This window comes from Solanum dulcamara, chromosome 11 (genome assembly GCF_947179165.1).
Source record: "Solanum dulcamara chromosome 11, daSolDulc1.2, whole genome shotgun sequence".
Taxonomy (NCBI): domain Eukaryota; kingdom Viridiplantae; phylum Streptophyta; class Magnoliopsida; order Solanales; family Solanaceae; genus Solanum; species Solanum dulcamara.
This window is the reverse complement of record NC_077247.1, coordinates 35830771-35902859: the sequence shown is the minus strand read 5'-3', so window position 1 is coordinate 35902859 and position 72089 is coordinate 35830771. Positions and strand designations below refer to the sequence as shown.

Below are 72089 nucleotides of genomic sequence, written 5' to 3'. Positions count from 1 at the left end.
GACCCACTAGGAGGAAATGTTGCTCTTGCCTTCAATTTTGTCAACAAGCAAATTTGGGTAAGCCTTAATCCCTCGGCTAATGAAGCCTCACGAAAATCTTGATCTAATCGACCAGGAGTATTTTGAAAAAAAACAAATTAACGATTGAATCAGTGAGGACTATAAGGATCCACAATAAAGATATTCTTGTCCCTTAAAGTGAGATAGTTCGAGCAAAGACTCATAAAAATAATTAGATTGAAAGTCCTTTTCAGTGTCTCATTGCGATAGTGGTGAGCATTAGGTCTTTTGATCAATGTTTTATCCCAGGCAATGGTTCCCCCTTCATGTATACACTTTCTTGCATCCTTTTTTTCAAAATATTTGGTAGCACCTTCGCTTGAAAAGGAAGCCATAAGAGGATCAACCGGTCCACCTACTAATGGGTAATGAGTTTTGAAGTAATAGGTCGACCAACCATACACATAATGAATTGAAAAACAAGTTTGGACGACATCAAGTCGTGAGCATTTTGAAATTGCATTTAAACCTTTGTAAATGCTGGCTAAGACTGGAACTACAAGGCTAACTATTCATCCACATGCTAAATGACAAGCAATTCTGAAGACGCTCGGACGAATAAAGTCATCCTCCTTCGTAGGAAGCACAAACACACACAACCAGCAAGATAAAAAGGCTGCCAAGTATGTTTCATTTTTCTTGTGACTTAACTTCTAACTTGTGAAATAAAGCTTCTTCAGCAGGAGACCAATTAACAAACTCACCAATTACGCCAGTTGGGTATGTGATGACTTGAGACAGGCAAATTTCTTCTCTTCTTGGCGGGGGTTATCCATATTTTGTATCTTTCTTGCACCAAAGCTCTATCCATCTTTCCACAAAAACATTCGGGTCATGATTATTATCTATTTGGATCTGGTGAAAGGCATCAAATAAATTCTTAAAAGTGTGAGGGAGAAATCTTTTTCCCTTATCAAATGTGCCTAAATGTTCCGCAATATTTGGCATGACTTTTTCGTAAAGACTTTCTGTTATGGGTAGACCACCAATAAATATAGATTGTTCTCCAACTGAGGTAAGCAGTATATTTGTAACAGGACACCAAGCTTCACAGAAGGCTTGCAATATGTTAGCATTACGATCATAAGTAAAAAGTGAACCATACACAGCATCATATATTTTTTGCATTCTTCAAAGTCTGGCGATTCTTACTAAGAATATCTTCAGCCCACTTCCAATAGCTTGGAATATAGTGAAACTCTCCATCAAATATGAAAGTATCATCCCATCGAGCCTCTCCATTTATGATTCATCGACCCAAACATGGTAAAGAAGTTGTAATATTTTTGGTACGATGATTAGGAATACAAAGTACCCACGTCTTAGGAGGACGACTGTTATATTCAAGAGTTCAAACATCTAAACCAGGAAGGTCCCTTAAATATGGCCATGGAGCAGCATGCTGGCCAGCTAATGGTGTACCTACAAGCAATTTGGTCTCCACCTCACTATCCTTATGATCTGATATTACAAGGTATCGCAATTTTGAAGAAGAAGACGTCAAATCTCTAAAGTAAATCATGATTCTATCTACAAAAAAGTATTTTATTAGCACTTAATTAGTAATTCAGTAATCATGGTTATGAATCTCAATAATGAATGATTATATTCTTTGAGCGCAAACTATGCATAATCTAGACAGTGTAAAGTCTTTATCGATTAGGTAAAGTCTTTGTTTTAGACGGTGTAAAGTCTTTAGCTCAAATGATGTGATGCCTTAGGTTTTAAATCATGTAAGGTCTTTGTCGTAGATGGTGTAAAGTCTTTGGCTCGGACGACGTGATACCTTCAACTCAAATCATGTATGGTCTTTGCCTTAGACGATGTAAAGTCTTTGGCTCGGACGACGTGATACCTTCAATTCAAATCATATAAAGTATTTGCCTTAGACAGTATAAAGTTTTTAGCTTGGACTATGTGATGTCTTTGATTCAAACGGTGTAAAGTCTTTGTGAGAAATCATGTAAAGTCTTTGCCTTAGACAGTGTAAAGTCTTTGGCTTGGACTATGCGATGTCTTCAACTCAGACGGTGTAAAGTATTTGCCACAAATCATGTAAAGTGCTTGCCTTAGATGGTGTAAAGTCTTTGGCTTAGACTATGTGATGCTTTTGACTCGGACAGTGTAAAGTCTTTTGGCTGGAACAAATGTGGCATCTTTGGGGCAGGCGGAGTAAAGTCTTCACCAAGGATAATGTAAAATTATTGGCACAAACAATGCAATACCTTTGGCTCTAATAGAATAAAAGCTCACTGTATATGAAGTAATATTTTTACTTGAAACATAAAAAGAAAGAAAAAGAAGTAACGCAATGCAAAAAATAAAAAATTAAACTTAGATGTAAAGACAATAAGTTCTCATGAATTAAAAACTAATTAGTTTAGTTTGACAATTTTCATATAATGTAAAATAAACATGTGTACCAGAAGCATGAAAAGGAAAAGATGATGCCATGCTACAAAGTCAACAAAAGTGGCTACGGTTTACTATTTGAAAATTGTGTTTCATTGTTCCTAACGTTGTCTACAATATCACTGTGTATATATATGTAATATATGACGTGATGGTGCATCTGAAATAAGAAATAAAATGGAGTAAAGAAGGAAAAACGAAAAATTACAGATGCTCACTTCGTGACTGCTACCGTCTCTCCTCTTTCAGCATATTAAATTTTCCAAAACCAATTTTTTTTATGAATGCTTAATACGATAAGCTACAATTTATAGAGTGATAAGAAAAAAAATAGTATCCTAATCCAAAACAAATTCAATATTTGATAAGTCAAATATTTTTGGAATATGAAAGGAATAAAGTGGTTCATATCATTCAATTGCTCGAAAAAAGAAGAAGAAGAAGAAACAATTCAAGCCACTTGTGGGTGGTCTTTGCAAAGTCTCAAGAATAACCAAATATGCAAAGAACAAAGCTAGTGAAAACAATTCTTTCATGTTATCTTATTTTATAATAATAAAAGTGCACAAAAAGACAAAAACACAAAAGGACAAAGGATATAAATGTTATCATAGAACTCTTGCACATGCTTTTAGAATTTTCTGTCATATGCTCTTAGAATTTAAAGAATAGTACATCTAAGTATAATCAAGAGAAAGATGCCATCACCTTAAATTTTCACTTCGTGAAAAACCAAAAGCACTTGCTTTGTGGAAAAAGAGAAAAGAAATTAAACTCTACTAAATTGAAGGTAGGTTTACATCAGATTACTCCTTTTATAGGCATGGAAAATATGTATCCTTATCACATACGAACTCAAAGACTTAATAAGTGAGATATTTTCAATTTTAATTGGACTCAAATTCTTTTTTTAGTCCAATTTACAATTGAATTAATTGCAAGATTCATCCAGGGCTTAAGTTCCCTCAATTTAAGGACCATTGTATAATTATTTATTTTTCGCGCATGACAAATATGTACAAATATTTGAAAAAATAAATAAGTACACCGGACACAAAATTCACTTGCAAATCAATTATAATTATGTGATATCTTCTAAACATTCACGTGGTCCTTCCCGTTGAATTGGCTAGCACGATGTCTCTGAGGGTACTAAGGCGGTTACCAAATTCACCAGCTCTAAAAATTTGTTAGTTTTGTATTGATTTTTCTGTTGGGTATGGTTTCAATTAGCGTTTTAGTTATGTAAAGAACAAAAAAAATTGATTATAAAATAGATTTGATGAAATTGAAAAACAAATGTATTGCTTGGAAATTAGAATTAATAATGATAATATTCTAATTTATTTTGTATTTTATGGGTACTTCAAGCCTAGTCCTGAAGCTATAATTCTTTGCATCTTGACTAGCCTTGAAGTAGGGGGCATTTGTGAGCATTAAATTATATTGAATTTAAATTCGTAAATTAATTTGGACTATATGAAATTCAATAAAATAGTTCAAATGATGTGGCAATCCAAGTCAAATAAATGAGCCACTAAAAGCACACCACATGTCAAAGTTATGTAGAAATTCAAGTCAAATTAAATAAGCCACTAAAATTACACCGCGTGTCAAAGTTATATGACAATTCAAGTCAAATTAAATGAGCCATTAGAATCATGCCATGCAGAAGAATTATGTGGCAATCTAAGTCAAATTAAATAAGCCACTAAAATCATGCCATGTTTCGAAGTTATGTGGTAATCAAAGTCAAATTAAATAAGTCACTAGAATAATGTCATGTGTATATGTGACATATTCTGATAAATCAAATTCAAGCTCTTCACCAAAGAAATCTGATTGGTCAGTTCGCACCATCCAATCAAATCACACTCTCATACCACTCTCTATAACTATAAATAGGGGTCCTCATTATTCTCAGGAGCAGGAGTTTGGAAGAACAAGAAGCAAGAAGAGAGTTCGTGTATCAAAAGTCACATACTATCTACAAAGTTACAAAGTTCAAGTTCAAGTCCAAGATCAAGAACGAAGGCAAATATCAAGGCGTTCAAGATCAAGTTACTTGTTCATATTTATTATTTGTTATAACCATACAAGTGTTCGTGACGAATAATTCAAATCCAAGTTTGAACACAAAGATTCAAGATCAAGCTATTCAAGCCATTGACTTTAAATCAAATTCAAGTTCAACATATTCCATATTATTTGAAGAATCAGAGGATTATCATAAAGATTGTAACACGCACTACATTTTGAAATCAAATATTGCATTTTGTTACTTCGATTTTCCGATTTTGATTATTTATTTTTCTCGGCTAGAAAATTTATTGTTTACAATGATGTATTCTTAAATTGTACTAAAATAAATATGAAACTAATGCAATCAACGACTTATAAAAAATGCAATTTAATGAAGAATGATGATTTAACAAAATTGAACAATATTCAAATATTCAACAGACTGTGACAAAAATATTAATAATTAAAATTAACTAAAATTCAAAATAAATTAATGAAAAAATTCTAATATTTTGAAAAATAAGAATAATTTTGATAAATTATCTAAAATTGAAGAAAATATATTTTAAAATATTTAAAGAACAAACACATAAAAGTATTATTTTTAATAAAGTCAGGCCAAAATTGAGTGTCAACCGGGTGTAAGTTAAAAATATAACTAATATGCGTGTAATATTTTTTGTTGGATTTTATATTTTTAAGAAAACCTTATAAACATCGTATTTATCTTAGAGAATCTCTTATCGCAAAACCACATAATTTTACACTTTTAAATTTTATTTTGTACAAAAATATTTACACTATTAAATTATTTAAAAGATAAATTTATTTGAGTATATAAACTTTATATAGACTGATAATTTTGAAAAGAAGATATGTCGCATGCTCAAATCGTTAACAAAAATAATGTTGGACGCATAAAAAGAATTTAATAATAAATTATTGATTTAAAAAATTAATTAGATTTTTTATATTATTTTATATTTGTCCAATTAATGTAAATTTTATAACTAATAATGTATAATCTCATCCGTTATATCGATTTCATTAATCTCTATAATTCGATCATTCCTCCATCCATTAGGGTTATCACATAATTCTCTACACTTTTTCATCACTGACGATTGTGGCAATTGGACAATAAAGTAAAATTAATTTTTCAACTAATGCTTTCGCTTCTCTGTGTGATAATATATTTTGCAATGTTCTCTATTATACTTCTCTATAAGATTATCATGTTCAAAATTTTTTATATACTTTAAGTTTAAATTAACACGTGGTATCAGAGCCTTTACATGAGTGATGAGTAATTAGAAGAAATTTAAAACCTAGCCGTCACATATCTTCTCTCTCCTTTGAGACAATACCATAAAATAGCCACTAGCCGGAATGGTCGAACCAACCGGGGGATGACCTCCTCCGATAACCCAAAATACAATCAACAAACTAAGCACACAGCCTACAATATTACATACTGAAAATTTTAAGACCAATACCCAAAACCAAACATATGTCAATCTATTCAAGTCCACAAATCTGGATACAGATACTTTCACAATCCCATCAAAGCAAATCTCATACATCAACGGGGAACCATTTATTGCTTGGAAATCCAATGAGATACAACAGATGATAGAAAAGCATAAACTACAATATGCAGTAGTTGGTAAGTTTTCATATGACAACATTGATATAAAAGAACTAAGAAAGGTAATTCCAATGCAGTGTGGAATTAAAGGAGTACCAATCATAGGACAGCTTGATGAAAGACATATTCTGATCCGTCTAAATTTTCTTGAAGACTATGTTAAAATGATGTCTACCCCTGTGTACTACATAAAAGTACATGATAGATATTGCCAAATGAGATCGTTCATATGGAATCCATGGTTCAATCCAAAGGAAGAAACCTCAAGTGCTGTAGCGTGGATAAGCTTTCCTGAACTGCCTCCAAATTTCTTTGTTAAAGAGGTAGTGTTTTCCATAGCAACTGCAGTCGGAAAACCGCTAATGGTAAATCTGGCAACAGCAAATAAGACAAGGCCAAGTTGCGCAAAAATCAAAGTCGAGGTTGATTTATTAGCAACATTACCTAAAATGATAAACATTGTTGAAGAGGATGAATCAGGAATAATAAAATCAAAATGGGTAAGGATAAATTATGATTACTTACCAAAATATTGCAAACACTGCAGACTCCAAGGTCATGAGGAAAAGAAATGTAGAATTCTTAATCCTGAATTGGCAAAACAGTCTAGAGAAGATCTCCGGAAAGAATATACAGAAGGTACTGCCATAGAAACACAAAATAAAGAAGTCAACCAAGGGAGAAGGGGATGGTACAATACTGGTAAGCAAGAATGGATACAAAGGAGGAGCAAATACAAAAAGGATAAATCAGGGATTATAATTGGGGAAGTGAGTCCAGTACAAAAGAACAAGGAGGTAGCAAATACCAATGCATTTGCAGTACTGGAAGAGATCGCAGAAAATGCTGATAATACAAATAAAGAACAAATGGCACAAGAAGAGACTAGAACATGGATTGAGAAGACTTTTTTATACTAATAAAAGTCCAACAAAGGACACAGACAATAACACAAATGTCACAGAACAATCACAAGGAGACAACATCATATCTGGAGAAGAGAACTACAACAGTCACATAAGAACAAGAATGGAGGATAGCTTACCTGAGGAAATACACATACAGTCACCAAACAGGAAATTCCACACAAAATCTGCAACTTCAAAGCTTCAAGAACAGGAGGATAAACAGAAGAATCAGAGCACAAACCAATACAGTGCAAACAGCAGCAAGACAACAGCCACAAGCAGAGGAGAACAAATATTATCTGATGCACAAGATAACATGGTGAAATTTCAGACTCCAGATCTAAATCAAATAGAGCAAGGAAGGGAATATAATAGTCATAACAAAGAATTGACTCCACAAGGAAATCACAGCTGGTGGGAAGTGGAGAGACAGATAGAAGATCAGCAAGAAGGAAATAACAAAGCAACCAGGGAAAATGAGGAAATAAAAAAAAAACAGAACAGGAGAGGGAAAATCAAGAGCTTAATATGGTGAAACATGAACATGGCATATCAACAATATCAAAAATGAATATGGAAATGGGTAGCAGAGACCTATATGAACATACGTTAGAGCATAATTTTGAAGCAGCTATTAGAGCAGGAGATATCTCACCAAAGTATCTTCAAAAAGGAGGAGGAAAAGAAAAAAGAAAGATATCAAGAGAGACAAGTGTCCCACCTGGGGTGGAGTCCATACTAGACGGCAGATTAATAAACTTAATAAACCATGATGAATGCTCTTATATGGAATATTTGGTCAGTCAATACCAAGAAAGCTTTTACAAGGTTGATAAAAATGAATCAAAAACATCATTTTGGATTTATTGGTTTAATGGAACCTTTTCAAGACTCAGACAAGATAGAGGAATATAGAAGAAGGCTAGGTATGGAGCATGTAATGGCTAATATATCAGGTAAGATTTGGGCTTTTGTGGATAATATTTTTGACTATCATGTAATAATGGACCATCAGCAACATTTAACCATCAAATTGAGAATTAGAAGAAGTCAAGAGGAGATGCTACTATCACTAGTGTATGCAAAGTGTACTCAAAATGAAAGACTGGAGCTATGGGACTCAATGGAGGATTTATCTACCTCAGTAAATATTCCATGGATGATTGGGGGTGATTTTAATGCAATAACTTCATAAGATGAGAAATTTGGAGGCCTTCCAGTAACCATCAATGAAATTTTGGATATCAGAGGGTGCATTCAGAGCTGTGGAATAGCAGACTTGGGGTTTAGTGGCAGCAAATTTACTTGGTGGAATGGTCAAAATGGTGAGGATTGCATCTTCAAGAGATTGGAAAGATGCTTGGGTAATCAAATGTTACAAATAAAATATTCTAGTGTTGATATCAAACATCTGATCAGGAGTGGTTCAGATCATGCTCCTATGTTAATCTCTTACATAGGAGACAATAGAAGAATCAAAAAACCTTTTAAGTTTTTGAACTTGTGGGTAAAGCAGGAGGTTTTATGGAAATAATTAGACAAAACTGGTCAGCTGAGTTTATGGCAAACCCTTTCATTCTTTTTCACCATAAATTGAAAAAAGTGAAAGTAGCTTTGGCACAATGGAGTAAAACAACTTTTGGGAACATTTTTCATGAAAGTGAAACTCTTGAAGAGATTATTAAAGTAAAGGAAAATCAATTTCAAAATTGTCCAACATCTACTAACAGACAGGAATTGCATAAAGTCCAGGCTGATTTAAACAAATATCTACACTTAGAGGAAGAATTTTGGAAATAAAAAGCTGGGATGCAGTGGTTCCATAATGGGGATAGAAATACAAAAATTTTCCATGCTCATGTACAGGGAAGAAGGAAAAGAATGCAGATCAGAAGAATTCAAGGAGAAGATAGGAACTGGATAGAAGAAGAAGGGGGAATAATTGCTGAAGCCATCAAATACTACACTGCTCAGTTCATAAAAGAAGAAGATCCTAAGGACTATGAAATTCTAAATCACTTACCCAGAATGATCTTTGAGGAAGACAACGTGATTTTTGAAGCAGAACCAACTGAAGAAGAAGTGAAGGCAGTGGTTTTCCAACTAAATAGTGACAGTGCAGGAGGACCTGATAGTTTTACTGGGGTATTTTATCAAGCCTGCTGGGATATCATTGGACATGATGTTACCAATATGATGAAGGCTTTCTTCTGTGGTGCAGAACTGCCCAAGTTTGTCACCCATACTAATTTGGTCTTAATACCAAAGAAAGATATGGTTAACACCTTCTCTGATATGAGACCAATTAGTTTGAGCAATTTTGTGAACAAAATCTTTTCTAGACTGTTACATGAGAGATTGGTTGCCAAAATATCTAATATTATATCTCTCAATCAAGCTGGTTTTATCAAAAATAGAAGTATTGTGGAGAACATACTATTGACTCAAGAAATTATCTCTGATATAAGGTTAAGAAAAAAATAGGCAAATGTTATTCTAAAGCTGGATATGGAAAAAGCCTATGATAGGGTATCTTGGTTGTTCTTAACTAAGGTAGTGAGACAGATGGGATTTTCAGAGAAGAGTATAGACATGGTCTATAGGATTGGCAATAACTGGTACTCTATTTTGGTTAATGGGCAACAACAAGGATTCTTCCAATCTACCAGAGGAGTAAAGCAAGGGGACCCTCTATTCCCTACTTTATTCATACTAGCAGCAGAGGTCTTAACAAGGAGCTTAAATGCACTTCATCATAATATGCAGTTTAAAGGTTTTGGCATGCCTAAATGGAGTCCAAAAATAAATCACCTTGCATATGTTGATGACATGATCATCTTTACTTCAGCAGATGTGGTTTCTTTGCAAAGAATAATGAGGATTTTGAGAAAATATGAGCAGACTTCTGGCCAAAAGATTAATATGAACAAAAGTGTTGTTTATATGCATAATAAAGTAGCAGGAGACATCAGTATAACAGTGGAGATTGTCACTGGCATGAATAGAAAAGAATTTCCTTTTATGTATTTGGGCTGCCCTATCTATCATTGTAGGAGAAAGAAGTAATTCTTTAATACTTTGACTCTTGAAATCATGAATAGATTATAAGGATGGAAGGGTAAAATGTTATCTTTTGGAGGGAGGGCAATTCTTATTAAACATGTACTTCAAAGCATGCCAATAAACATGTTATCAACTGTTAACCCTCTTATTGGAATCATCAGACAAATTCACAAAATGTTTGCTCAGTTTTTTTGGAGCAACACAATTGGGGGCAGAAGTAGACACTAGGTGTCTTGGAATAAGGTGTGTGTTCCTACTATAGAAGGAGGCCTAGGTGTTAGATCATTACATGATGTGACATTAGCACTTTTTTGTAAGCTCTGGTGGAACTTCAGGACAAAACCTTCCCTGTGGAGAGATTTTATGACCAATAAATATTGTAAGAAAGATCATGCTATAGTGGTGCAATGGAAACAGGAGTCACAGACTTGGAAAAGAATGCTAGAAGCCAAGGACTTAATAGAACACCAAATTTGGTGGCAAGTGAGGAAAGGAGATTCACATTCTGGTTTGACAATTGGACTGGATTGGGAACTTTATACTATGTAAATCCAGGGAATACTTATGATGCAAGAATTCAAAATGTTAAAAAAATGATAGTACAGAGGAGGTGGACTAGAGAAAAACTTATGGAAGTACTTGCTGAAGATATTGTTGATCATATAATAGACAATATAACCACACCCAAGGAAGAAAGAGACTTTGATAGACCATGGTGGATTCTAGACACAAGTGGAGAATTTACAATTAAATCAACTTGGGATTTTATTAGTCTAAGGGGACCAAAACTAGACATTTACAAGTTCATGTGGATAAAGGGCTTGCCTTTTAAAATTTCCTTCTTCATGTGGAGATGCTGGAAATACAAAATTCCTACAGATGATGTTTTAAAGAAGATGAACTTTATTTTAGTGTCTAAGTGTTGGTGTTGTATAAATCCTAGAGAGGAGACTATACACCATATATTTTTAACATCATATACAGCTAAAAGGACTTGGTCCTTTTTCTGCAAGGCTGCAGGAATAAGGATGGAGGGGGTGCAACTACAACAGCTAATTGTGAACTGGTGGATGGCACCACTTACTAATAGATTAAAACAGATTTATGCTGCAGTGCCATCAATTATAATGTGGGAACTTTGGAAGAGAAGAAATGATATCAAGCATGGACATAGAAAAATTAATAGTTCAGTTATTTATCTAGTCTTAATTTCTATCTAAAGACTAGTACAATATAGAAATCCCTCAATTAGAACTATCCCTCCTGGATGGAAAAATCTGGTCCAAATGCTAAAGGGAGGCAAGGCAAGAGTGAAGGTAACAAAAGTTAGATGGAATCTACCTTCATCTGGTTGGTGTGCTTGCAACACAGATGGTGCTTCTAGAGGCAACCCAGGGAGGAGTGCCTATGGTTTTTGTGTGAGAGATGCAGAAGGAAACTTAATATATGCTAAGGGTAAGGAAATTGGTTATGCCACCAGTATAGAAGCAGAAATTGTGGCTCTTTTGGAAGCCTTGAAGTACTGTAAGCAACAGGGATTAAATAACATCATTTTTCAGACAGATTCCCAAACTATTCAAAGAATTTTGAATGGAGAATGGAAACCTCCATGAAATATTGCAGGTTGGGTAGAAGAGGTAGAGGAATACAAGAGGAATTTGGATGTCATTTTCAAACATACCCTAAGGGAAGCAAATAAATTGGCAGATGCTTTAGCAAATTATGCCCTAGATGAGGGTCCCCTACAGTCTTATTTGTTTGAGGAGTTGAATGTGCAGATGCGAAGAATCCTAAATAGTGATAAGAGTCAAATTCCTTATCTAAGAATTAAGAAATGTTGAAGGAGAGAGAGGAAAAAGGAAAAGGGACACTGGAGACCCAGGAAAAGGAGAATGAGTTTGGTTTCTTTACTAATTGTTTGTTCATTTTGCAGGTCTACAAACTACACTTATTTGTATCAAAGGCAAAGAAGGCATATCACAAATTTCACAACATTCAAAAAACACACAAAAAGCAACAAGATCAACAAAGAGGTAGAATACACACCAAAATCAAACTATACCAAATGAGAATCAGAAGAAACCATCAAATCACTTGGTCTCTTCATCATCTTCAACACTAAGGGGAGAAGAGCACAAAGACAGAAAAAGAAAGAAGACGAGGAAAAGGTTCATCTTCAAAATAAAATTCGAGGCAACAAACACACATGCAGAGCAATCAGATGTGAATCAGAAAGAAACCATCAAATCAAATGGTCTCTTCATCATCTTCAACAATAAGAGGAGAAGAGCACAAAGACAGAAAACTAAAGATGATGAGAATGGTCATCTTCTGACTATTCAAGGCAACAAACACACATGCAGAGCAAAGAATCATAAAAAAAAGTTAGATCAGGTGTGAATCAGAAGGAAACCATCATAGCAACATCTTTTGGCCTCTTCATCATTTTCACAAGAACAGCAAAAATGGCAAGGAAGAGAGAAGAAAAAGAAGAACATAGCAATTAGGGCTTCAAATGGGAAAGTGTGTGTAGGTTAATTGCAGTGATTATGTTTTTACCCACAGACTACTATATTTACCTCTTTTACAAATAATTAAAAAAAAAATATTGAAAAAAAAAACACAACTAAAAAAAAAGTATCAGAGCCTTTTTGAATTATTTGTAGAAAAATAATACACATCTACTGTATATAATCCCTTAAAATGCAATGCATAAATATATATATTTTTTAATTTACTGAACACAACAATTTGGCTAATCACGATTTTTTCCTAAAAATAAAAATTTGTGTTGATTTTTTTAGAGTAAGGTTAATGGACTTATTCATAGATATTTGTTTTATTCATTCATCCATATCTTTTTCCATGAAACAAAAGAAGAAGGAAGAAAATTATCTATAAAAAGGGAAGAATGTCGCTAATGTAGTTAGAGGAAAGAGAAAATAGATATAACTGATAGATACAATGCCTATAATTAAGCTTAGAAATATGTTAATTGAAAGATATACTTTTAAATTGAAAAAACAAAAGCTATTAAATAGATATTATAACTGCAAATTGTAATTCTTTTAAATTATAATTGTTATAGTAAATCGATAACACATATTGATCTTTGGGCCAAGTAGAAAAATGTTAAACTTTTATTTTTTTTATGTGTAACCCAATTAATGTAAAGTTCATCACTAATATTTAATGAAGAACAAATTTTATCAGTTTGATTGGTTACTTGATGGATGTATTGAATTAAGTCACAATTTCTATAAATTGATTCTTCCTTCTCCCATTAGGGTTAACACATAATTTTTCACTCTTTTTATAACAAATGATCGTGGCAATATAAAATTAGGAAAATGACATAAAAATTAATTTTCAACTAACATTCCGATCTTCTATGTGTTAATGTCTTTTGCTTCAGGTATATTCTCTATAATGTTTTCTTTATAAGAATATCATGTTAAGAATCGTAGATATATATAAAGTTTAATTTATAGTAACAAAATAAACATTGCATAAGAAGAGATCTAACTAATTTTGTTCAAATTATGATAAGTAAATGCTTATAATCTATTTTACAATTATTGAAAATAGGTTAAAGTTAAAAAGAATTTTACTGTCAGAAAGGCATGATTAATATACATTCCTTTTCAATGATTGTCAAGTTAATTTTTTTTAAAGATAAACAAGTATTTAGAAGTCAAAAATTCTATAGTTAGAAATTATTAACGAATAAAATTCAAATCATTCAATTACTTATCTCCTTTATTTTTCATATTTCACTTAGAATAAATATAATTAATAATTAAGTAGTTATTTTTTCTTTTATTACTCTTTTTTTCTAAATATTGTATTGTTTAATTTAGAATAATTTTTTATCTTGCTAGACTTTCATAAATGAAGAACTTTAAGCAGAATAATCCATCAACACGTCAATTTTTTATTTATAAATACGATGTCATGACAAGTTGATGTCTTGAAAACGATTTTGATCTAAAAAGAGAGTAGATTAGTGTAGGCGGTCGCTCCCTAAGATTGCACAATCACTTTCAAACATGCACTCATGGCTGATAGTTTGAATACTACATAAGTTTATTATCCAGAAAAATAGAAACAGAAGAAGAACTTTGAAGAAGTTTCTGATTCCTGCATTGTCTGCACAAATATGATACTGAATTAGATTTAAAAGAGTAAATAAATTATCACCAATATTGTGTCGTGGTAAGTCATTGCTTTGAAAGCGATTTTAGCTCAATATGGATATAAATTATTGTAGTTGATCGTTCATCAAGAATACACAATCACTTACAAGTACATATATTGGTCGCTGGATGTTTGGAATTTACACAAACTGATTGCCCAGAAAAATAAAAGGAGAAAAAAAACTTTGAATAAAAAGAGAGAAATTTATCTGTTTTGACAAGAGAAATTTCAATGGACATATATGGATAAATGACAAAGTCTGAAGAGTAGAGATATTTTAATTTGGACCTTGATTAATTTTAATTCCAAAAAATAAACTCAATCAATTTGAAAAATTGAACCTGACTAACTTTAATTTTTTAATTCAAAATTATTATAAAACAAAAGAACTTAGGAAATTAAATTAATAAGAAAGGGAGACAGAAATGGAAAGAGAGAATGGAGAGAATTGTTATCTGTATCAATTACATAATACAGATGGCTATTTATAGCCTAAATTATAAAGGAGAAAAGGTATGGACATCCACAGTAATTGGATAGGGAAAGGAAAAGGTGAGTGGATAATCCACACCTTATTCCATTATGTCCACCCCTTAACCATTATTTTACGACACTCCTTCTTAGATGTTCATATAAAAGAAAAATTGTAGTGAAAGAATAAATATATATAGTTATTCTTAATACATATTGATTGTTGCCTCATTAAAAACTTTGCTAGAAATATTCAGTAGGACAAAACCTAATCTAAGGAAAAAAAGAGTGCAACGCTTATTCTACCCCCCCTGATGAAGACTACGGTTCAGATGGTTAAGTTTTTGCATTTCAATCTTGTGTACCATATTTTCAAGAGTTGAGACTGGTAAATATTTGGTGAATAAATCTGATGGATTATCACTTGAACGGATTTGTTGCACATCAATGTCACCATTTTTTTTATAGATTATATATGAAGAATAATTTTGGTGAAATTTATTTTGTTCTATCTACTTTTATGAAATCTCATTTTAATTGAGATATGCACGCAACATTGTCTTCGAACATGACCGTGGGTACTTTGACATCATAGTTTAGGCCGCATCTTTCTTTGATAAATTGTGTCATTGATCTCAACCACACACATTCTCTACTTGCTTCATGAATCGATATTATCTCAGCATGATTTGAAGAAGTAGCAACAATGGACTGCTTTGTAGATCGCCATGATATAGCAGTTCCTTTGTATATGAATAGATAGCCTGTTTGAGATCGAGCTTTATGTGGGTCCGATAAATAACTTGCATCTGCATAACAAACAAGGTCTACGCAACCTTTGTTAGTATTAAACAGACCCATATCAACAGTCTCCTTAAGATATCACAGAATATGTTTGACACATTTCCAATGTCTTCGCATCGGAGAAGAACTATACCTTGCTAGAAAATTAACAAAAAATATTATATCAAGTCTGGTTGCATTAGCAAGATACATAAGTGCATCGATACCACTAAGATATGGTACTTCAGGACCAAGAAGTTCTTCATTTTCTTCTGGAGGTCGGAACGGATCCTTGTTCACTTCAAGTGATCGAACAACCAATGAAGTACTTAAGGGATGTGCTTTATCCATATAAAATTATTTTAAAATTTTCTCAACGTAGGCAGATTGGTGGATAAAAATCCTGTTTGCTAAATGTTCAATTTGCAGACCGAGATAAAGTTTTATTGTTCCAAAATTTTTCATCTCAAATTCTTTCTTTAGATATTCAATTGCCTTTTGACCCTCTTCAGGGGTTCCAATGAAATTTATGTCATCAACATAAACGGTGAGTATAACAAAATCTGATTTCATTTTTTTAATAAAAATATAAGGACAAATGACATCATTTATATAACTTTTATTTATCAAGTACTCACTAAGGCGATTATACCACATATGCCCTGATTATTTTTGACCATGCAATGATATTTGTAATCTGACTGAGAACATCTCCCGAGACTTAGAATTATATTCTTCAGGTAATTTTAATCCTTTTGAGATTTTCATAAAAATTTTATTATCAAGTAAACTATAAAGATAAGCTGTAACCACATCCATTAGATGCATTTCAAGATTTTTCATGTATAGCTAAACCGATGAGATATCGAAATGTAAGTGCATCCATAACAGGTAAATATGTTTCTTCATAGTCGATGCTGGGTCTTTGAGAGAATTCTTGTGCAACAAGGCGTGCCTTGTATCTTACAATTTTATTTCTCTCATTCAATTTTGAACAAAAAATAATTTATAGCCAATTGGTTTTATAGCATCAGGGGTTTGGACTACATGTCAAAAAACCTCATGTTTAGCAAGTGAGTCTAATTCTGATTGAATTACCTCTTGCCATTTTGGCCAATCACATCTTCGTCGACATTCTTCGACAGATTTAGGCTCAAGCTCCTCACTGTCTTGCATAAGATTTATTGCAACATTGTATGTGTAAACATTATCCACAATAATTTTTGATCGATCTAAATTTATTTCACTACCAATAGAATTTATTGAAAGTTCTTTATTCACTTGAGTCTCGAATTCACTGATTTCTTAAGGAACATCAAGATTAATCAGATCTTGAACTTCTTCAGAAAATTCTTTTATAGTATAATCTTTATCATTTCTCGTGCTTCTTTTTCTTGGATTTTTATCCTTTGAACCCAATGGTCTACCACACTTCAGACGTGTTTGAGATTCAGAAGTTACGACACTAGTAGATGGTCCTTTTGGTATGTCAATTCAGATATGCATATTTACTGCAGGAATATGTGACTAAGTTATCCATTTCAAATCAGTAAATGCATCTACCATTTGTTTTGCTATTTTCTGTAAGCGGATGATCTTCTGGAGCTCCTGCTCATATATAGGGGCACGTGGATCAAAATGAGATTGTGATGAAACTTTCCACTCAATTTTCCTTTTGGGGTTTCTTTTTCTCTCCCCCTAATTGTAGGAAATTCATTTCATCAAAAAGACAATCTGCAAAATGAATATTGAAAAAATCTCCAATCAACGGTTCAAGATAGCGAATTATGGAGGGTAAGTCAAACCCAACATATATTTCTAATCTTTGTTGAGGGCCCATCTTAGTGCGTTGTGGTGGTGCTATAGGCATGTAAATCGCACAATTAAAAATTCGTAGATGAGCTATATTTAGCGCATGACCAAATACTAATTATGACAGAGAGTATTTATTATAATTAGTCAGTCTAAAACGAATGAGTTTTGCTGCATGTAAGATAGCATGACCCCAAACAGTAGTGGGCAATTTCATTTTCATAAATAGTGGTCTTGCTATCAATTGTAGTGGGCAAGATATTATAAATGATAGCAAGGTTATACTGGATTAGAGGTTGAGATGTTGGCAACGTAATTATCGGCTAATAAGATTGGGATATACAAGTAGCAAAGGAGAGAAATCTCTCATATGGTAGAATATGAGAAAACTTAATAGTAAGTAAAGGAAGGGATGCAAGTATGACAAAATAGACAGCAAGTGAGTGTTAGTACAATAAGAAATTTATAGCAGAATAAGCCAAGAGAAGGAAAGACTATGATTAGAATTGAATACACGTTGTACAAATTCTACAAGATTGGTTATGCAGCCTATGAATATTGGTATGCTAAGGGTGATATCAAGTGATTACTTGATAAGCAGAATAAGAATTTAGTAACCACAATGCGATTGCAATATTCCGGATACATCAAAGAAAAGTATAAGATGGTTTGAGGAAAAACTATAGAGATATAATTAGTATTGGGGGCAAAAGCCATAGGTGAGTCCTGATATCAACTGAAAGAGGTAAGAGAAAATATAGGGACTGCATAAAGACTAACGTGGCGACATTTAGGTATTTTCTGGGCTGATTTAAGCACCTACACATATTCGTATAAAGATTGCAATAGTATGTGTGGTAAGAGAAGTAAGAGAAAATTAGAGTAAAGGGGCAATAGAAAAGTTTGAGTCAAAAATAGAGAAATGACTCAAGATATTATGCCTAAAATATTGCCAGTTAGGGTAAAGGAAATTATGAAATGACTTAACCGAGACAATCAGAATAGGCGGGTTACTGGTTACTGGATGACGGTAAGGTTATAAGATGAAGGAACCTTAACACTAATTGATAACCAACCCAAAAGATCAAGATCAAGAGGTAAAAACAAATGATAGTTAAAGACCTTCAAGTCAAAGTCAGAAAGTTACACATGATGCCGAGGATTCCAGAATACGGATTGTCATAGTAGGGTAAAGAAAGAATATTGGAGTACCAAAATATTACCCTGGTGAAATTTCGATTTACTAGTAGAACTTGGAGTGCGTTATAATGAACTAAAGCGAGTCGACAAACGGAGGAGGTCTATGCACGGCATAATTAACTAAGAGAACACTTGAGAAAATATTGGGAAGCAATTAATATGATTTTTTTTTTTACAGGCTTACCTAGCACTCCACAGAAGTATGATTCCATATGGGTGATTGTAGATAGGCTGACAAAATCAACCCACTTTCTTTCAGTTAGAACTACATATTCAATAGAGGACTATGCGAGGTTATTTATCAAAGAGATAGTAAGACTTCATGGGATTCCCATATCTATTATCTTAGACAGAGGGGCTTAATTTATAGCTAGCTTCTAGAGATCATTTCAGAAGGGATTGGGAACACAAATAAATCTTAGTACAACATTTCACCCTCAGACTAATGGGCAAGCTGAACGCACTATTCAGACGCTAGAAAATATGTTACGGGCCTGTATTATTGACTTTAGAGGTACTTGGGATGACCATTTGCCACTTATTGAGTTTGCCTATAATAACAGCTACCATTCTAGCATTCAGATGGCACCGTATGAGGCTTTATATGGCAGGAAGTGCAGGTCACCTATTGGTTGGTTTGATGTTGGTAAGGCTAAGTTAATCGGACCTGATATGATTCAACAAGCTGTTGATAAAGTCAAGCTTATTCGGGAAAGGTTATTAGCAGCCCAGAGTTGACAGAAATCATATGCAGATAATCGACGTCGACCCTTAGAGTTTCAGGTTAGTGATTGGGTATTTTTGAAGGTGTCACCCATGAAGGGGGTAATGAGATTCGGTAAGAAAGGAAAGCTTAGCCCGCGCTACATTGGCCCTTATCAGGTTACTCGTAGAATAGGCAAGGTTGCATATGAGTTGGACCTACCATCTGATTTGGAAGCAGTGCACCCTTTTTTTCACGTGTCGATGCTTCGCAAATGCATTGGTGATCCTTCTAAAGTATTCCCCATGGATGATATCCAGGTGATGGAGGAGCTTTCTTACGAGGAAAACCCTATAGCTATACTTGATCGCCAAGTCAGAAGGTTACGTACTAAGGATGTGGCTTCCGTCAAAGTATTATGGCAAAATAACAATAAAGAAGAGATGACCTGGGAAGCCGAGGAAGAGATGAAGGATAAGTATCCTCACTTGTTTTCTACGCCTACAGGTAATCTAAACCTCTCGATTAATTATATTGATTGACATATGAAACTATTTGTTGTTGCAAAAAAAAAAAAAAAGACTATTCCCCCAAATTTCTTATAAGACTTTATGAGGCGGGTTTAACATTCGAGGACGAATGTTCTAAAGGGGGGAAGAATGTTACATTCCGTATTTTTGCATTTTGGATTATTCGTAAGCTAACGATTATAAATTCAAGGGCTTTTAATTTTGAATTTTTAAAAGGACATGATTTGTTGTAGATGCCAAGTTATATGAATAAATTATGTGTAGTAAAATACATCTCAAGAAGGACCCTTAAGCCGAATCAAAATAGAAGCCATCAAATATGTTTTTCTTAAAGTTACGTTTCGGGTAAGCTGACTTCGGGAGGCCATAACCTCTTTATAATTTGAGAATTTGGGAAAACTCTCAACATGAAAGTTGTAGATAATTGAAATATCTTTCCAACCATAGGTCGTGGGACGAAATGTGATATCGGAGTAATAAGATATAGACGTTTTAAATCTGACAGGCCAAACTAAATAGTGAATTCGGCCCAACCCAATTCTAATTCGGGTCAGGCCCAATACCCACAAAATTAAATCTGATTTTTTGTAACTATTCCTTCATACAAAGATCAACATAATTCTGGAAATTTCCAAAGAGAGAGAGAAAGGGAGTTCTTGAGAAAAATCCCAAATCCGACCAAAATTAAGTCCCGAAATCCGAAGCTCATGAAGAGAAAATTGTTGTACGTCGTGTTGGCTTCAATTTGAGCTAGAAATCAACCAATAAGGAGAAGATTTTATGTGGTGCTGCAAATTCAAGGTAATATTAAAGTCTCCTTTTCATTGTTAACAAGTTTAGTTAGAGTTTTAACGGATTAGAACGGAGAAAATAGTGTTATAAACTAGTTTGGTGATTTGTTGAGATTTATGGGTTAAAGGGTTGTTTTAGGTAGATTAAATGGATGAAATTAGGTTAGTGATGATGTATAATAATGGTTGATATTGTTTTGATGTTGTTGATGAGTTGTTGTTCTTGAATTTGGAGGAAAAAGGTGTATGAAGATTTTGAATGTTCAAACCCGTTTTTGGAATTGAGTAGCTGGTAGTAATTCTGGAATATCTCATTGTGTAGACCTTCGATTTTAGATATTAAACATGTTTTGGAAAGCTAATACACGTACCTACAACTCTTATGTTTATGTCTTAGTCTATATCTGCTGTTATTATGTCAAAAACTGAGCATGAATCATAAGACAAATTCTGTCCAGATTCTGGATTGAAAATTCCTTCATGTATAGCTGTTCGTATTTTGATGATATCTCTTTGTAGAAAATGAATTTTGAGTTGATTTCTTTTGCATTGGAAACTTAAGACAGAGATATAAATGTTTTATGAAGGTTATAAAGTCCAGTTTTGCCGTTTTCATTTTCAAAATTTAGATACAACGTGAGGTACTTGACTTTCCGAATTTACTGCTTTGGTAACATGAATAATAAATCTTATTTTGTGTCAATATTTTGGATTGTTGATGTTGGTTGATGATTATATGGCTGGTTTGAAAGTGGGAAAAGTGAGCGGTATAGGGGAGGTGCTGTCCAATTTTTTTTAGAAATAACCTACTAACGATAGACTACGTTTTATTCTTGTCCATAGCTTAATCATAGTGCTTAACGTTTTAATATAGGTTGAGACAATATTGGACAACATATACGTATAAACGCTAAAGGTATGTAAAGTTAACATTTTCTTCTTTTGGCATGATCCATATGAAACGAACGAATGACGTATGCTTAAATTCCAAAGAAACTCGTATTCGTAGATATACTCGGATGGCTACCGTTCTTGATTTTCAAAATTTATATTGTTATGTCTTGACTCATGTGTATGATTCCAGCCATCCTAGTTGGTATAACTCATGTTGTGGTATAATTCATATTTTAGTATAATCCATAATTGGTGTGATTCATAATGACTATTGTCTTGGTTTTCAAATGATGGACTATTTTGCTTATTCTATTAAGTCTCCGATAATGATCAAATTTCGCAAGGTTGCTAATGATACCTTATTCGTGCATATTGTTATGGTATTATTCACCGAGTCCTACGATAGGCCGGGTATGTTATCATGTATGGATTCCACTACATTATTCACCGAGTCCCTTACTAGAGGGCCGGGTACGTGATATGATAATATGATATTATGATGATATGACGATATGATTATGGCACCGAGTCCCATAATGGGCCGGGTACGGTATCAGTGTACACTACTCTATTCACCGAGTCCCTTGCTAGAGGGCCGGGTATGGTATATATATACATATGATGATATATTGATATAATTGTGACACCGAGTCTCATAACGGGCCAGGTACGATATATGATGATGATATGCATGTCTTCATTTTATAAGACATAGGTACAGTGATTTATTGATTATGATACTTGACTCCTGAATCTTTATTTCAGATGTGATCTCCTTTACGGTATTTTATGCTTTATATACTCAGTACATAGTTCGTACTGACCCCCTTTTGTTCGGGGGGCTGCATTTCATGCCTGCAGGTACAAATACTCATTTTGGAGAGCCGCCAACTTAGGATTCTACTCAACGGGTTTGAAGTGCTCCATTGTCTCGGAGCCCAAACTTTGGGTACTAATCCTTATAATGTATATATTTGTGTATTTAGGGGTACGACGGGGCCTTGTCCCGTCATATGCTATTGTTAATTCTCTTAGAGGTCTGTAGACATATGAGTGGGTTGTATATAGATGTTGTCCGGTGTACTAGTATGACTTATGTTTTTGGACGTTTACATTCAGAATGGAAGCCTTGTCGGCTTACATATTATGTTATCTTATTTTTGACAATTAAGACTCCCCAAGAAATAGGTGATTTTAGTATATATATAAGTAACAGTTTGAGACAACGTGCTACCCATATAATCCTTTATCATGCTTAATTGCCGATTGACTATAGATAATATGTGTGTATACGAGGGTCCAATTTGGACACTAGTCACGGGGCTAGGTCGTGACAAAAGTGGTATCAGAGCAGTTCATCCTCGGAGTGTTTACAGACCGTGTCTAGTAGAGTCTTGTTTATCGGTGTGTTGTGCACCACATCTATAAACAGGAGGCTACAGGACATTTAGGACGTTGCCTTTCTTTCATATCTAAGATCGTGCGATAGAGCCCAGCCATAGGACATGAAATTCTTTTTTTTCTATCTTTTGATTTCAGCTGAAGAACGACATCGATAGAAGAAAACGATTGATGATATTGGAAGCTACACAATAAACGGGTAAGTAATGATGCGAAAGAGGTATGGTGGATAAGGTAAGCATATTGAAGTATGATTGAAATGTAAAGTTGAAAATTGAAAGAAAAAGTAGACATGAAAGTGTAACAGGTGCAGTTCGAGTCGGACATAAGAGGTAAGTCCATCATTTTTATACTGTTGTTGATATTGGGTGCCCTGTGTGGCTGCGATATGATATGAATATATATATGTTGAACCTGTGAGGCATTGTTGGTATTTTCTGCGTGCAAATTTTGGGATAGTAAGAAATACAGAGGAAACTCTACCCATTTTTTTTTTTCAGAAAAAAAAAAAAAAGAAGAGAAAGTGGGGCATAAGTTCATAATATATTTTGAAGGTTGATAACCATGAGGTAAATTTATTGTGTTGTAGTAAAGAGTTAAGAAATACCCCAATGTCATCATTAAGGGACACCATTTTTATTTGGGAAATTTTATTTCGGAAAAAAACCTATTTAGAATTGATTTAAACGAACCAAGATAACTTCCAATCGCATGTTTTCCTTAAAAGAAGCTTTTGTTGAAGGAAAAAAAAATACATCTCATAATTAAGTTTTACTTCCATTGAGAAGTACAAGGCACTCAACAATTAGTTTGTGAATTAAATAATTCATTCAAAATTTAAGAATAACCTTGGAGGTAAACCAGGTGCATCAAGCATTAAGAGGTCCGGTGGTGCTCGTTGGATTCTAGCTTCCTTTTGGTGGTGGTTGAAGAATGCCTTATGATAACATTTTATTAGTCCTTAACCAATTAATTGGAGATGGAACTGGTGAATGGAAAACATAAACTTGTGGAATATTCAGGATCATGTATTTCATGTGTTGTTCATGAAATGCTAGGATGATTCGAAAGGGATTTTGATACTAAGGGATAATTTACAAAAAGGTTAAGTACGCTTAGTCCACCGAGTATAATTGACCCTTAGTAAGAATCGTGAATAAGGTTAAAAAGTGTTACACTATGGGATTGAGTAAGAACAGAATATAATGTGAGTATGATGAGAATCGTTATGAAAATAAGTAAAGTCTAGCGGAAAAGTGGCTAATGGATATGATTTTGAGTAAGATTAAAAGTTAGTATTGGGTACACGACAAGGGTGAAAGCGTATAAGGCATAAAGGAGTATTGTGTATATGTGACTTCACCTCGAAAAATAGTGAAATCCTTAGATGATAGGAAATGTAGATTTGCAAAAATAACGGATGTATTGTGAGTTTACTAGAGGAACATGTGATATCTATTGAGATAAAGATAGCGTTATAAGAAAGCTTGGAACACTGATCACTAGAATATAAGTGCTACCGAATAGAGAATTTAAAACGATTATAAACACTAGCTAATTACTGATTAGAATAAATGGAATGTGGCTTTGAATGAATTGCTACATTAATTATATCATTTGAGTACCATTTATCAGACGAGATTTTGTACTATATATCGGAAATTCTCATCACCTTGTGATTGTGTTAAGGTTTCGTACATGGGTAATCTAAGTTATTGATGATATAAAGAAAGACAGAGATAATGTATTGGAAAAGAATCGCATGAATTTGAAAATTTGAAATGGGGACATAGAGTAGAATATAAATAGATAATGCTATGGGTACACCCTAAAGGGGGGAAGTGGATGAGAAAAATATAACTGTAAAATGAAATTAACTGACACTGCAACACGTTAAGGTGAACACCTAAATTTCATATGAGATCCCATGCTGGAACAAGTTAGAAAAATTTGAAAGTCAGCAATAAATGGAAAAATAAAACCAAGATGATATTTGAGACGGTGCTCAGAATTATTGGTAAAGATCTTGGATAGTGTGACATCAAAAGATGGATGCTTATAAAAAGGACGAATACAACATGAGAATAGTAACAAGTAGCTCGAAGATATTATAAATGATAGCAAGGTTATACTGGATTAGAGGTTGAGATGTTGGCAACGTAATTATCGGCTAATAAGATTGGGATATACAAGTAGCAAAGGAGAGAAATCTCTCATATGGTAGAATATGAGAAAACTTAATAGTAAGTAAAGGAAGGGATGCAAGTATGACAAAATAGACAGCAAGTGAGTGTTAGTACAATAAGAAATTTATAGCAGAATAAGCCAAGAGAAGGAAAGACTATGATTAGAATTGAATACACGTTGTACAAATTCTACAAGATTGGTTATGCAGCCTATGAATATTGGTATGCTAAGGGTGATATCAAGTGATTACTTGATAAGCAGAATAAGAATTTAGTAACCACAATGCGATTGCAATATTCCGGATACATCAAAGAAAAGTATAAGATGGTTTGAGGAAAAACTATAGAGATATAATTAGTATTGGGGGCAAAAGCCATAGGTGAGTCCTGATATCAACTGAAAGAGGTAAGAGAAAATATAGGGACTGCATAAAGACTAACGTGGCGACATTTAGGTATTTTCTGGGCTGATTTAAGCACCTACACATATTCGTATAAAGATTGCAATAGTATGTGTGGTAAGAGAAGTAAGAGAAAATTAGAGTAAAGGGGCAATAGAAAAGTTTGAGTCAAAAATAGAGAAATGACTCAAGATATTATGCCTAAAATATTGCCAGTTAGGGTAAAGGAAATTATGAAATGACTTAACCGAGACAATCAGAATAGGCGGGTTACTGGTTACTGGATGACGGTAAGGTTATAAGATGAAGGAACCTTAACACTAATTGATAACCAACCCAAAAGATCAAGATCAAGAGGTAAAAACAAATGATAGTTAAAGACCTTCAAGTCAAAGTCAGAAAGTTACACATGATGCCGAGGATTCCAGAATACGGATTGTCATAGTAGGGTAAAGAAAGAATATTGGAGTACCAAAATATTACCCTGGTGAAATTTCGATTTACTAGTAGAACTTGGAGTGCGTTATAATGAACTAAAGCGAGTCGACAAACGGAGGAGGTCTATGCACGGCATAATTAACTAAGAGAACACTTGAGAAAATATTGGGAAGCAATTAATATGATTTTTTTTTTTACAGGCTTACCTAGCACTCCACAGAAGTATGATTCCATATGGGTGATTGTAGATAGGCTGACAAAATCAACCCACTTTCTTTCAGTTAGAACTACATATTCAATAGAGGACTATGCGAGGTTATTTATCAAAGAGATAGTAAGACTTCATGGGATTCCCATATCTATTATCTTAGACAGAGGGGCTTAATTTATAGCTAGCTTCTAGAGATCATTTCAGAAGGGATTGGGAACACAAATAAATCTTAGTACAACATTTCACCCTCAGACTAATGGGCAAGCTGAACGCACTATTCAGACGCTAGAAAATATGTTACGGGCCTGTATTATTGACTTTAGAGGTACTTGGGATGACCATTTGCCACTTATTGAGTTTGCCTATAATAACAGCTACCATTCTAGCATTCAGATGGCACCGTATGAGGCTTTATATGGCAGGAAGTGCAGGTCACCTATTGGTTGGTTTGATGTTGGTAAGGCTAAGTTAATCGGACCTGATATGATTCAACAAGCTGTTGATAAAGTCAAGCTTATTCGGGAAAGGTTATTAGCAGCCCAGAGTTGACAGAAATCATATGCAGATAATCGACGTCGACCCTTAGAGTTTCAGGTTAGTGATTGGGTATTTTTGAAGGTGTCACCCATGAAGGGGGTAATGAGATTCGGTAAGAAAGGAAAGCTTAGCCCGCGCTACATTGGCCCTTATCAGGTTACTCGTAGAATAGGCAAGGTTGCATATGAGTTGGACCTACCATCTGATTTGGAAGCAGTGCACCCTTTTTTTCACGTGTCGATGCTTCGCAAATGCATTGGTGATCCTTCTAAAGTATTCCCCATGGATGATATCCAGGTGATGGAGGAGCTTTCTTACGAGGAAAACCCTATAGCTATACTTGATCGCCAAGTCAGAAGGTTACGTACTAAGGATGTGGCTTCCGTCAAAGTATTATGGCAAAATAACAATAAAGAAGAGATGACCTGGGAAGCCGAGGAAGAGATGAAGGATAAGTATCCTCACTTGTTTTCTACGCCTACAGGTAATCTAAACCTCTCGATTAATTATATTGATTGACATATGAAACTATTTGTTGTTGCAAAAAAAAAAAAAAAGACTATTCCCCCAAATTTCTTATAAGACTTTATGAGGCGGGTTTAACATTCGAGGACGAATGTTCTAAAGGGGGGAAGAATGTTACATTCCGTATTTTTGCATTTTGGATTATTCGTAAGCTAACGATTATAAATTCAAGGGCTTTTAATTTTGAATTTTTAAAAGGACATGATTTGTTGTAGATGCCAAGTTATATGAATAAATTATGTGTAGTAAAATACATCTCAAGAAGGACCCTTAAGCCGAATCAAAATAGAAGCCATCAAATATGTTTTTCTTAAAGTTACGTTTCGGGTAAGCTGACTTCGGGAGGCCATAACCTCTTTATAATTTGAGAATTTGGGAAAACTCTCAACATGAAAGTTGTAGATAATTGAAATATCTTTCCAACCATAGGTCGTGGGACGAAATGTGATATCGGAGTAATAAGATATAGACGTTTTAAATCTGACAGGCCAAACTAAATAGTGAATTCGGCCCAACCCAATTCTAATTCGGGTCAGGCCCAATACCCACAAAATTAAATCTGATTTTTTGTAACTATTCCTTCATACAAAGATCAACATAATTCTGGAAATTTCCAAAGAGAGAGAGAAAGGGAGTTCTTGAGAAAAATCCCAAATCCGACCAAAATTAAGTCCCGAAATCCGAAGCTCATGAAGAGAAAATTGTTGTACGTCGTGTTGGCTTCAATTTGAGCTAGAAATCAACCAATAAGGAGAAGATTTTATGTGGTGCTGCAAATTCAAGGTAATATTAAAGTCTCCTTTTCATTGTTAACAAGTTTAGTTAGAGTTTTAACGGATTAGAACGGAGAAAATAGTGTTATAAACTAGTTTGGTGATTTGTTGAGATTTATGGGTTAAAGGGTTGTTTTAGGTAGATTAAATGGATGAAATTAGGTTAGTGATGATGTATAATAATGGTTGATATTGTTTTGATGTTGTTGATGAGTTGTTGTTCTTGAATTTGGAGGAAAAAGGTGTATGAAGATTTTGAATGTTCAAACCCGTTTTTGGAATTGAGTAGCTGGTAGTAATTCTGGAATATCTCATTGTGTAGACCTTCGATTTTAGATATTAAACATGTTTTGGAAAGCTAATACACGTACCTACAACTCTTATGTTTATGTCTTAGTCTATATCTGCTGTTATTATGTCAAAAACTGAGCATGAATCATAAGACAAATTCTGTCCAGATTCTGGATTGAAAATTCCTTCATGTATAGCTGTTCGTATTTTGATGATATCTCTTTGTAGAAAATGAATTTTGAGTTGATTTCTTTTGCATTGGAAACTTAAGACAGAGATATAAATGTTTTATGAAGGTTATAAAGTCCAGTTTTGCCGTTTTCATTTTCAAAATTTAGATACAACGTGAGGTACTTGACTTTCCGAATTTACTGCTTTGGTAACATGAATAATAAATCTTATTTTGTGTCAATATTTTGGATTGTTGATGTTGGTTGATGATTATATGGCTGGTTTGAAAGTGGGAAAAGTGAGCGGTATAGGGGAGGTGCTGTCCAATTTTTTTTAGAAATAACCTACTAACGATAGACTACGTTTTATTCTTGTCCATAGCTTAATCATAGTGCTTAACGTTTTAATATAGGTTGAGACAATATTGGACAACATATACGTATAAACGCTAAAGGTATGTAAAGTTAACATTTTCTTCTTTTGGCATGATCCATATGAAACGAACGAATGACGTATGCTTAAATTCCAAAGAAACTCGTATTCGTAGATATACTCGGATGGCTACCGTTCTTGATTTTCAAAATTTATATTGTTATGTCTTGACTCATGTGTATGATTCCAGCCATCCTAGTTGGTATAACTCATGTTGTGGTATAATTCATATTTTAGTATAATCCATAATTGGTGTGATTCATAATGACTATTGTCTTGGTTTTCAAATGATGGACTATTTTGCTTATTCTATTAAGTCTCCGATAATGATCAAATTTCGCAAGGTTGCTAATGATACCTTATTCGTGCATATTGTTATGGTATTATTCACCGAGTCCTACGATAGGCCGGGTATGTTATCATGTATGGATTCCACTACATTATTCACCGAGTCCCTTACTAGAGGGCCGGGTACGTGATATGATAATATGATATTATGATGATATGACGATATGATTATGGCACCGAGTCCCATAATGGGCCGGGTACGGTATCAGTGTACACTACTCTATTCACCGAGTCCCTTGCTAGAGGGCCGGGTATGGTATATATATACATATGATGATATATTGATATAATTGTGACACCGAGTCTCATAACGGGCCAGGTACGATATATGATGATGATATGCATGTCTTCATTTTATAAGACATAGGTACAGTGATTTATTGATTATGATACTTGACTCCTGAATCTTTATTTCAGATGTGATCTCCTTTACGGTATTTTATGCTTTATATACTCAGTACATAGTTCGTACTGACCCCCTTTTGTTCGGGGGGCTGCATTTCATGCCTGCAGGTACAAATACTCATTTTGGAGAGCCGCCAACTTAGGATTCTACTCAACGGGTTTGAAGTGCTCCATTGTCTCGGAGCCCAAACTTTGGGTACTAATCCTTATAATGTATATATTTGTGTATTTAGGGGTACGACGGGGCCTTGTCCCGTCATATGCTATTGTTAATTCTCTTAGAGGTCTGTAGACATATGAGTGGGTTGTATATAGATGTTGTCCGGTGTACTAGTATGACTTATGTTTTTGGACGTTTACATTCAGAATGGAAGCCTTGTCGGCTTACATATTATGTTATCTTATTTTTGACAATTAAGACTCCCCAAGAAATAGGTGATTTTAGTATATATATAAGTAACAGTTTGAGACAACGTGCTACCCATATAATCCTTTATCATGCTTAATTGCCGATTGACTATAGATAATATGTGTGTATACGAGGGTCCAATTTGGACACTAGTCACGGGGCTAGGTCGTGACAGAATGGATAATAAAGGTTTGGATTAGTGTTAAGATTAATAATTTAGGATAAGTCAATCCTGAAAGTGTCGTAACCGTTGGATCCCTGGTGAGGAAAGATACGGAAAGTTCCCTTTTTTGCATTTAACGACAGCCAAAGAAAGAAAGAAGAAAAATAAAAGAATCGTGTATCTGAGTTGGACTTCTCGTTGTTCCACCTCACACACAGGTTCCTCTTTCTTTTGCTTCCTTATTTCTTCTGTATCTGTTTCCCACAAACACACATACACACACACACACAACAACAACAACTGAATTTTCTTCTATTGTTTTCTGAATTGGGTTCTAATTTAAGCTTTTTCAACTTTGGCTTGTATATTGTACAATAAATTTGACAAAACGAGTCACAGGTTCTTTATTAGCAATTCATGGGAGCGGGGAAGTGGGGGTTTAAGGGAACTTATCATAACTTCCCTTTTTTTAAAATTATTTTTACAGTGAACGTTCAATTTGAATAGTGCTTTTAAGGAAGAACACATAATTATTTTAGAGTAAACATTCAATTATCATAACATGTCTTAAATTTCAAGTTACTTATGATGTTTACCAATTGTATATATAAGTTAAACTCCTTTGTTTGTGCTCTTGGTTTTGAAGTATGTTTTATCTGTTTGCAAAAGAAACTCAATTGATGAGAATCAATATTTTCTATGAGTGAAATTATTACTGCTGCAAATTGGGTTTGCCATGGGAGGTATATCCTATCTTGATTAGGGAGTAGTCAAGAAAAGACTAGATTGGAATTAGTTTTTATAGGTAAAGAGTGTCTTTAGTTGGAAATAGCAGTTAAGAAGGATCTTTAAGCATTTAAAATATCATATGATGGATCATGATTAAGTCATGCTTTTCTTCTTACATGATTACTGCTTCCCATGGAGGAGCAATATTGTTTTCCGGGAAAAACGGTACAGTTGAATTTGTAATGAGGTCAAGGACACGCATATTGATTTTAACTCAGTTAAGTTTGGTTATTACAAGTTAAATATGTTTGCTAAGAATTAAATGGAAGTTGTAAGGGAAGTAAATAGAGTCGTATGAAGCAATAGAGCCCCGATGAGATGAGTTTGCACTGGATCCTATCGAGGTTAGGGTGTTCCTGATATTGGATCCAGATACGTTTATGTATAGTAATGCTTGAGAACTTAGACTTGGGAGAATATAGAAGGCTTGGAGCACAAGAAAATCAATGTATTGCTTTTGTATTATTCAGTGGCCAACCCCTTACAATTATGTTAAAACTACTATTTATAGGTAACAAAGGTAATACATCAACTAATAGAAATCTCCACACGATCCCTAAAGTACTATACCCAATGACCGATTCCATGTGGAAATATCGTTAGCTGTGCCAACTAATATCCCTCTGTTGTTGTCAGGATAACGTACAAACATTTCTGGTGTTATCTGTCCTTTTTCCATGTCATCGGGACACGAGTGCTTCTCTATCTATGGGCCACGAGTTCCCTTCATTTTCCCGATGATGATCATTTTGTGTTCTCGGTAACAAGTCGAGGTTTGAGCTTCACCGAACACATCTCTGAACCAACCATTCCATTAAAAAGCCTTCGTGAACATCCTTCTTACATCACATTTGCCATGTGTTCGCCCCTCGTCCTGCCACGCACAAGCTATTCTTTTACCCAACACAAATATGTGTCGTAGTTTAATTATCAGGCATTAGGATCGGTTCAGTGTACCAAACTGGAAAATTTTTGGTGACATATGGAGCCAGGGGCGGATCTACCGATACGGTTATGGGTTCAGCATAACCCGGTAACTTTAGCCCAGACCTTGTGTTTGTGCTAAAAAATATACTTGATATGTATAAATAATCTGCCCATAACTCAATAAGAAAAAAAGGGTGTATTAAAAAGAGAGAATTGAAGAGACTATACAAGATATATTAATCATGAGATCTTCTTCTCATATTCTTATTGTTAAATTGCATTAATAATTTAAAATGCTTATGAGCTGTCTGTAGCTTTCGACAGCGGACTCTATGACAAAGCATTGACGGCTCAAAATTCATGTGTGCACTCTATTCTCCCCCTTTAATGTTGCGGTCTGTGGTTCAAACGCAATATTCACCGTCGTTATCTACTTTTTATTATTATTATCATTATTAAACTTATTTCAACATTGAATCATGTAATTTAGCAGAAAATTGTTTCCATTTTCTTTTATAATACTGAACGTGTGTATGGAAAATGATATTGTGCTGCCATTTTACTTTGTCATGTTCAGTGATGCATGTCTTCTTAAATTAGACTAGAATATATAATGTTCTGTGGATAGGGCACATAAAGTGGGCAATTTTTGGAAAATGCGGGACATCTGTTTTTTGAGTAAGAATTTAAGTATTCTACTATTTTAAGTGGACAATGTGTTGCTAATGCTTTAAAAGGTTAGGTGGGCAAGTAATGTTAAATTCTTCCTGAATTGAAAAATTTGTTGCTATTGCCTTGATGTGAATATCCAATATTTACTTGCAAGAACAAGAAAAATAATTGATGAAGCTTTGGTTGTAAGAAATAAAATACTATGGTTAGAGTGGCTCTTTATGATACAAATAAGTGGGAGAAAGTTCAAAATTCCTATCTGAGATTTGCTTCTGACTGGAGCAGTTAGCAGAAATGTTCTTTCTACTTTTGTTTCTTGATGTAGAGGATAATTGGAAATGCTTCATACATATCAAGGTGTTCCTTTTTTGTGTGTGAGATAAACAAGGAAGACTATTCAATTGACAAAAGAAAGTATTCACATCAAGAAATAAATTTAGAAAAGATGTTTGCCGGTCAATGTTATGTGCAGGATCAACTTTTTGTTTTTGCTGTGGTTAGTAAGTCTGTGTTGCTAGACTACAATTGTCTCCTTGATATATATACACATCTAGTTTTTACATCCAGTTTTTACTTCAGGTACATCTAGCTTTTAATTGAGTACTTGATCTTCTGAAGTAATCAAATAAACGTGTACACTTGACTATTGAATCGACACCTAATGGGGGCCGGGGAAGAGAGCACCCCTGCGAAGCCTTCGAAAGCTACTTCAACTCAGGTCATTGTCCTTTTTTCTTTTTCTTCCATACATCTACACGCAATAAGTGCTTATATAAGTTTTAATGTCACTCTCTTTTAAAAACTCTGTTTTGTGGCTCTCTATTCACAAGTTCTCCATTTGTTTGATTTTCAGGAGACACAAGCTACCCCTTCATATCCTGATTGGTCTTCTATGCAGGTTGATAATGAATTTCATTGTGATTAATCATTGTCAGGTTCTACATAGCAACATTCTTCACAAAAGAAGATGATGAATGTTTTAATTCTTAAGCACCAACTTTTCTGTTTAGGCTTATTATGGTGCTGGAGCTACACCTCCCTTCTTTCCTTCAACTGTTGCTTCTCCCACTCCCCATCCATACATGTGGGGAGGCCAGGTGATTAGTTTTGCATTCACTAATTTACATAGTTTTTTTTTATGGCACATGGAATTTTTTTTACTATATCAGAACATATTTTAATGTACTTACTCTTTATTGCGTGATATTTCAGCATCCGCTTATGCCTCCTTATGGAGCTCCAGTCCCATATCCTGCTTTATATCCTCCTGCTGGAGTTTATGCTCATCCTAATATGTCCATGGTAATTAATCCTTTTGGTACTTGGTTACTATCAATTTGAAAGCTGATGAAAGAGAGTCGCCCACGTATAGCTTTTCTGTAAATAAATTTCCTTAAAAGACTATTTTATTAATTTATCTATGTCCTTTTGGTAGACTCCAAATACACTGCAGACAAATCCAGAATCAGATAGTAAGGCACCGGATGGTAAGGACCAGAGTACAGGCAAAAAATTGAAGAGATGTTCAGGTGGCAAGGCAGGAGAAAGTGGGAAAGCGGCTTCAGGTTCTGGAAATGATGGTGGTGCCACAAGAAGGTATTTTGATATGGATTTGGTGTTAAAATTTGTCTCTATACTCTTATTCTAATCTCACTTTCGATCAATTTTTTTTTTGTATTTGGTCTCTTGTGCGTCTGACTTACTATATTCTCTTGAATAGTGCTGAAAGCGGAAGTGAAGGTTCATCAGACGAAAATGATGAAAATGATAACCATGTATGATTTCTGATCAACTCAAAGAGTGTCATAGCTTACTTAAATATGTTGCTTCCCTATCAATTGCTAGTTAAGACTGACTTTTCTTTTTTTGTTATTTTAGGAATTTTCTGCAGACAAGAATAGAAGCTTTGATCTAATGCTTGCTAATGGTAACTTGTTTCACTTGTCTACTTCTTGATTATGCCTTATTCGTTTTATTTAATTGGTCTGTAATTTTCAATTATTAGGAGCCAATCCTCAGAACAATCCTGCAACAGGGAATCCAGTTGCCATGCCCACAACTAATCTGAATATTGGAATGGATTTGTGGAATGCACCATCTGCCGGTTCCGGAATGATCAAAATGCGATCAAATCAATCTGGTGTCTCGCCAGCTCCTGGGATGGGACGTGAATGGATTCAGGTAGTGTTGTTTTCCGTCATTTAGTCAATTATCTGAAACAAATGAATGCACTGTTGATCATGCTACTTTGTGTGTTCTGGAGATACTGCCAATTTCTTATCAAATTCATTCCTCTAACCGCCTGGGGGTTAAAAATTACAAAATGTACTTACTCTTCTTCGTTCCAGATGGTCATTAGGGATATTTGAAGATTGTGTTCAATAAGACTCAGTGTTTCTGATGTATCTTGACATTCAGAATTCATGTTCACTGAACAAAATATTAAATTGTGAGAAAATGTGAGATGTGTTGATAATAAGGTAACACAAGACAAACCTATTTAACAAAATTGATTGTTCAGGGAACTACGATATTGCAACTGGGATAGAGAAAGATCCAAAACTTGAAAGAGATATGAAGAGGAGCTTAGGTCTGGGTTTTTATACATTTTCTGGTGTTTTGGTTGGTCCTAAAATAATTGATGGCTAGTTAACTGATCAGAAGTGCTTTCAGCAGTTATACTAGCGAAACATATACTAGTATTCTGCCAGAGAACTTTCAATATAACAATCAGTTCATTCTTTAAACCTGAACAAGGCTTGAAATTTGGTCGCGAGAAACTGAATTTGGTTTCAAATTCCTTATATCAACAATTCTTTAGTATGGTTCATATCTTGGAAGCTCTATATCTTTGTGTCTTTACATTATGCTAGATTGAGATTCAAAGCTATTTGATGTATCTAAAGTAAACTTTGTAGGAATCTGAAGGCATTTTTACACATTTCAAAAAGTGATCATTGTTGTTTTTTGTTTCTCAATATGTATACTGTCAATAATGGGATTGTACCCTTGTTATTATCATCACTGTATTTCTTTTTGTTGATAAGTACTTTACAACACTTCTTAATAGGATGAACGTGAACTCAAAAGGCAAAAGAGAAAGCAATCTAATCGAGAATCAGCTAGGAGGTCAAGATTGCGCAAGCAGGTATGACTTACTTTTACAGATACTGTTTCTCTTGCATCTCTGCAATAGTCAGAGTACATTATATCTCTGTATTAGGAACCATAAAGAAGCTCCTTTGGGTCCAACCCTGGGCTTTGCGTCTTAACAAGAAGGCTTTATTTCCTTTGAAAAATAGAACTAATGAAAGTAGAGGCACCAATATCCAATGTTATCACAAGTCAAAAGGGCAATTCTTAAAGAAACTGATGGTCTAACTTATAGAGAAAATAATTGATGGCTGTGCATCTAAGTTAAACCTTAGAAGATCACCCTGTTATACACAATCATAGAGCACTACAACGTGCTCTATAAAATTGTAGCATCATTGTTTTTTAACTTACTGTAACCTTGCGCATGAAGTTCTCTCCAGCTAATGCCAATGTAGCTGGAGAAAGTCGGTGTATACGATATACCATATGTATCCTTCTCTTTCCATGTATGCAATCTCTTCTTTGAAGTCGCGTGATAGAAACTAGGATGAAAACAAGATGATAATGAAAGCTTACTGGTTAAATAAAGTGCAAGGATCTTAAACACTGCATTAACCAATAAAGATGTCTGTATGGAGTGGACAAATCTCCAGATACAAAGATAATGATAATACTTTTTCTCTTACAGAATTCTCCTAATTACACATTTATACTAAACATAAAGATAACTCCTAACAGATAGAGATAGAACCAGTTACTGCTGTAGATAACTGTTGCTGGTAATAACTGCTTCTTATAACTACTATAGATAATTACCACTTATACTTTATTCTATTTAAAACAAAGAAACTAAGATAGATTATCTCCACAGTCTTGTCCAGATTTTTTGCTAGAGTAAGTCCGTAAAGGAGCATTCGTATCATCGCGACTTACAGCTTACCAAAGGAGGAACTGTACAACTTCTGAAAGATGATCCACAATAATGTTACCAATGAAATTACACATATAAAATAATTTTCAACTAATTTGATAATTACATTAAGAGTCCTGGATTGTCTTTATGTAAGGTATGAGGCAACTGCTTTTACTTTGCTTATCGAAGTTGGTTGGATGGTGTTTTAAAAATTTTCTATTGAGATTGAGTTTTATTTTATAATTTTTTTTGGTAAATAAACAGTTTATTAATACCAAAGTGAAATATGTTAGTGTAATATACCACAAATATAATAAATTACAGTTGAAAATAAAATAAACAAAATGAATAAAAATATATTCAGGCTGAGGCGCAGATATCTCGCTCTCTTTAAGGAGATTCAAGCCCACTGCGGCATAATCTACGCCGATCCAGCATACTCTTGACTTGTCCCCTCCAGGATACAACAGCCCTACAACGTCGTACAATTCAAACAATTCTGGATTAGTTGAAGAATTCAAAGCTCCACCACAAGAATACCTTCCTTCAATATATAATTACTCTCTTTTGTATAGTGAATTAGTTGAAGAATTGGAATATTTTACTTTGTCTCAATTGTCTCTTTCACTACACTAAACTCACTACACACTACAATATCTTTCCACACTTCTCATCATTTTGACTTACCTTTACAAAGGAAGAAACACCATTATTTATAGGTGAGTAATTCTTCCTTGTGTTGAATAGAAATAATGTGGATAATAATGTAGGTAAATGAATAGCCAAAAGGTTACATAAGTTACAAGGCATAATGAGGTAGAATAATGGGTGAAATGAAGAGTTGGTGGTTACAAAAGTTACTAATAACTAATGACCACATTTTACCACAATTGATGAGAGTAAAGAGGCACAAATGTAATGCCCCGCCAATGGACATAAAATGATACATAATGTGACATATGATATATTTTTATTAATATTAAAATGTCACACTAACAAAATATTACAAAGCCAAATAGGTGATGACTTCCTATTTTCAGAAAATAAAAACAAGACGGTGTCATGGCTTTATAACTAGCCAAGAGACTGCTTATACATTCTAAAGAAGCTACAGTACTTAGTCAATACACCAAAAAAACAGTAATGTAAACTGTCTTGAGTGCAGCCTCAGGAGGTTGACAAAATCTAGCAGTAATTCCAGCAGTTCTGCATAAACGGGCCTCAAGGCATGGAATTAAGTGTGAGCAAAGGAATGTGCCACCTCTTGAACTTTCTCCCCTGAATATGAATGTGGACTGCAATTTCCCTGCATACCCTGTCTGCTTGGAACATGCCCTTCTGGAAACGAATCCCATTTCTTTCCCTCCAAATGCCGGCAACAAACATAGAAAATACACAGCTAATAATAGACTCTACACCTGCTGCAGGCACGGGTCTCTGCCCGCTTCCTTCTTATAGCAAGCATGACTTTCTTTTTCATTTTTTCGATTCTCTGCTTTCCCGATTTCATGCCTTAAGGATGACTGAAGCTTTCCTCTTTCCTGGTCTCCATTACCCCGAAAATCCTTTTCATCGCTCTCAGTGCATCAAGTCCAATAGTGAAGTTTAACAATCTTAAGCAGCTTTAAGGTAAAGATGACATTCAGGTTCATAAGAAGCTCTTGTCGCCAACTACATCGGAAAATGCAAGAAACTTTGAATTGGATGTAGATAGCCTTTTCCATCTTTTCTGATTTCGTTAAGCATCTCACCCTCACCTTAGGATGAGAGGACTTCTTTGAGCCCTAATCATGTTCCTGCTCTTCTCCCAGACTTTTTACTCGCCCATCTAGAGGCCCATAGCAACTCATCTTGACAGTTGCCACTCCCCATTAGCCCTTTGTATACCCAACCAAGGCAGTAACCTTTGACATAAGTTCTTAGTTATAGAGCATCTTAAGTACATATGATCAAAGGTTTCCATGGGAGATTTGCAGGTAACACAAGTAGGAGGAACCTGGATGCCGATTTTTAGTAGTCTTTCTACTGTTGCTAGTCTCTTCAGGACTGCCAAGTGCCAACTATAGTGTAAACTTGTGTCTTGGATGGATGTTGGGGTGCATTGTAAGACTTTTCCAAGGTGCTTTCTGGTAGAGAGAGAGATCAGAGATAGGCTATGCTTCTCGGACTCTTCAAAACTGTCAACGGGAGCATGTCGGATTTTCCGAAAGTAGTGTATATTTGGAGAATCCAACACGGGTGCAGCATTGAAAGTGAAGAGTCTGCGCAACTTAGGAGATAGGTACATTTTCTTGATAGAGAGCAGACCACCTAAGTAGCAGAACTTGGGAGTCTACATGTAGCAACCGGATCATGTTTTAAGTAGTAAGTGTGCACTTAATCCAGAGACACTCTTTTCTTTTCAGATATAGCCCAGAGTTCCTTTTGTTATTTCTAGTACTCCCTCCAAAAAAAAAAAAAAAAGATGGCGGGTCCGAAAGCGAAATTGAACTCATTTAATTTTCAGTGTGAATCTTAATTTTGATGTTTTAATTATGTAAACTAAAGTTTGTTATTTGGAAACAGTATTCAATTTTGGTTGTTCAAAATATTTAGAGTTTTAACTTATATATACCTACATTGTAGATAACTTTTTACATTGTCGGGTCACTTGAAAGATATCTATAGGTTCATACAAAGTGAGATTTATAATTTTGAAAATTAGGCAGGTTATAATAGGTAAAAGTGACTTGATAGTGTAAAATGTTTTTGCACCATGTGTTAAACTCATTGTACTTATCAAACACACACACACCATGTCTAGGAACGCATTTAGACCTAGGATCAGTATAGTTCTTTCCCCTTCCATATGAAGGAACCTTCTTATCCTCCTCGATATGAAGGCTTTAACTGGAATAGAAGGATGGGTGTTGAGTGGTGAGGGCGAGTGAAGTTTTCTGGTGATGTAAATGAAGAGGAAGTAGGGAATGACAGTGTTTTGGTGAGTGTAGATTTGAGTTTGAATCTGGTATAGGTTTGCGAAGAGAAACAAAAGAAGACACATGAAATTGAGTTTGATATGGGGTAAAAGAAGAAGAGTTGACGTAATGGCAGAAAAAAAGAGTAGTTATCAAAAAGGTCTGGAAGTAAACTCCATATTTTCTGGCAAAACACGCTCTAATTCGGGTGGGAGAAACGCGATCTGGCAAGTTAGCTAGTCGTGTCTGATAGACACATATGACATAGATTTTCGGTGGTCAACTGGTCATTCTCTCAGCTAAGACATCTAAATGAATACATTTTTTACAAATTAAAGGGGTCATTTATGCATGTATATGTGTCTCTTTCTATTGTTTACCAAATTTATCGACCTTGGGAAAAATTAGCATATTTTGTTTCTTTTATGATAATTAAGTTCAAGTACAAGTGTGAGACGAAGTTGGTAACACCAATGAATGATAGTAATATCATATATATATATATATATATATATATATAATATGAGTGTCGCTATGCTTCATCAATTTTGGTAACAGATCTAGAGTTTTTGCTTCATAGCTTAGTGCTCTTGGCCTCAAGTTCCATATAAATCACCCAGCCTAACTAAGTAGGCATTTAGACAATATTTGGTGGTTGAAGTTGAAACAAAAGAGTAATTGAAGTTGAAGTTCAAAAAGAGTATTTAGAAGTTGAGTTTAAGTATTCTTACCCAACCTCCGAATCAAAATAAGAATAAAAATATTGTGTCAAATACCATGAGCACCCTGAATCGTTAATTTTGGTGGGCTTAATTGCAACGAATATGTGATTGGAATTGAAACACTTGGAGTAACTAGTCATCCAGCTAAAAGGAGAAAAACAATTCTCCCAAGTGTGATAGTTGCATACTATTTTCTTCATGCCAATCTCATCCAGATTCAATCATATAGGGATAGAAGGTGTCCTCAAAATAAAGGACTTGTTTTGTTTTTGTGGAATTTATTTTGTAAAGAACAGCTGATCATTTTCCTTGTGGACTGTAGTTTGTCCAACAGATTGTGTACTAAACTGAGAAGCTAGGTTGTTCATAGAATCAATCGAGGGGGAAGACTCGCCTTATCGGTTGGCTAAATTTTAAGCCATTGGAATTCTGTCATCTATCTATTGAATTTCTTCTTAGTGCATACAAGGGCTGTAGTTAAACCTTTCCTGAATTGTGGTATGCAGCATCACTTTCCGGAGGGGAAACGAAACAAATGGTGACCAAGTGTGAGAGAATATCTTTCATGTGTGTTGAACTTAAAACTCATTTTTTTGTCCTCGTTCATGTTAAACCAGCAAATGATAGTTCAATCCTAACAGCAAACAATCTCAGATAAGACTGACTACATGATCATCATTAAGAACCGGATTCTGATTGGCTTTTAACAAATAGACCGGTTACTGAGAAGTGAGAAATCTCACATTTTGTCTGTCTTTGAGTTTATTTCTCCACACACACACTACATTTTCCTCACTTTTTAGAATAGGTAGGAAAATAGAGGCTTTCGTTTTAGTTCTGTTCTTTCTCTCTCATGTGCAGTCGAATACCTGGCCAGGAGAGAGAAAGTGGTATCTAAACTGTAAATCTGATTAAAAATTTCTGGTAAAATAATGTGAGCAGACAAAATTGATAGGTCCATCTCGAGACTACCTGTTACGTGAAGTTTTTTGATATTCGTGTTGCTTTATGCTTATCTTCCGCAGGCTGAGTGTGAAGAGCTACAACTTAAGGTAGAGACATTGAGCAATGAGAATCATGGACTCAAAGAGGAGTTGCGAAAGATCTCTGAGGAATGTGAGAAGCTTAGCTCGGAGAATAATTCGATAAAGGTAAAAACTATGTGAGCATCTTTTCCCTTCTCCCTTCTATATTCTTGTATGCTCATCTCATTTGTCCTCGCTTCTAAGTAAATTCTCAAGTATATGTTGTTTCCCCTTTTTACCCTGGGCTATTAGTTTTTTATATCGTAGCCCTCGTACGGAATTGTTGATTAAGGAAAGGGCAGTCCGGTGCACTAAAGCTCCCTCTATGCGCAGGGTCTGAGGAAGGGCCCGACCACAAGGGTCTATTGTACGCAGCCTTACCTTGCATTTCTGCCGAGGTTGTTTCCAAGGCTTGAACCCGTGACCTCTTGGTCACATGGCAACAACTTTACCAGTTACTCCAAGGCTCCCCTTCACTGAATTGTTGATCAATATTAAAAAAAAAATTGCTATTGTTTCTTTTTCTCTTTATGTTGTCCTTTTAATCCATCTAAGCAATACGAGAAAGATGGAAATACTGATTCTTACTGGGACCTGATTCTGAAACAGGATGAGTTGACGAGGTTGTGTGGGCCAGAGGCTGTGTCCAAGCTAGAGAGTAATGCCAATGCCATGCGTCTTCAGTCCAATGTTGACGAAGCTAAGAGCTAAGGACAAGCCACGACAAGAGTAGCTGATTTTGGTTAAAATGCTCACAAATATCTTACTGCCCGTTAGAAATCTATAGCTTTTACCGTGTGTTAGAAGTAGAAATCTCTGTTTTTCTACTAATTTATGCTCTTTTGAGTGAAATTTGTAACATTAATTCATGGATTTTTAACCCAGGGTTGAATCTGAATGTATGACAACATTGTAAAAGTAACTGAATAACTGGATCATAGACCATTAAGTTTTCAGGTGACTTGGATTGTATTCTTTCTTTGGTTGTTTGTTATGTTCCTGGTATGCATGTCCCAAGTTGTGCAGATTTGCACGTGCTAGTCAGTCTAGCCAGAGGAAATCCCCCCTCCCCCTTGCTTGCCCACCCTAAAGAATATTCAGTAGCAGCATTTGTTTTTAAAAATTGTTAGGAATTTATTTATTTTTCAGCCAAACTTCACCAAAAATTTCTCATATCGAATTTGAAGCGGAATGCTATTATTATTTGGTATTCATATGGCGAAGGACAGTTTTCTTTTTTCTCTCAAATAAAAATCTTATTGGGGCCAAATGTGCGGGCATGCTAAACGTTTGGTGATTTGACCTCCGACTAGGATAAAAGATTGTTAATCTAGCCCTAACTGCTTTGTGCGGATACATTGATGGTGCAAGAATTTTGTAAAATACTCCCTTCGGACCATTTTATTTGTCACACTGTTTATTTACACGTTTCTTGAGAAACTGTGTGTTTCATTATTATATTCTTATTTATTGTCGTTAGTCATTTAAAATGTTACTATCTCTTTAATAAATATTCTCTCGTTAATTAATCTTTCTTCAATAAATAAAAAAGAGAGTTGATTTAAGGAATCACAATACTGAAGTATGCGTATGTGTTCTTCACTTAAGTTTTCTATACTAATTAGTCAATGTTTACATACCCTACGTAAAGATCCCTATTGAAACAATGAATCTGTTATCCCATAGTTTAATGATAATCAGATAATAATTAATACGTAGATCAACAGGTGTGATTGGTCTTAGACAGCCAGCAAGCAAACCGAGTAAACAAAAAAGGGCAGAAGCAGTCCGGCATTCCGCTTTAACGTAATCCGGGGAAGGACCTCATTTTAGACATGCTATTTTACGATTCAAACTGATGACCTATAAAACACACGGACACAACTTTACAATTGCTTCAAGGCCACAAACAAAATCAAATAAATAGTAGTAACAAAATGTGGCAATGGAAAAGAACGTGAGGTGAAGGGGGATGGTTCAACACTAGAATTGCAAAAGAGAATCCCAACTTTATTAAGCCATGTGACTGCTACCAAAACAAGAATATAAACGACAAGAAGACAATTAACATATTAAGTCAAATGAAATTGAGAAATAGTATAAAACCGTTGCATCAGAACCACATTCTCTTCATCCTTCCTATCTCATGTCCTATCACTAGCATTTTCAGCTCCACGTCAAGTAGGTTCACTAAAAGAATAAAGCTATAAAATAAAGCAATTTCTACCAAGAGGTTCTCAATTCCCTGGCATTTTTAGGGTCCCCGTTTAAATCATTGCCACTTTTAATAATCGTCACAGATTTTTTCCCTGCCCCACCCCCTAAATACCCTTTTTTTATCTATAGCCTAAACTTCTCACAAAAAAATAATATAAAAAACTATGTCACTTCAAAGCTAAAGCCAGATTGTTGGCTAAATTTATTGGTATTTAATGATTCAGCACACCAACAGTTACTTTTTAGAGTGTTTTAACCTAGAGCTGGATAGGTGGTATTCACCCTCACCTCTTCCTACCTTGCATTCTTAATGCCATGGAGCACTCTTCTAGCTACCTAATTTAATAATCCATACATTCTAATTTGTCTGTCTAATTTTGATCAACCACGAACTTTAAGAAAGTAAAAAAAAATTTAAATCTTATAATTTTAAGCTAAAAATATATAAAATATACTATCTTTTAATCTTTGTGGCTTCAAACATAATATATAAAAAGTTAGAATTGAAAAATTGTCCACAAAGAAAAGAAAACATATTTTAACCTAGCACAAACTCACTTTTTACACTTAAATTCAATAACTGCTTCCTTTAGAGTAAAGAGTAGAAAAGTTTATACAGAAAGTAGGAGCTGCTTCTATATTACAACAACAACGACGTTTTCTACCTACACTAACGTTTGGTATCATGAACTTCTTCCAAACTCTTTCCCACAAAATTCTCCACTATCGAATGATCCTGCTGCAGCAGCCACATCTAGATTACCGCCCATGGATGTTATTAGAGCGGATAATCCAGGTGTTGGGCCGCCACCAGCTGCCATCCCCAATCCAAGGAGGTCAAGAGTCGGATGTTTGGGACCGAAAACAGAGGGAGTTCCCAGCATTAATTCCTTTAGACCAGAGCCATCGTCACATGGCAATCCAAGCCCAAGGCCTGCAGCCAACGTTGCACCATCAGTGTCAATTTGTCTCCCATTCCATTCGTGTTGCCCACTAGATGATGAAGAAGAAGATAATATCCCAAGACCCCTCAACAATGATGAGTTTGTCGCTGTTGCACCCATCTGAGCAGCTTTCTGCAGTAATGCTGTTGCAGACATGGATGGTTGTGGTGCTGCAGCATACTGCATTCTCTCTTGCCCAGTTGGTCCAAAGACCGATGAACCATGACTCATTGCAAGGCAGAGAGATATTGGTTCCATAGATGATGGTGGTTCTATATCAGGTGGCGGTGCAGGAGCCACGGATTGAAACCAATCAGTAAATTGAGGTGCTTGAGATGGCAAACTTCCTGAAGCTGTTGATGAAGCAAATAAGCTTGCAAAAGTGCTGTTGCTGGCACTTCCATTGCTGCTCGAGTTACTACTGCTGCTACAGATTCCAGTCAAGCTTGTAAAAATGCTGCTGCTGCTGTTGCTTCTGTTACTGCTTGAGCTACTGCTGCTGCTATAGATTCCAGTTGAACTTGCAAAAATGCTGCTGCTGCTGCTACAGATTCCAGTTGAACTTGAAAATATGCTGCTGCTGCGGGTACTTCCATTACTGTTTGAGTTCCTACTATTGCTAAATATTCCAGACAAGCTTGGGAAAACGCTGATGCTGCCAGTACTTCCATTACTGCTCGAGCTCCTAGTGCTGCTACAGATTCTGGTCAAGCTTGGAAAAATACTGCTGCTGCTGGTACTTCCATTACTGCTTGAGCTCAAACTGCTGCTGCAGATTCCAGTCAAGCTTGTAAAACAGTTGCTGTTGGTACATCCGGTGCATGAGCTACTGCTGCAGATTCCAGACAACCTTGATTTTGCTGTTGTTTCTTCTATATCCTGTTTAGTAATAGTTCCATTGGAATTCGTGCGTGGACTCTCTGCCAACTCTGCCAAGTTGTAACAATTATAGTAAGACAGAAAGAAGCAGCTCATATAAAGAAGCAGGGAAAGTTAAGCTTTCGATTTAAACGATAAGTAGAAAAAAAGAGAATCAAGACATGATATCCTTTGTGATAACACACATTAGACTTCTTTAAGCCGTGCTATGTTTCCTTTACTTTACCCAAAGTTTTTTCAGATTGGAAATGTTACTTCACATACTTCTGTTTTTACAATTTGAATTCTGTTCAGATAAAGGATCACTTAGGCGTTTGGACATGAGTAGGTCGAGATATGAAAAAAAGTAGTATTTGAAGTTGAAGAAGAGTATTTGAAAATTGAAGTTAGTGTTTGGACATCAAAACAAGTTGAATTTTAGTGAATGAAAACTTGAAAAAGACTCCTAAAACCTGTTTTTCAAGTTAGAAGTTGAAATGATGGCCCAGATTGATAAACAAACACTTATTTGAAATAGTCTAATGAGGAATACAGATAACAACAAGGATCAATAGATGACAAAAGTTCTCGATAAAATATCACTGACTGACAAAATTAGCAAGACTCCAAAACAAAGAAAGGACAAAGTCTCTTGTCTGTTCTCAACAAGCACACATCAGCCAAACTACAAATCTGTATTTTTGAACTTGTAAAATTGAACTTCAAAATGTACCTGGATTCTGGATAGGAGAATCAGATGACACTACAGCAGTTGATGGAGTAAAAGGAGGTGGTAGAGGCTCTGGGGCAGCTGGTGAAGGAACAGCTGATGGCTCTGAGGCTGGTGGGGGAGTAGGAGGTGTTGGTGGTGTTGATGAAACAACAACTTGAACCTTACAGTCCTCATCAGTAATAGGAGTTGTAACTGCATTCTGTGCTTTCTCACTGTCTTTTGCTAAAACATCACAAAATGCCCTGTGTGTGATAAAGCTATCCCTCCTATATATTATTAACAAAGATATCAGCTTTACAAGAAAGAGAGAGTAGTAACTAAAAGGGCATCAAGAATGGACCTTGAAAACATAGTCCCACAATCACACTTATACTCCTTAGTTCCACAAATCTTCAAATGAGCCTTCAAATCAGATTGAACTGCATATTTTTTCGAGCACTTATCACATTTCCACTTCTTCTCACCGTGTTTCCTGCAGAAATGCTTCTTGATCCCAGTCAAATCGCCCAATGCCCGTGAAGGATCATGGTGAACACACGTAGGTTCCGGGCAAACATACACTCTCTTCCTCACCTCATTACTTGTTCTTTGCCTTAGCTTCCAAGGCAGATTGTGACCCCTTCTATGAAGCTGCAAATTCTGGTCTCTCTGAAACCCTTTGTTGCAAATTTCACACACAAATCGGTTCGTTGCCAATAGAGTTTTTGGTGACAAAGCTACGACTTCCGCATTAGGATCTAATCAAAGGATAATAGAAAAGCCCCAAAAATCAATTTTCTGCTGAAATAGAAATCTGTGTTCTTAAAAAAAGGGGTTCAAATACAGCGAAATAACTAACACCTAACTAGGTTGAAAGCAATCATAGTAGTCGTATTCGTTAGGAATTGCAAATTAAAATTAATTTACCTGGCATTCCAGGGAGATTCCGTTTTTTCTTTGCTGCTTCTTTACAAGGAGCTGCCTGATCACCAGAAGCCGATACACTCGCTTCACCAGAGCCCGCGCAATCATTCATGGGGATAAAATAGAATCCTTCCAGGGTTTATGGAAAAGTAAAAATCTAGAACATTTCTACTTAAGAAACTTCGTGCTCGCTTCTTTCTGCGAATCTACCATTCAATATTGCTTCTTCTTTTGTACCCAACTAATATCTCTGAACACAAGCTCAGACAAGCTAATTAACAAAACCCATATCACAGAATCAGCTCAAAGCTAAGTAGAGCCAAACCCAGATACAAAAATTGGCAATAAATCAATCACCGGCGAGAAAATGAAAAAATAAATGGAACGGGGTTTGCTAAAATGGAAAGACTCTACTCAAATTAGTGAGTTACCGAGTAAGATTCACAAGTGCTAAGGAACCTACAATGCTCAAAGCTTCACTTGTATTACAGCGATTTCAGAAAAACAGGTCGAAACTCCGGATCGGGAAAAGGAGAAAATGGGGGTTTTCGGTGGTCGGCGGCAAAGAAACTAGAGAGAGAAAGAGGGAATTTCAGTCTTGTATGTTACTAGTGTTTTCACTCTTTTCATTTTAAGAAATAATAATATTTTTTTGCAAAGTGTTTTCGTGTCCTATTTCATACCATCATTTTTGGCTATGGACCAAAACTCCATCTTCATTTTATTATGTTATTGATAAAAATTTTAATCAATCAAATATTAAAAATATCTCTTTCTTAATATCTAACACATTCATAGTCTATACTCTACATCACTCATTATAATGCTTTTTAAAAAAATATAAAAATAAAAAATGAGGATAGAAAAAGAAAAATCAATTAACTGAGCTATTAAAGATCTATTATATCACTCGTTACCATGTATTCTTTTCCTTCCATCCTTTTATAGGGGACAAATCATCTTATTAACTTAACTAATAAAGTACTAGATATGATTGATTTTGTAAGGTAAATCAAAATTTAGATATCGCGCTTAAACATAATTTTATTAATAACATTAAATATATATGTATAAGTTTACTTAAATAATGATATTGATTTAATATATATTTAGAAATAATTTTTTTTTAAATGACTCTTTTTTATTTTAAAAGTTAAAAAAATAAATTTCAATAAGTGGTATTTTACGTTAAATGTCATGTATTTATAATTTAATGCAAATATCAAATGTATGTAAGTTTTAAATATTTTATATCATTGTAATAGTAATATTAGTAGTTACTATTGAAGACCATAAGCACTTTTAACCATAGTTAGCTACTTAACCACTTTCAGAAATAGGAGTGGTCAATTTTGCTAAATTAGGAGAAAGTTACTGAGAGTGAAAAATGCAATAAAGGGTTGAGGGTAATTAATAAAAGTGAAAAGTATGTTAACTGGACTTGAGAAAAGTGAAGTTACTTTAAATAGCTATTTAAAGGCTTTGGGGCAGTTGTATAATTACCACGTGTTGAGCATTATTTGTATTTTCTTCTACTTATAAACTTATATTAATGATACTAACGCCATTACATGATTATTAACTAATTATGGTGTAAATAAGAGAGAATTTCAGGATAAACTTATATTATTAATGATTAAATATAATATAAATTTTATTTGAATTTTGGAATAAATTTATATCATCAATTGAATATAGTATAAATTGTTTAGGTTTAATCCTGAGATACTCATTCGATTAGGAATTGTTCATCTTTTAAATGAAATAACGAATCTAAAAATTATAATATCAAAATAATTTAATTATATACCAAACTATCAAAAAAATATAACGAGAAGAGATTAATATTTCGCATAGATAACACCAGTAATTTCTCATATAAGGAAAATTATAATATTATTATAAATATAGTAGATGTCAATTTATTATTTTCAGAATTTTTTTTAAAAAAATATAAACAACTTATAAATAATTTGCAAATAGCTTTGTAATGAATTTTGTGAAAAAAATTATAAATAGCTTACAAGTAGCTTTCTAAAATAGTTTACAAAGCAGTCTACAAATAGCTATTTTGCAAGCATCTTGCAAAGCAACTTTAGTTCTTCTGTTAAATAGGGAGGCAAACTAATTTATTTTGTACATCAATTTAAAGTGAAATAATATATCATTCTCTCTATAAAAAAATAATCTATTTTACTTAGTTTTTAATTTTTTATTTTATAACATATTATCAACATGATATTATATCAATTTCGAGCAATTATTTTAAGTATCGAATGTATGAATTTTTTGTAAAAAAATAATAAAAAATATTTCTAAATTTGAATTTGTAGCTATGATATATCGGACAAAAGCTATATGTGTTGGAATTTATCCTAATGCGAAAAAAATCAAACATCAAATTAAATGTCAAAACAATGATATTTCTACATTGTCATCTTACCATTAATGTTATAAAAATGATTCAAATTTGTCTTTTCTCCATTAACTTCACCCATTTTAATTAGGCCAAATACATAGATAGCCCCTCAAACTTATGTCAATTTTTATTTTGGTACTCTATCTTAACCTTGTTCCATTTTAGCCTTCAAATTCATTTTTATGTATCATTTAAACATAAAATACTAATTTTTATGATTTGTTTATTTTTATTTATGCTCTACAGCTGTAGTTTTGCATTTTAAAAAATTGACGTTCATTCGTTAGTTCTAGTAAGAAAACTTAAAAATTGACTGGCAAACATCATCTTTTTTAAAACAAAATAATATTTTTGAGAGTTTCTAAGTATTTTTGAGTGAAAAATAACCAACAAAGTGCGTCAACTTCTTTCTTAAAAAATTCATTGACAACCCAATGGAATCTATTGCGTTTTAACATTTTTTTTAGTAGTGTTATTAACAATGAACAAGATTCTTCTTTTATACCCTTATTGAAGATGGATTTTTTTTACCGTATTGAGTTGAATTAAAAATTAAAAAATAAGTATTTGAGTTAAATTCAAATAAGCCTGGATGATATGAAAAAAGATAAAAGACATAGTATTATTTAATTTAATTTAACAATCAAATTATACATGAAAAACATCCAACGCATGTTGATAAAACATAAAAATGATGTGTAACATTCAATTGGAGTATGCAAAGTCTTGTTGAACTAGAGAGGCCAAATTCATACAAGATTTTGCACACTCTAATTGAATGTTTCACATCATTTTAAAACTTCACAAATTGATAAGCTAATTTCAAAGCATTCCTCGCAACAATGAAGAAATTCAACTTGGATCTCTACTTGATCGTTCGAACTATTGCATTAAATGTCATCTATCGGAAAAGAATAACAACGTATTTTTCTAGTAAGATAAATTCATACTAAGCCAACTATATCCATGGCACAGCAAACAATTTCACAACCTTAAAAGTTAAATGCCAAAAGAGGCACACATATCTTAGTTATGGTGATGAATAACGCTTGACACAGTTGATGAACTTTCACCACATTTGCCTGAGAAAGAAAATTATCAATGATATAAGTAGGAACTCGCTTATAATAACTGGTGCAAAATATTGGATATATTTTTCCAGAACTAATAAGGTACATAAAATCATAAAATGGAGTTTAAACAAAGCCACACATTAGTATTCCCAATTAATTACAGAAGTAAAAGGCATAGACAGAAAAGTGAAATAGGGAATATTTGAATAATGACAATTCTCAAACTCATTTGATCAGTCAGCAAGAGAAATAGCCTACAACAGACTAACAGTAATGAACACAAAGTGCAGTAATTCAGGTTAACAAATAACAGAGAAATATCACAACAAATCATATGAAGTAGTTTCAGTATTATTTCCAAATTACTTTTTATGGGCAGACAATTTGAAGCAAATTAAGATTCATCTCAACAACATGGGTCACGGGTCCAGGCGAACAAGACTAAAAACCAATGTTATTTTCCAAACTAGTGATCACTGACAGCCAAACTTTATTTCGTTCACCAGACTAATAATGCGGCTGCTTCAGTTATATTTTCTTCAACCATACATATTTCCAAGCTCACCTGTGGTACACCTTCTTAGCTTTAATTTCCATTTCTTTCTTCAACCACTTACTCAAAACAATCAAAAGGTTCTCAATTTGCCACTAGAATTCCAAAAGCAATCAAAAGTTTCTCATCCCCAGGGATAGTGATAAAGAAAGTTAGGCCCTTTACTGATGCTTTCATTTAAGTCAGGAAAATTGTTGACGCAGCTTTGATTGCTAATGAAATTTTTGATTGGAAACTAAAAAGTGGGAAACATGTATTAATCACAAAGTGGTTATAGAGAAAGCTTTTGATCAACTAAACTGGTCATATCTTATCTCTATGCTAAGGAAAATCAGGTTTGGTGATAGTTGTGTTAGATGAATCAAGTTCAGCATCTCCATAGATGTACAATTTTAAGGGTCTTAGACAGGGGGACTCTTCTCACCCTTCCTCCTAATCTTGGCTATGAAGGGACTTAAAAAATGTAGGATAAATTTGTCAAATGAGTTAGTTAAAAGGTTTGAGGTTGGGGCTCTGGGAACTCAATCACTGCCTCTCTCTTACTTTAGGCTGATGTACTTTGATATTTTGTCAAGCAGACTTAACCCAAGTTCTGAAACTTGATCTCACACTCTTAATATTTGAAGCTTCATCAGATCTTCACATTAACATTTTGAGTGAGTGATGTATCCACTTAGGGGTCGTTTGGTAGGGTGTATAAAATAATGTTAAATAGAGTGTATTAGTTACGCTTGCATTAATTATACATAGAATATTTTGGTGCGCATTGTTGGGCTTAGTGTATTAAAAAAAGCATGCATTACATAAAAATATTTATTCACAAAAGTATCCTCCACAATTATGGTGGAAAAATTGTAAAAGGGGTTTTGAGGGGCAATTGGGTCTTTAACCATGGTAATGCATGTATTAAATCTCTTTGCATTACTAATACTTAGAAATTCATGGTATTAGTAATACACTCCTCAATACACAATAGAGTGTATAACTAATGCAAGTATTAGTTATACATAGGGGTGGCAAATGGTTGGATTGGATTGGATTTGGATGGATTGAACCAAAATAGATTGGACCAAAATGGATTGGATTACAATCCACCCATATAAAATATGGGTAAATATGGATTTGGTCAAATATGATTTGGGTAAAAATCATCTAACCCACTTTAATCTCCCAAAGCCAAAAAAAATTTAAATCAAAGCAAAATTGCTATTGTTCTAACCCCTACAACCCCCAACCCACCCCTAAAATATTATTTTTTAAAACAATTAATTTTTCATATAAAAATAAAATTTAATTTTGCTTCTACCCCGTAACTCTCACTCCCACCCCTCACCCACCCACCCACCAACCAAATTTTTCACCCACACCCCTATCTCCATCACCCTAATCTTTTTTTAAAAAAATTTTGCCCGCCCCAACCCCCCCTCCCGCCCAACCCCCCACTCGGACCCCCTACCACCCCCACTACAATTTTCTTTAAAAATTAAAATAATTTCAACAAAAAAAAAAAATCGACCCTCTCCAAGCTACCTCCTTACCAGACCCCCTACCCCTACCCCAAAATTTTAAAAGAAAATTATTTTTTAAAAAAAAAAAATGAAAAAATTAAAACTTTTGCCCCACCCTACCCTCATCCACCCCAGTTTTCCTTTTTTTAAAAAAAAAATAATATATTTTTTGTGCAATTAGAAATTTTTATTATAAGTGGGTGATCTAAGGCTCTATATAAATACCCATATTTTACTGTCCATATTTGTATGAGCTTTTGAAATGGTCAATCCATATTTACCCATTTAAAAAATATGAGTGATCCATTTAATAAATATGGGCTAAATGGATTCATTTTACTTAAACGGACTGATATTGCCACTCTTAGTTATACACAACATGAAAAAGTGTACCAAACAAGGTACTACTAATACACAAAGCTAATGCATGTATTATTTTTGCTAATACACGCTACCAAACGACCCCTTAATTCAGTGCCAAACTTGTCTGAACTAGTAGATCTTTTGTATTTCAGTACTGCTATTTTCCCAACTACCTACTTAGGGCTTCCATTGGGTGCTAAGTTCAGAGCTATTGGAATTTGGATAAAGTATGAAAATTTTGAGTAAAGGCTTGCACCGTGGCAAATACAGTATCTCTGTGGAAGGTAGACTTACACTAGTCAACAGTGTTCTGTGGAAAGATCACCACTTATTACATGTCTCTATTCCTATACCAGATAAGGTTCTCAAGCAACTGGACAAGATTAGGAGGAATTTTCTCTGGGTAGGACCAATAGGTAATAGTAGTTCTCCTAAAGTCCACTTGGTGAAATGGACCAAAGTCACTCAACTAATATCTCGAGAGGGTCTGGGAATAAGAGACCTTGCCATTCATGACAAATGCATGGCAAGGACATGGCTATGGAGGTATAGCCAGGATGTATCTGGAAGGAAGTGGTTAAAGCAAAGCATGGAACCTATAATCACTGGTATACCAAGGGGTATGTCTACGGAAAACTATAAGCAAACTATGGAAGGAATTCTCACAGAATAATCATACAATGGTAACTAATTTGGAGGACAAAGTTACCAATGAAGATAGCTTACTACAACTGGCTAGGACTAACATGGAGCATGCTAGACCCAGGACAACCTCGTCATAAGAAATTTTTAAATTACAAATAGATGCGACATGCCCAAAAATCAGTAGAGTCAAATCACTTGTTGCTCCACTGTACAGTTGCAAATGACATTTGGAATATGTTTTATTCTACTTTTGGACTTAAATGGGTCGGAGAAGTTGAATCTTGGAGCTCATGGAAAGTTGATAAAGCCATCAGAAAGACTATGATACCAGCCAGCATTTTTTGGATAGCATAGACAGAAAGGAATCACAGATGTTTTAATGGTGTAGCAACTCTAAATCACTCTCTCAAGGCTAAATGTGTCCTACTTCTCTTTAGTTAAACTTTCCCCTGTGAATATTCCTGAATAATTTCTGGACTTTGTTAGCTTCCTGCACATAGATTAGTTTCTTTTGATATTTGGAGCTAACAGTTTCACTATATTAGCAAAATCTCATTTTTTGTCCAGACACTGTCCCTTCTTGTTTGCTTTTGTTAGTTCTCTGTCCTAGCATTGAAAAATGTACTGGATCTAACAATACTTCCTTTGTAACCATTGCATCTTCTTGATGCCAGCAATGCAACGACTTACTTCATCAAAAAAGAAAGTTAGGCCCCTTATGACAAGTTACTACAAAAATAACCTGCATCTATTAACAAGGTAGTACAAATAAAAGTTATCACAAAATAACTTGAATCTACCTTAAATCATATCAACTAAATCAGGAAACAAGAGAAATATCAGAACTTGGGTGTAGCTTTATAGACAATGGTGGCCAATGGAGAATTGGCATAAATTTGAAGAACAACAGGTTGCCAAATCCCAAATGTAGTGTTCATGACATTGGTTCATTTAGATGTCATGACTTTGCTACTCTGACTTGACTATTTTTTCCAGCAAATTCATTTTGACTAATATATGTATATTCAGTTGCATTTCACTTGGGATTTGAACCTGAGACCTTATGATTCTCCTCCCACTTTATTGACCACTAGGCCCACACCTTTAGGTGCATTCAATGCTTCTTTAAAGCTTTTACTTTTCTTTTCTGCTGTCGGGGATGGTAAGCTACTGGTAGTCACAACTTTTGTGAGAGCAATTATCCATCTACTCTGAACCAAAATCACTACAAGAACCTAGCTATTATCTTGTAAGATTCATAGTTAGGTGATCAGAACAGAAAAAATGCATCTTTTTACGATCTGATGAATTCCCCAAGGTGCCAAATAGAAAGTCTATGACCAAATAGTTATACAACATTACGAAATATGAATTGTTAGATTGACCAATGACATGGGTTTTTTTTTACCTGATCGCCAATCTATCAATATAAAACAAATTTGTCAGACACCCTGGTATTAAGTCAAGTGACAATTACAGTCAATTCCTACTGTTAAACCAGATTATAAAGAAAATTTCTCACCCGTAATTAATACTCATATTCATAAAACTATAGCCAAATCCTTCCACTACATTCATTGAGATTCGACGGTATAGACTACAAAATCACCTACCTGGATACCACTATGCAAATTCAGTGCTCGGGCAATAACTAAATATCATTATGCAAGTTTCACTATAATTTATTTTTCAAAATAAAGATTTAAACTGCAAAAACACAATCAGTTTGCTTTAATGATTTACTAATCCCATTTGTCACTCCATTTCTACATCCAATCTCCATCAACACACTTTTGGAATTAAACACACATGTTCTAGATTTCATAATATTTAATCATTTTTGTGGAAAAAAATAAACTAATTGCAAGTAATTAAGACAAATGAAGCATGAACCTATTGAAGAGTTCGAAAGCAAATCGAAACCCGTTGTAACACATAAACCATAGCAACACAAGCACCAAAATATCTATAAAAAAGGCGTTAAGAACTCCAGATCCAACCAAAATCTGACATCTATATTAGCAAACTGAATTGAAAATCAATAAACTAAAAAAGCCTTTATCAGATCTAATAAATTAGTAAAAAGGGCAGCCCGATGCACTAAAGCTCCCACTATGCGCAGGGTCCGGGGAAGGGCCCGACCACAAGGGTCTATTGTACGCAGCCTTACCTTGCATTTCTGCCAGAGGCTGTTTCCAGGCTTGAACCCGTGACCTCCTGGTCACATGGCAGCAACTTTACCAGTTACTCCAAGGCTCCCCTTCAGATCTAATAAATTAGTAATTAACAAAAAAAAGGATACTGAAGAGACAACGTTCCCACCAGTCGAGCATGTACAAACCAAAAGTGACATTGTAGAGATAGATTTTCCGTTGAACCCAATTCATTTTTCTCCCTTCAAGCTTCCTGCAGAAAAAAATTTAATATTACGAAGAGGAAATGTAAATTTGCTTGATCCTGCCGCCTTTTAAACACGCTAACGGCTTTGAGCCTCCGAATTAGAATTTTTTTTTCTTTGTCGTTTTCCGGTGATCAAATTATTACAAATGAACCCCTTAGGAGAAGAAAATTACATATGACCCCTCCTCAATCGTCTATTCATTAATCGTATCGAGTTTAAAAATATAAAGAAAATATTTGAATTTCGGAAATTTCAATTAAAAATATGTAAAATATACTCCTTCCAGTCCATTTTAGTTGTCAAATATATTTAAAATAATTGTCCTAAATTAGTTGTCAATTTAAACAATCAAGAAATAATTAATCACTTTTTTCTAACTCTATCCTTAGTAATTAAGTCATTTTAAAATGTGAAAAAAATTATTACTACAACTCTACTTTGTTACTACAGATTTAAAAAAGGTCATTTTAAAGTTCCAAGACTACTTTTTGTTAAACTCTTGGTATTTCTTGCCTATCATTCAATACATAACACATCAATCAATGATATAATGTACAAAATAAAAAAACATGACTAATTCATGTCTTTGTTTTTTTTCTTAAGATATGTGTCATGCTCTAACAATTCAATTACTTTGGAATGGAGGGAGTATAAATTTAATAATTCATTAATAGAGACTAATTCGAAGAATATTTATATACTATTATTTTTAAGAGTGGGTTCAAAATAATTGCTTAAATATATACTATTATATTTAATAGTTTTAATTCTTTAAATTTTTAAAAGATCACTTTAATCTTCAACAAATATTTATCAAACTCTTTCTGGTAAATTTAAATGCAAGGTAAGGTTGCATACAATAGATTCTTGTGGTCGAGCCCTTCTTCGAACCCTGCGCATAGCGGGAGCTTTAGTGCACCGGGCTGCCCTTTTTCTGATAAATTTAATAGGAACTACAAAAGACAGAAAAATAACGGGAACTCTCATTTTGAGATACAATTTTTCTAGTATTGTTTTTTAAAAAAATTAATTTATTTTTAGAATTTGGTACAACTTTTTTTTGAGGTATGATTTCTCTATTCTTTATATATTTTTAGTGTTTGGTATAATATTTTATGTTGTATATTTTATGATCAAATAAAACTTTCTTGATTATTATAGTTAAACTCGTAAAGGTAGCCCGGGCCCAACATGAGCATAGATTTATAGTGTAAATATGTATAACGACGAAATACCGAAAATGAAGATCAAAATACTGGTATAATTTTCCTCTGTACATCCAAGCATAGTCAATCTTTTATTTACTTGATAGGTGCGAAGCTGTGTGGTGAATGAAACACAAGTAGGATAAGGATGGTGTGAGTTGGATGGAGAAGCTCAAAACATATAACGTGAATGAGGGGGAAAACTGCACAAACAAATGTTGGATAGGAGTTGCACTCAACAACTACCTGAAATTGATGGTTACATAGATAATAAGTAAATGGATGAAAAATCAAAGGTATTTAATGAAAACGTGAAGAGAGCCTTTAGAATATTTGTCTCAAATTTATCCACCATATAATAGTTCAACTAGCGGTCTTCAACTGGTTGACTGCCAAAATCATCAAACCTTTACCCATGAAGAAACTTAAGTAAAGTTGTCCTAACATCAGGCATCTAACTCAACTTTCTGATGATCAAGTGAAGATTGTCCAAGGCTTTATCCCTTCAACCAATATGGAAACATTCAACAACCCCAGTACGCCTAGCTTCGATATATACCATGTAAGAAAATGGTAACTCAATTCCAAAATCTGAGTTGAACAATAGCAGAATTAAATTCAACTACTTTTATCAACTGATTGTTCATTTGACTATCTGCTATTCATTTTTTTATGCTTGATTTTCTGTATTTCTACAATAAAGGAGATTGTTGAAAAAAGTAAATATCTACTTTGTACCAGTTTAATGGACCTGTTTTCATTTAAATGGATTTCCCCATCGAAAATGCAATCCTTCTTATCTATACTTTATCAAATGATTTCTGCATATGGTCCACTTCTTCAGACACAATAAATTTGATCATCTTTTTTCCTAAATCTCTGAAGAATTAATGTTGTCAATAAGAGAAACTATAGTAACTAACGGCAGATCCACAAAAGATCTCTCCTTATAATAAGAGGAATGTCAATCATTTTCCTTTTTGCTTATAGGATGACATGAGAGTGAAACAAACACATATAAAAGAGCATTATTCAGGAGTAAAAAAGAACAAGATTTAAAGATGCAAAAAAAATTCTTAAATCTAGTTGGAAGAAAAAAATAAGATGACAAGAGTTGGTATTGATAAGATATGTAGTGTTTCACACCAGATATAGGACATTGAAAGAGTTAACATAAATCTAATTGGGATTCTCCTCCCATTCTGGCAAAACCATATCTTTCCTAGCTTGAACTATGTAAATATAAATCACTTATGGTTAAAAAGGGCAGCCAAATTGTAGGATTCAGAAAGGGTTGGATCAGAATGAATCTATTTTATAGAGTCTTACCTTGCATTTCTACAAGAAATTATCTCCACTATTGAACCCATTTACGTCTAGGCCACATCGTGTCAACTCTTACTGTTGCGCCAAAGCTCCCCCTTCTGGTTTAAATGTACACAATATATGAAAGTATCTTCTAATCCATGGTTGAGATTTCTTGCTAAATTATAAATTTTAATTTTTCCCTTTGGTATTGTTCATGATACTTACTATGAAAACCTTAAATAACAAGTCTTCATTTTTTATTGTGTCTGCACCTTTCCTAACCAGATCAATACACCGGTATCTCCAAGGTACTGCTTTTTATTCTATCACAAAATATATGTTCACGATATAATCTTTCCTGCAGCTCCTAAAACTGGATTTTTCGTCTTTTAAGCACTCCCTTTGTTCCGATCCAAAATTAATAAGAAGATGAGTTAAGAAAATGGAAGAAAAAGGCAAATACCAAAAATCAAGGCCCACCAGAAAACAACCATGGAAACAGAAAAGCTCAAGGAACAAAAAAATGTCGGACATAAAGAAATCGCAAAAAAGTCGCTAATTAATCAATTAGCCGAAGTAAAGTTAGGGAATCACAATCAAACGAATGAAAAAGACCCATAAAATTAATTTAAGAAAAATCGTCTAAAACACGAAAGATTCCAAAATCACATGGGAGAAGCAGAGTTAGGAAATCAAAAGCAACACAACAAAAAGACCCGCAAAATTTGTTAGCTCACCTGAGATACGACGGAGGTGTAAAGTCAAGGAAAGTCTAAGTTGAGCACAGGAGAAGATGAGGACAGAGCAGGCGGAGATGATCTGGAGGTGGCCTTTAGGATTGATGCAGAAAAGATGAAAGATCAGCTCTAAATTAAATGACAAAAATATCCTTCAACTTCAATGATTTTTCAAATAAGCACACATGTTGACGGAGAGGTGTGTGCTATTCCCTCTTCTTATATAGTAAATAAATAATTTATTTTTACTATGTTCGTCCAATTTGGTAAGAGTTTGATAAATATTTTATAAAAATTAAAAGTGTAACTTTTGACAAACATCAAAGACCAAAACATGATAAATGCATACTTGAGGGATATTTTTTAAAATATACTTTCAAACATAAGGGATCATTTTTTCGTTCGTTATCAACAGTTAGGGATGTGTAAAAATTAAACCGATCTATAAATTGAATCGAAAATATATCATTGGTTTATTGCTATCGGGTTATTGAGTTAACTTCTTTCTAATGGTTTATTAAAAAAAAATTGGATTATCGATTGATATTGATTTTTTAATATTGGATAAATCGATAATCCATTAAAATTTTAGTAAATTACTACTTTACCCCTATATAAATATTAAATATTAATATCACTACGCCTTTGCCCTTTAGCCTTCAATTCACACTTCACAATGACTTTGAATTCACAAGAAACAAACTCTTTTATTTGTGTTGCATTTGTTTAGTTCTTTTCATGTTAGTTACTATTATTTCTACTTTATAAGCATTCAGTAAAGTTACATTATTGTCTTGCCGTGCCAAATTATTGGACAAGTCATATATTTATTTTTTGGCATTTTTTTATTGGTTAAACTGAAAATCGAACCGTTAAGGCCAAGAACCGATAAATTAAAAATTGATAAAAAATATCTTATAGGCTTGATTATTGGTTTAGCGTATTTAAAAATTGAAAATCGACAAACAAAACTGATAATACATTAAATCGAATCGAACCGACCGATGCACACCCCTATCAATAGCTATTACTTAGATATTACTCTGCATCAACCATCTTGTTTAAAGTGAAAATAATATTTAAAAATTGAAATTGTGTTTGACCATGAATACATATTAGAATTATTTAGAATTTTTATTAATAATTTGGAGTGAAAATAGATTTTTGGTGTTATTGAAATTCAAGGAAAAAAGAAAAAGGTTCAAGGTCAAATGCTCCCTTAGTTAAATATCATCTCTTTTCGTAGTATAACAGTTGTTTGCTTGAAAACAAATTATTCCGAGATAAGTTATTCCATCATGTATATAGAATAAACTTCGTTTTTACTCTTGTTCGTTCTTTATCTGGAAGATGATAAAAAAAGGAACTCAAAAGAAACAAACAGGTATTAAAGGTATAATTGTAAACCACGATCGAATCTATGAAAGCATTGGTTTATACACAATCTGTACAAGAGACAGTTGCTTCTTAACCGTAAAATACTTATACAAATAGCTATATCAAATGTGATTTCATATCCGGTCAAAATCTTGGCTAAATGATCGAAGTGGGTAGCTCCAGTAGACCCATAGATAATGAAACAAATAGTAATAAACGTCGACTGGCACCTGATGAGATTCTATTCACCCTTAGGCAAATCATTTGATTATTAAATTAAACGAATACTTAAGAGTTAAGTGCTATCAAGGTAACAAGAAATATTCAACAATTCATAACTAGCTAGCAGAAACTAAAAAATGAAAAGAAGACACAGAAAGACTATATCATTTCCACTTTGAACTCTCTTGTCAAGTTTCTTCCTTCCAAGTGAAACTGACTCCTATATCCTTCAAAATTTAGTTATTTAAGAATAGGAGATAACGTTTCTAGTAAGTATACATGACATTAGAACTCGATATTGCTATAGAGAAGTCAATCGGGTAGCTGGCAACTCCCTTCATTTCGAGTGAAGAAGAATACAAGCACTCTCACGCTCGGTAGCCGTTGTTAGCACAAAAAATTAGAAGATACTACTGCTCCTTACGTGAACCAGAAATTATAAAAACTAAAGAATAGGAGAATAAACAAGTGAATTCAGGATTTTCACTGGCGGAAAATAAAATAGTATGAAGACCAGAGTGTATACTTGCATCAATTGTCATACTGTTTGGACAAGCACCAAAGTCTTCATGTTTAAGACTATCAAACCTATCTACCACCAGCAACACATAAATCCAACCTAAATGGATGATATAATTCAGAGTAAAACCAACAATGCTCCGAAAAGAAAAAGATAAAAGGAAAACAGAAACGAGCTATACTTCTAGCACTAGTCCAAGACGCTAATTCTATAAGCCTTCCAAGAATCCCCATGTCATAAGACTTGCTGAGCACTTCTGACAACTTAAGAGGATACTACTAACCATCATAGTCCCCCTCGTAGAACTTGTTTTCTGGATAGAAGACAGCTACAACTTGGTTGCCACCAAATTTTCTTCCATTCAAGCTTTGCCGAGCTTTGCTGGCACTCTCGACATCTCCATACTCCAAAAATACCTGAAAGGTACACAAACGATTTAGCAGTTCCGCATCTTAGAAAAGAAAAGCAAGACATTGACAAAGAATCAATCCAACAGATTGGACCCCCTTCTTTGAATTGGCTGAAAACAGCCGTCATTTGAGGAAGTTATAACTAATCTTACTGAAAAGCCTCCTCAAAAAAGTTGCAAGCCATTTTTAGATGGTCACTGGAAAGAACATTAGATCCAAGTTGTATCACTTTCCTTGTAAAATATACAGGATCACTATTAACAACTTATAAACTTCAAATGACCCAGACTAAGAAATCTGTAGACATATATTTTTACCTTTCCAACCCCTGGTGCATGCTCACCATTAGGACTTGGACGTGGAATAACAACATTCAGCAGTGAACCTGCAGAATATATATCAAAGCGGAAGACGTTTTACAAAGTATTGCTACAATATTTAAGCCATATGCTTAGCACAACAAGGGGAAAAAGGTACCCACCAAATTTTCCACATTCAGTTCTCATGTCTTCTAATATATCTTGATAGTCCTCATCGTTACTGAGCTCATCTACCTCAACAACTTGTGTTAAGCACAAGACCTTTGTGGCTAATGCACCAGGTTGTAACATAAGTCTCTGTAAAAAAAATGCATTAAGATGTGAGCAGCCCAATTGTTGCTATGAAATCAAATCCTAAGAAATGGAAAATTGAATTAGAGAGCACAGAAATGTCTCACCTGCAAAGCTATCTGCTGTTGCGCATGCAACAATACACTCTCTTGCTCAGGTTTAGGTTGTGTTGTACCCTGGTTAGCACGCCTAACAGTAAGGGTTTTATCACCCATCTTAATCCCATTGAGAGCTGCACAAGCAATATCAGTAACGGAAACATCCTGATAGACACAAAAGGCATAGCCTTTTGAGTTCCCAGTTTCTCTATCTTTGACCAAATCAAATCCTCTAAGTGCACCAAAAGACTCTAACAGCTCTCTAATCTGTGCTTCTGTGAAATAGTAGGGCAAACCACCAACAAAAATACGATCAGGGCCTTCAAGCCCTCCTGCAGAACCTGGGGACAATCCAACAGCTGCCAGGTTGAGGTTAGGGTTTGGTTGGCTAGGACCAAGAGTAGCAGCCAGAGAAGGGTTGTAATCACTGGGTCTTCTGACCTTACAAGGTGCACCCTGCACAAAAAACACCACGCACACAGAAGCACAGAGCAGTCAGTTGAAAGTAGGGACATTTACTTGATATGATGCAACACGAAAAAATGAAACTTTGATAATGAATTATCCAATAACATCTGATAAGCTCCAGCAATGATAATAAAGAATTAAAAAAAAAAGAGAAGAAACAGGTTTAAGGATATTCAGCTCTTATAACGGGAAGGGGATAAAAGATGTTGCACCCAAAATTTTCTTGGACTAAACAAGACTCGAGGGACAGACAAAAGTTGCATATCCCTAAAACTAAATCTTTCTACATCCTTGCTTTCTCTCTAATGGATAAACCAACAACAACTATAAGAGGTAAAAAGTATAGCTTCTTTAAAACTTCAAAACTACTTGATCAGCTATTACACATTCAGGTACCTCAAATATGATGCCATCCAATGCCATAGCATTACTAGCTTCCTCTACAGATCTCATTTCAACAAAAGCAAACTTCTTCTCATAGTTTATATAGACATTAACAACAGCATCACCTGAAAATCCCAACAACACTCTGAGCATCTGAAAGGTAAATTAAGTTGTACGTGTACGACAAAGGAGAGCAAATTTTAAACTAACCTGGACCAGCAGTATTTCCTCCAATTGCAGACATAACATGACTAAAGAAGGTCGCAACAGACTGTATGAGAATCAGTGTGTCAAGATAGATATGTATGAGAGGAATATCAGACATAGGTCATAGAAAATCAACCTTGACCATGAAGATAAAATGCTAGTACAGTGATCTTTTTGAAAATGTGCAATCACACAAAAGTTATAATTATCAGAATTATCAATACTAATATCTTCAGAACACAGGAAGACAAGCTTCATTTAGATAAACTTTTATGTATTTCTATTAAACGAGAATATGGCCTCTATAATACAAAAATGAAGCTAGAGTCAAAAGAAAAAAAGGATAGAAAGTTGAAAGTTAATGACAAAAAAAATGTTTAAAATATCATACAAGAAATTGAACTACATGCAAAAAAATTCTTCAAAAAAAGTATCAACTAATTGACATCTATCTATCTATCTATCTATATATATATATATAAGCTGGATAATAAGAGAGTGATGCGGCACCTCTCATTAGCTAACATTGACATTTATCTTTTTTCTGGTTTATTTGGATTTTATTTCTTATTTTTGATTTTTTTCCCTTATTTCTTATATCAAATTTAATGTGCAGATGCCTAAAAATCTATAAGAAGCACACATTCACGCAGAAAAAGCTGTCATCAATGGGCTTTTCGGTTACTACTTCCATTCTTTGCATTTTACAATAGCATTTAATACTATATATATATTATGATTCATCAATTTGGTTATCCGTTATACACTGATTTAGCATTTTGTATTCCATGGCCTTTGGCAATCAAGTAGATGGACACAGCTGCATATATATATACACACACACATTTGTTAGGTGTAAGGTAAAGTGAAGAGCAGAGTCTCTCTTATTTTGCAATTCTCCCACTCCATAATTTTTCGAGGGAAATATAGAGAGACAATACACAGCTATTACTATCCAAAATCAGCTAAAATCTCATTTTCTTTTGTAAAATTTGTTCATTCCGGAAGGTGCGGCGTCCCTCCCCTTGCAAAATCAAATTAAGGTGTCGCAACGGTGAGCCAAGGAAGAGAGCGGGCATGTCATCTTATAAGAAGCCCCACCCCAAGATTGTATTCTTTCATTTAATCAATGAGTTTACATGTATGTTTGATTTCTTGCACTCTTTTCATGAAGTTGTTCTTCCATTATATATATATATATATATATATATATTGTATTCCAGAAGTAAATTGCCAGAGATATGGCTACCGATATAGTTTCATAGTTTCATCTGTAGTCTAACAACCCGAGAGGAACGTTATACTTCCGTGGCCGTGTTGATATTTCTAAGATAAGTTTATTTTGTAATTAGACATTTATAGTTACATTGGCTCTTTCCGAAATCATATCTCATAAGGTTTTGTTACAATATAAATGCAGTCATTATCTCAGTTGAGTTATCATAGTTTAATTTGGTCAACAATATCCTATAATACTTTGATAGCGATTAGGTATTTTTGAGAATTTGGTATAATGCTTTTATATACTCTCTCCCGTCCTAATTTCTGTGGCACAGTTTGACTTGATTCAAGATTTAAGAAGAAAAAAAAGACTTTTGAAATTTGTTGTCTAAAATTTCATTAAAGAGAATTATAATGTTAAATTGTTTTCAATTATAGCAAGGTGACATTTTTTTAGGCTGACTAAATAAAAAAGTGTCACATAAATTGGGGGAGTATATGTTTTCTCTTCTCCTGATTCTTGGAAAAGTATCAGCAATAATTACTTGCAAATTGTGGTGACTCTGATTTGTAAGTATATTCTAAAAAAGTGAGTGAATTGTGATGACTCAAATGCAACTTTAAATCTCCAGTTTATGTATTACGATCATCATCAATTCTTAATCAAAACTAATTTTAGAAAACTCTTATATGGATAAAATTCTTGTGAACAAGATAGATATACATCATATGCAAACTTGAATGTTTTATAATTTGAATAAAAAAGATAAGAAAAATCAATGATCAATTATTTTACTACAAAAGAGATCAATCCATACTAAGAAGGAAATTATATTTAGGAAAAAATGTTATGACCGAAGTATGTAAAAGGATAAAATAAATCGATGGGTAAGCTTATACAATCATTCATTTGAATTTCTTGAGATTTGCGCATGACAATGCCAAATTTTGTGTTTTATATATTTAATAAAATATTTTGACCCTAAATGTCCATACATCACTAAAGTTAAACTTTTAGATATATTTTTAATCACATTAATATTTTTCATTTTATGTCGATTTTCTTCCACTACGTAGTGTAATGGTCCTCTCATTTAGATTTAGTTTACATTGTGAGTTCCTCAATTTTTTTTAAGTTTTTACACGATTTTTTATTTTATTTTTTTAATTAAAAAAAATTGCAAGTTTAATAGGTTTATTAACGACCGAACGAAGTGCAGATAAGTTCCCTAGTTAGAAATATTACTAATGGGATATGAAATGAGGTTGGTTCTATGATAGTTTACTAGAAAATTATTAAATTATAAAAATATAAATTCTTCAAATGTGGAACTCAAATAGTCTGAGCACCATTAAGAAAATCACCACATACTATTTCAACATAGAGAATAGTGGTAGAAAAAAGTGAAATGCCTAGGAAAGATTTTCACAGAAGTAACAGTAAGAAAGGTATTACTACCGATGTCATACTATGTAGACAACAAAACAGAAGAAACAAAGTTGTAATGATTAAAAAAAAAGGGTGCAACAAATTTTACATCCATAAAATGTAAGAAGTATTAAACCATAATAAAAATATCAAAGTGATTCGGAAAGATATCAAAACATGAAAATAAACAAAGTAACTTCCCAAATTTGAGTGGCCAAATTTTAAACAGCCAAAGTCAAGTCACAAGAAATTCCAAATTTGCACCAAAGTAATTCTTACCCCATAATATCTCACATATTTGAAGGGGGAAAAGATGAAAATATAAGAAACAGCTAAAACTACTATGCAAAAAATACAGGAGAGTGTTCATGTAGTTTGTTTCAAAATATAAACTTTATTTGGAAATGTCAAAGAGACCAACTACTTCATGAGATTGGTGGGGCATGGTCTGGTACCTGTTCATTTGAAGTAGCAGGAAGTCCACCGACATAAACTCGTCGAGCATGCCTAGTAGCCTGATAACACAAGTTAGGAAATACTTTAGGTAAAAAGAGGAACTCATCCGCACCATGAGCTTACTAACAAATTACGAACCTGCTGTGTCATTGCCTGGATCGGCATAACAGGAAGAGCTCCAAACTGCCACAACTCCATCAGAGAACAAATATATGAGAATATTGAAAGTAGCACTGAATCCATACAACTAAAAAGGGAGTGTCGACAATACCGGGCCCGATGTTAAAGGAAACATGTTAGGCAACATTCCTGGAATTGCTGGGTTGGTCCCAGGTACTTGACCTGCAGAGATAACCAAGATACAGTTGAAAATGACATCATGACATACTTTAAACAATATGAGAGTGAGTATTTACAAGAACAGTTCCGTTTTTAAAATGATTTTGAAAGAATAAATGAATTTTGTACTCAGAAATCTAAGTATAACAATATAAGGAGAGGAAATTTTACAGTGTATTCAGAAAATATTTGTAACTACCAAACAGGCAATTCCTGGATGAAGATGAACAAGACCTGTATTGGTTCTTCCTTGTACATAAAAGCTACAGAAGTCGGTTCACACCCATTGTCAGCACAGTGGGGCAAGTAGCCCAACATTGCCTTCTTAGGACATAAGACAAGACATACAAAACAAACAAACAAACACCAAACAAAACAAGAAACCAAAAACCCTCAGTTTCGGAATTACTTCACCAAGTAAACAATAAAGAAACCAAAACAGCCAATCTATACCATGACTCAATACCAATATAGGTGGAAGTTAAAGAGACAATAGCTTACCAAAACGTAACCATGCATTTTGATATGAACTTCCACACTATGTCAAAGAAAAATGGCAGTTATCAACATAATTTCAGCTGTAACCTTAATGATGAAACAAGTACCTGCAGCAGCTGTAGCACCAGGTAACATTGCAGTGGTAGGAGGTGCCATATCAAAACCACTGATCCTTTTGCTGAAAAAATATAAATTAATAACAACAATAAAATGACTAAAACCAGACTGCTAATATAACATTTAATGATCCACAAAACATTATTTTCTGACTACTAACCTCTTGGATCGAGAACGAGATCGAGACCTTGATTTACGCTCAGATCTACCCCTTGAGCGAGACCTGTGTCTAGGCCGACTCTCTCTATTTTTGTCATGATCTCTTTGCCTTAAGCAAAACAAATTATTAATATATCACAAACTAAAAATGAAGCATGCTCCCACTACCACTCAACAACAACTTGAAATTTAAAGATCATAAAACATGATCCTCAAGTCTGAATCCGACTCATAACAGTAACATAAAGCCAAAGTGAAATTGCAAAAGCAATATAAATACTAACATCGAAAAATGTTAAGCTCTTACTTGTCATAATCTCGAGTTCGATGACGTTCATCATCATCTCTATCTCTGGTCCTCTCCCTTTCCCTTCTATCACTACGATCTCTATGACGATCACGGTCCTTCTCCCTCTCTCTGTCCCTGTCTTTGTCTCTTGCCCTACCCCGGTCCCTATCACGCCCTTTCTCCCTATCCTTTTCCCTGCTTCTTGATGAGCTCCTATCTTTTTCGTACTCACGAGAACTATGCTGGAAGGGACACACAAGTAAAAATAAAAACAAGTGAAGGAAACTATAAGACGTATGAATATAAAAAGGATGGAAAAGGAATTATATTAATAAGCAAGTAAAGGAAACTAGAAGACATATGAAAACAAAGCTAAGGATGGAAAAGGAATTATATTTTTTTGGAGATAGATGGAAAAGGAATTATATTGAGGGTCAAATCATAACAGTTGAGACTGAAACTGAACAGTTGAAAGATGGCAGAAGACTATAGCAGCAAAATTAATACTAAAAAAGCAACCTGATTAAAACTATGGGGAAACGTTCAAAAACCCAAGAGTGTCCTTTGGGGTGCACAGTATTCACATAGCAGAACTACATAAGAAGGGTCACCTAGAAAATTTTATCCCTGCAGGGATGAAGAAGTTTTTCTCAGAATTCAAGAGATGTGCAAGACAAGCTGTTTATGCAGCTGCAGCATCCATCTTTTATCCCCCCCCCCCAACCCACCCACAGACTGATTACCCAGAATATTCATGAATCACATCCCATCAAGCAGATAGCACCTACACAGTGGTTTGGGCTTAAGTTTGAAACCCCTTGCCAGCGAAAGTAAGGGATTTGCCTTCTGGATCACGCTCGTCGCACCGGGCTTGCCTAGTGCGGGTTACCTCTCCTATGTGGTTTGCGAGCTATTGCATAGGAGAGGGGTTTTACTCTATGCGCATCCAAAGAATAGCGGTTGCGGGTTTCCCTTGTCATAAAAAAAAAAAAAAGTAACAGCCTAGAATATTTGAATGCTCACCATTAGAATGATTCACACAGTTCAAGGAGCAATACTCATAACTGACCTCTAATATAATCATTATGAATCACCAAAACAAAATCATCCATCCATTCCACATAACACTTCCCTCCGCAAATCAGACCTTTCAGATACAATCACTTTTCCCCCCTTTTCTGGATAAACTGTTTGCCTCGACTAATTTACCAGCAACCTGCTATCATCCACAAGCACAACTATGGAAAACTTTTCCTGAACAGGCTTGCCTCCACTAACCAACCATGAAACCTGCTACTGCCCAAAAAACAAATGTATTGGGAAAACATGCCCTTGATTCTGTTGTTCTAGAAAAAGATGAGAGCTTTCAAGCGTTCTCAAAAGTGATCGGGTACCTTTTTCTCTTAGTTCGGGAGCTACTGAGTTTTTGTAGTGGAGATTCAAGCCTGAGGTTATTGCCTAGACCTCAAGCAGAACACTTAGTCATGGGGAAAACTTACTACAGATAAGCTAATTCGACTGTTTCAGTGGATCCTGTAATCTCCAGGAAAGAAGGAGAAAATACATATGCTGGGTATGGGAAAAAGGATGGTCAAAGAGAGCGAGAGAGAGAATTTTAGTACCTGAGGCTTGGAGTCGGTGTAATCATCAGGATTAGAGCCGCCATGGCTGCTTCTGGATTTGGGAAGGGGAGAAAAGCCGTAATTGTCTATGTCTTCTCCATTGGCTTCATAGTCCGGCATAGCTAGGCTTCTGTAGCTGTATGTAATTCTCAGTGAAGATAACTTTCTCTGATCTCTTCTACTGAATTGTACTTTGCTTCGCCTTGTTCTATCCCCTGCGTTATTGATGGAGTTCAGAGTTCAGAACAGAAAACTAGGGCTCCAAATTGGCAGAGAAATCGTTTAGTACAAACGTCACTATGACTTTTTCTTTTTTATTTTTCTGAGAGCACGTTAAACTTTGATTAAATTTATATGAATAAAATCTAAGACGTCTAATTAATAATGAAAAACAGTTTGTCACTTCATCACAATTATTATTAATAGTACAAACCCCAGTTACTTGTTTTTTGCCCCAAATTTTCAATTTGTTTTCACCGAACACACAAATCACAATCGAGTAATGCTATTTGGCACAAATACACTTTTTAGGATTATTTTGTAATTAAAGAGGGATGGAAAGGATAGATCAGTTAATTTAATTATTTTTTGTACCCAAAATGTTTTCTAAAGTAAAATCACTAGTAAATAATCCTAAATCCCTATTCAAGGTCAAATTTCACATCCCAAGATTTTTTCATTGAGCAGTGTTTCTTTCAAATCCAAATGGCTCTTCTTCAAAAAGTGGAGTTTCACCTTGTGTATATTATTTTTTTCATCGAATTCTCTCCTTTTATATCTATTACGTACAAATTTAAAACTCATCCCATTAATTTAAAAGTAATTAACTATAAATTAAAGTATAAATTATGTTTATAACATAGTTAACTACTATTAAAATTTAAATATTGACAAAAGGTAAAAAGTTAAAGTAACATTAAAAATTAGATATTTAGTATTTTTTCAGTTCTTTTTTTTAGTGTTTGCAATTTTTATTTTTATGGTAGATCCAAAATTTATTTTTTCAAGAGACTAATTAATATGAACAAAGGCTTATAATTAATATGGCATTAGGAAGTTGATCAAAATTTATTTATGATTTTTTAATCACCGTGTGAATAGAAAGTGTCTATCTAATATAGGATAGAGAAGGTAATTACTTGGTCTACCAAACATCTTAAAGAGTATAATTACATTCAACTACACCAAGTTCAAATTACATTGTGGTTTTTCAAACAATGACTTAGTGTTTTTTTTTCTTCTCACACAAAAAAAAGAAGATAAAAATGATATATATATATATATATAATGATATTATTAGATATAATTTAATATTTAAATATTACTAATATATTAGATGATATTATTGAGTATCAGAATTTAGGGGAGTAATTTTTTCTTATCAAAATTACGAGTAAAAAAATAAGAAAATGAAAGAAGGGGTAAGTGGAAGACAAATGGTAAAAAAATCAACGGAGCTGTCTTGAACTCGTGATTCGAGAAAATCATTATTACTCTTGTCTGATATATGTTGAGTGTTTCTCTTCCCAAAAATATGTTTGATGTATGATTGTCACGACCTAAAATGGGTCATAAGTGGCACTCATACTTAACCTCCTAGGTGGGAGAACCAATGATACAAACCCCAACTTATAAAATATCACAATAACACGGAAGCTCAATTTATGAGAGTAAGAGATAATAAAACCACTAAAGTGTATTAGATACGTTTTTCCAAAACCTAAAAGTTATCACTTTAAGGACATCTAATTCTAAAATACTAAATCTGAAAATATCAAACACTAGAATAAATAAATAACTTAATGTGTCCTGAAACTAAGTACATCATGCCATGCCCGAGAGAACCTAACACGAGCTAGAATGAATAGCTCACCCTGGAACCTGATGTGTTGAACACTCGCTAGAGTTGAGGTCGAGTCGAAGTCGATGGAACACTCGCTGCACTCCAAAAATAAAACAAAGAAAAATACAAGTAGGGGTCAGTACATGACAACATGTACTGAGTAGGTATCATCGGCCGACTCAAAATAGAAATCAATATGCAGAAACTAATAACGGGAAATCAACCATAACACTTAACATGTGGCAACCAACAAGCTCAAGATCAAGTAACAACGCAATGAACCATTACACAATTAGTCAATAATATCAAAATTATACATGAGGACCCAAGCCTTCACACCACGGTCTTTTGGAAAATGAGTTATTTGACATTGGGTAATATTAAGTCATTTTAGTATTTTTTTTCTTTAATATTACCGTGTCAGAATGTGACACCTGATCCAATATACCGTGTCGGAATGTGACACCCGATCCAAATATACCCTATCAGAATGTGACACCTGATCCAAATGTAATTAATTTATTATTCTTTGTTATCACATTCCACTTTATTAACAATATTTTATCAAGTCTTCCTTATTCAAGGCACCATTTTTGATAGGGCAAGTTCAAGATTATGAATTCTACGGTCTTGGAATTTCAGACCAATCACAACAATATATCAGCC

The 72089-nt window shown here is 34.2% G+C and overlaps 4 protein-coding genes and 2 long non-coding RNA genes across 16 annotated transcripts; 3 read left to right on the top strand and 3 right to left on the bottom strand.

The window, feature by feature from the left end:
* The first annotated feature begins 19858 nt into the window (after positions 1-19858).
* On the top strand, positions 19859-22685 carry LOC129873978 (uncharacterized). Its single transcript, XR_008762816.1, has 3 exons — positions 19859-20610; positions 21475-21516; positions 22356-22685. It is a non-coding gene; the product is annotated as an uncharacterized LOC129873978 (long non-coding RNA).
* A 4539-nt stretch (positions 22686-27224) lies between these two features.
* Positions 27225-30033, top strand: LOC129874015 (uncharacterized). Its single transcript, XR_008762823.1, has 3 exons — positions 27225-27976; positions 28841-28882; positions 29722-30033. It is a non-coding gene; the product is annotated as an uncharacterized LOC129874015 (long non-coding RNA).
* Positions 30034-30293: 260 nt separating this feature from the next.
* LOC129872238 (G-box-binding factor 1-like) lies at positions 30294-42258 on the top strand. Of its 7 annotated transcripts, none has more exons than XM_055947152.1 (13): positions 30294-30403; positions 33153-33291; positions 33427-33471; positions 33584-33670; positions 33786-33875; positions 34009-34169; positions 34294-34348; positions 34452-34500; positions 34609-34754; positions 35644-35721; positions 41287-41412; positions 41620-41740; positions 41896-42006. In XM_055947152.1, exons 2-13 carry the CDS (start codon positions 33235-33237, stop codon positions 41898-41900), a joined length of 1020 nt encoding a protein of 339 aa, XP_055803127.1. In that variant the 5' UTR covers positions 30294-30403; positions 33153-33234; the 3' UTR covers positions 41901-42006. The 7 variants fall into 7 exon arrangements, with proteins under 7 accessions (XP_055803127.1, XP_055803124.1, XP_055803128.1 ...); XM_055947149.1 differs by having other exon boundaries at positions 30297-30403; positions 34579-34754; XM_055947150.1 differs by lacking the exon at positions 30294-30403 and adding an exon at positions 30433-33069 and having other exon boundaries at positions 34579-34754.
* A 1803-nt stretch (positions 42259-44061) lies between these two features.
* LOC129873411 (zinc finger protein ENHYDROUS-like) lies at positions 44062-47582 on the bottom strand. The gene is made up of 4 exons (XM_055948503.1): positions 46945-47582; positions 46379-46775; positions 46039-46304; positions 44062-45376 (listed from the first exon to the last, which is right to left on the bottom strand). The coding sequence occupies exons 1-4, from the start codon at positions 47051-47053 to the stop codon at positions 44187-44189; spliced, it is 1962 nt and encodes a 653-aa protein (XP_055804478.1). The 5' UTR covers positions 47054-47582; the 3' UTR covers positions 44062-44186.
* A 2608-nt stretch (positions 47583-50190) lies between these two features.
* On the bottom strand, positions 50191-59317 carry LOC129873121 (uncharacterized). Of its 4 annotated transcripts, none has more exons than XM_055948141.1 (4): positions 58438-58894; positions 55805-55908; positions 55396-55468; positions 50191-50442 (listed from the first exon to the last, which is right to left on the bottom strand). In XM_055948141.1, the coding sequence occupies exons 1-4, from the start codon at positions 58476-58478 to the stop codon at positions 50430-50432; spliced, it is 231 nt and encodes a 76-aa protein (XP_055804116.1). In that variant the 5' UTR covers positions 58479-58894; the 3' UTR covers positions 50191-50429. The 4 variants fall into 4 exon arrangements, with proteins under 4 accessions (XP_055804116.1, XP_055804118.1, XP_055804115.1 ...); XM_055948143.1 differs by lacking the exons at positions 50191-50442; positions 58438-58894 and adding exons at positions 56762-56856; positions 59154-59317 and having other exon boundaries at positions 52613-55468; XM_055948140.1 differs by lacking the exon at positions 50191-50442 and having other exon boundaries at positions 52613-55468; positions 58438-58905.
* Positions 59318-61225: 1908 nt separating this feature from the next.
* Positions 61226-69907, bottom strand: LOC129872882 (splicing factor U2af large subunit B). 2 transcript variants are annotated; one of them, XM_055947827.1, is made up of 13 exons: positions 69581-69907; positions 67977-68200; positions 67671-67778; positions 67501-67571; positions 66828-66898; positions 66695-66739; positions 66556-66615; positions 63454-63514; positions 63256-63368; positions 62401-62847; positions 62164-62299; positions 62000-62067; positions 61226-61688 (listed from the first exon to the last, which is right to left on the bottom strand). In XM_055947827.1, the coding sequence occupies exons 1-13, from the start codon at positions 69698-69700 to the stop codon at positions 61551-61553; spliced, it is 1662 nt and encodes a 553-aa protein (XP_055803802.1). In that variant the 5' UTR covers positions 69701-69907; the 3' UTR covers positions 61226-61550. The 2 variants fall into 2 exon arrangements, with proteins under 2 accessions (XP_055803802.1, XP_055803803.1); XM_055947828.1 differs by lacking the exons at positions 67501-67571; positions 67671-67778; positions 67977-68200; positions 69581-69907 and adding exons at positions 67130-67219; positions 67397-67446.
* Positions 69908-72089: the final 2182 nt, after the last annotated feature.

What these genes read in the sequence shown, in the direction of transcription:
- LOC129872238 (XM_055947149.1), top strand. Translation starts at nt 33,235, where the DNA reads ATGGGGGCCGGGGAAGAGAGCACCCCTGCGAAGCCTTCGAAAGCTACT. An exon ending in GATGGTGGTGCCACAAGAAG is followed by an intron (nt 34,170 to 34,293) that starts GTATTTTGATAT and finishes TCTCTTGAATAG; the next exon opens with TGCTGAAAGCGGAAGTGAAG. An exon ending in GGTCAAGATTGCGCAAGCAG is followed by an intron (nt 35,722 to 41,286) that starts GTATGACTTACT and finishes TATCTTCCGCAG; the next exon opens with GCTGAGTGTGAAGAGCTACA.
- LOC129873411 (XM_055948503.1), bottom strand. Translation starts at nt 47,053, where the DNA reads ATGAATGATTGCGCGGGCTCTGGTGAAGCGAGTGTATCGGCTTCTGGT. An exon ending in TGTGGGACTATGTTTTCAAG is followed by an intron (nt 46,305 to 46,378) that starts GTCCATTCTTGA and finishes AATAATATATAG; the next exon opens with GAGGGATAGCTTTATCACAC. An exon ending in TTCTCCTATCCAGAATCCAG is followed by an intron (nt 45,377 to 46,038) that starts GTACATTTTGAA and finishes ACAACTTGGCAG; the next exon opens with AGTTGGCAGAGAGTCCACGC.
- LOC129872882 (XM_055947827.1), bottom strand. Translation starts at nt 69,700, where the DNA reads ATGCCGGACTATGAAGCCAATGGAGAAGACATAGACAATTACGGCTTT. An exon ending in AACTGAATGTGGAAAATTTG is followed by an intron (nt 62,068 to 62,163) that starts GTGGGTACCTTT and finishes TATATTCTGCAG; the next exon opens with GTTCACTGCTGAATGTTGTT. An exon ending in ATGCACCAGGGGTTGGAAAG is followed by an intron (nt 61,689 to 61,999) that starts GTAAAAATATAT and finishes TGTACCTTTCAG; the next exon opens with GTATTTTTGGAGTATGGAGA.
- LOC129873121 (XM_055948140.1), bottom strand. Translation starts at nt 58,478, where the DNA reads ATGGGTTCAATAGTGGAGATAATTTCTTGTAGAAATGCAAG. An exon ending in ATTTCTTGTAGAAATGCAAG is followed by an intron (nt 55,909 to 58,437) that starts GTAAGACTCTAT and finishes TTTTTTCTGCAG; the next exon opens with GAAGCTTGAAGGGAGAAAAA. An exon ending in GTGGGAACGTTGTCTCTTCA is followed by an intron (nt 55,469 to 55,804) that starts GTATCCTTTTTT and finishes CCTTTTTTATAG; the next exon opens with ATATTTTGGTGCTTGTGTTG.